Source organism: Callospermophilus lateralis, unplaced genomic scaffold (assembly GCF_048772815.1).
Source record: "Callospermophilus lateralis isolate mCalLat2 unplaced genomic scaffold, mCalLat2.hap1 Scaffold_52, whole genome shotgun sequence".
Lineage (NCBI taxonomy): Eukaryota > Metazoa > Chordata > Mammalia > Rodentia > Sciuridae > Callospermophilus > Callospermophilus lateralis.
In genome coordinates, this window is record NW_027514454.1 from 3,132,837 (window position 1) to 3,193,784 (window position 60,948).

General features: G+C 33.9%; 1 protein-coding gene and 1 non-coding gene across 2 annotated transcripts; one reads left to right on the forward strand and one right to left on the reverse strand.

Moving 5' to 3' along the window:
* Window positions 1-32,806: 32,806 nt before the first annotated feature.
* Window positions 32,807-57,852, reverse strand: LOC143390257 (transport and Golgi organization protein 1 homolog). The gene is made up of 24 exons (XM_076842750.1): window positions 57,784-57,852; window positions 51,497-51,628; window positions 49,282-49,303; window positions 48,283-48,371; window positions 47,965-48,042; window positions 47,768-47,878; window positions 46,475-46,546; window positions 46,186-46,290; window positions 45,421-45,543; window positions 45,214-45,322; window positions 44,120-44,175; window positions 43,941-44,031; window positions 43,631-43,769; window positions 38,840-38,941; window positions 37,932-37,992; window positions 37,782-37,817; window positions 37,638-37,705; window positions 37,426-37,526; window positions 37,101-37,242; window positions 36,258-36,325; window positions 36,078-36,154; window positions 35,881-35,952; window positions 34,312-34,474; window positions 32,807-33,301 (listed from the first exon to the last, which is right to left on the reverse strand). Exons 1-24 carry the CDS (start codon window positions 57,826-57,828, stop codon window positions 32,988-32,990), a joined length of 2,376 nt encoding a protein of 791 aa, XP_076698865.1. The 5' UTR covers window positions 57,829-57,852; the 3' UTR covers window positions 32,807-32,987.
* On the forward strand, window positions 54,380-54,486 carry LOC143390310 (U6 spliceosomal RNA). Its single transcript, XR_013090233.1, has one exon. It is a non-coding gene; the product is annotated as a U6 spliceosomal RNA (small nuclear RNA).
* Window positions 57,853-60,948: the final 3,096 nt, after the last annotated feature.

Here is a 60,948-nt window from a genome sequence, read left to right on the forward strand (position 1 = left end):
TCTTTTTTTTGTGGGGGGGTTGGTATTTTGAATTGAACTCAGGGACACTCTAATACTGAGGCACATTTCCAGCCCTATTTTGCATTTTATTTAGAGACAGGATCTCCCTGAATTGCTTAGTGCCTTGCCTTAACTAAGGCTGGCTTTGAATTCCTGATCCTCCTGCCTCAGCATCTGGAGCCACTGGGATTACAGGTGTGGGCCACCTAGCCTGATGAAGTTTGATCCTTTTCTCAGCTAAAAAAATTTTATTGACTAAGTACAAAGTGCCAAAATCTGTCAAAAGTGTTGAGATGCAAATAGCTTAAAGTTATATTGCTGAAACAGACATATATTTAAAAACATGACATAAGAATTTGAAATAAGAAAGAAAAAAAATAAAGGGTAAAGATATGAAGTCAAGATTGACAATTAATCTTCACTAGTTTGAGAAAATGTACTGAAGGAAGTATTACCTGAGTCATGTCTTGAAAGGTAAAGAGGATTTTCTAAAACATGAGGGGCATTCAGCTTGGAAAAAAAGGCAAACACAGAAGTTTATGAAGGGTCTACCATAATTTGAAAGTAAATGTTTAATCAACAGATAATAACAATTTATTTGGAGTCAAACATTTTAATATCTGAAAAAAAAATTCATGTCATATAAATCCATATTTACTAAAACATTTTTTTGTTTATATATGTATTTCATCTCCATTTGTAACAAACATGAAGAATCCTTATATAAACACTCTGGTATGATTTTTCCAATACTTTGGACATAACATAACATTCGTTATTTTTGTAATGTGTCTTTTATATTGCAATCACTTACGTCACTCTTTCAGTAAAATCAGTCATTTCCTTTTATTAACTTGACCTACTCATTTATTGAGTTGAATGGCCAATCTGGGAACCTAGAAGAAAATGAATTTATGTTATTTTCATTAAAAAATATAATTAATTATCAGGGAAATGTAAACATTTAAGAATAAAAGACAGGAAGCAAAGAAATAACAGCAGCTATGGGACACACAATCATTACTTAAATCTTCCAACAAAGGAATGAAAAATTGACTTTTGTGAAGCATATTTGTATTGTTTTCCTAAAGTGATTTATTTATTTACCTTTAAGAATTGTAAGGAAAATAGAAGGAGACACAGAGGCCAGATGCAGAGGCAGGAAAGGGAAAGAGTGGATGTGCCTCCAAGCAGCCTTGGTTATTTATATCAGAAGATACATAGGTCATTAGTACCATGACTACGTTATGATTTACTATCCTTTAATCCAAGGTGCTAGATAACATAGAGCTCTTTTCTCCCAGGATATTACCATAGAAACTAGATACTGCACCTGTATAGTTGCCTTACTAGCTTCCAGGAGAAATTGATCGGCATTCCAAGCATGGGAAACAGAGTGCCTGTTACGCCCAGGGATTTTGCTCACCAGAGGAACGCTTCCCTGTACATTTCCACAGTCAGAATACCTACAAAGAATGCTCAATCTCTAGGTAAATAAAGTAGGAGGAGAAGACAATCTTGTGAGTCAAGTTACAAAACACTGGGTTTAGTTTATTTTCCTCACTAGCACCAGAAATAAGCATGCAGCAAACAAAAAAAAAATAAAATAAAATAAAATAAAAAATAAACCACAGGATGTGTGGCTTCCTAAAGATTTATCTTATTCAATCTTGTGTAATCTAAAAAAATACAGAAAAGACAAAAAAAAAAAGTAGGGGGAAGAAAGCTCTGAAATTGTTGAAGAAACAAACAAGGATCTCAGATTACCTTTAGATTGACCTAGTATTTCAAGTTTTCCTTTCAAAATCCTTCAAAATTTTATATTCTTCTCTAGAAATTATAGGTGAGTATTTATGAACATTTTCAAACAAACTTCTTTGCATTTTCTCAAATTTAACAGAAGGTTAATCAATCATTTAGGATGTAGTCTTTCCTTGAAGAACTAGAGCTAAAATTAAATGTATATAATAATTATTAATGATTATTGCATCTAAATATTATGCAAAACGTATTTGTCTTTTAGTGATTCAAAAATATACAGTAATTAATTCGAATTAAAAAAGAAGAGTAAAACCATGGTTAAAATGACACAAATTTTTAAAAGAACTCTACCTGGAGACATACATATGTATACATATAAATTTGTGAAATTCAAATTTAATTACATTATTTTAATTGTATTTATAAATTACATTGAATCTCTTCTCCTATTATTATATTAATTTTATATTAACATTAACATTGTGTACTAGTAATAATTGTAAATTTTCTATGACCCTATGATTCAAACATATTAATTACTTAATATTTATGAACATTTTAATAAAATGTGTGGCTATTGAGTAGAGTAGATGTAATTAAACTTCTTCTGGAACAAACTGTAATTAAAATTTTTAACATCCTCAATGTCCTTAAAACAATGACTATAACAATATAATTAATAAAATAGATTTTCACACTCATATGAAAATAAAACACTTCAAAATCTAGCATAAATGGTATCCATCTTGAACTTCACAGATTTTAATAATAATTTGGAACATATTGTAGTACAAAATGATAATCATTTTCTGACCACTGTTTTTGCTTTATTTTACTAGAATATTTATAATATAGATTTTGAGCACCCATTTACCCAGAGAAAAATGCAGCATAAATAGAAAATTATAATTTATTTTTTTTCAAATTTTAGACATTATTTTAAGTAAGAAACAAAATTATTTTATTTAGGGGTAAGTTTTTTAAAGAAAAAAGCAAAATGCCTACAAAATACAGCATGTATAGTTACCAATAATATTTTTTGATTTTCTTTGTTCACTGAAATTCTTCTTTTAGATTTATTTAGATATAGAGTTCTACTATATAATTATACTTGCATGTGAAACATTAAGGGAAACATTATTGAGGATATAATGTGAAAATGTTTCAAATTTTTTTTTCACTTACAAAGTACAGATTTTCTAAATAACTTTTCTTTTAAGAATATCAAATTCTTTGTTTCCCTTCAATTCTGTGCTTTTTGACGTTGATAGTTTTTATACTATGGTTTGTATGGGAAATCTAAAGTGTCATGACATTTTAGAGGTGGGGACCTGAGGGATATTCCTTAATTACTGTTTTCTGATATAATTTATTTGCAGAACAAGTTGCTATAAAAACCCATTTCTGACTTCAGAGTCTCTCTGGAATCTTATTGCAACATGAAGTTTATTTTTCACATACCCAGCTCAACTGAGAAAATACTCCCAAGGTCTGAATAGAGTTCAGCATCATATCTTTGAACTTCCAAAACTTTTCTTTATAAAGTTACCCCGACTCAGATATTTTGTTATAATGAAGAAAATCTAAATAATGCAGAAGGTTAATCTTTTTCTTTAAAAAAAATTGATTCTAAGATGGTTTTGACATTGTTTTCCCAATGTTTTTTATATCTGTTGCTCATGTTTTAAAATTTGCCTTGTTTGGCATATTGTTTAATTGCCACTGGGTTCCATTCCCATTACCTAATCAAACAAACAAACAAACAAAAAAAAACAAACAAATAAATAAAATAAATAGATATCTCACCATTTGCCACCACATGAATTAATGTGGAACACATTCTGCTAATTAAAACTAGATGCAGAAAGAAAGCACTGAATGACCTCACTTGTATTCTGATTCTAAAAAACAAAGCAACAAGGAAAAATCCCTCAAATACACAGTGATAGAAAATAACAATGTCTTCCAGGGTAGGGGAGTGAGGGGGAAAACTAGGAGAATTTAGGTTAAAGGATACAAAGTAGCACTTATGTAGTATAAACAATTCTAGAGATCTATTGTACAGCATGAGTAGTATAGTTATTAATGTTGTATTTTTCCTAAAAATATATATTTTATGTGTTATCATCACTCTCTCTCTCTCTCTCTCTCTCTCTCTCTCTCTCTCTCTCTCTCACACACACACACACACACACACACACACACAAACACAACCTGAGTAATTAAATGGAGTGATGTTTATGCCACTTTGTTTGGCTAAACCAAGCATTTTCCTAACTATATGTATAACAAAAAAACATGTTGTCGAGTTCAAATACATAAAATGAAGTTTTTATAAACTGGACATTAAGTGTTTGTATCATTTTATTATTTATGCATTCATTATTTTAGAAAGGAACTCCAGTGGTTCTACATCTTCTTTAGATGTGTCAGGCTTCTCTATTAAACTTGAGACATTTACATTGGGAGAGCAAACAGTGTCATTATTGTAGTACTTGGCAACAGTATGATAGGATTGTACAGTTTTTTTTCTTATTTTGATAACAATAAATCCTGTATTACTATTTCATAGGAAAGTAGTAAATATTGTTTTAAATTAGCAGGTAATGCAAATATCAATATTTTAAATACTTCAGTTATTCAATGTGATTTTCAATCCAAAGAAAATGAATCTAATTCATTATTTTGCCCTTAAAGCTTAAGAGCACATCCCAAAATGAATAGAAAACTTAGAGCACGTTTGTTTTATATAGGAAAAAAACACTCATATTCCTAAATAAATCAATATATAATCATAGATTATAACAATGCACACCAAATATTCTAATATTATTCTTTCTAAAGTTTAAGGAATGTGAGAGAAAAATTAAGTTATTTGTAAATTTTAGCTTGTAGAATCCTGTAATTCTAGAAAGTACACTCTGTCTTAATTCAACATGAAGAAATTGGTATTTTTTCCAGAGTTTAAATATTCTGTATTCTGTGGTCCATTGTAAATCTTATTTGTATGAGGAATTAAACTCAGTGGAAAGGAGTTTTATATAATAATTTCCCAAAACAGAAATTTTATTTAGATATTTAGGAAACTGCATCAGTATTTCTGCATAAGTATAGTTTTAAGTGGTTAATAAATATTAAGCTTATTCATACATATATTAGAAGTTTAAATTTTAGTTATGAATTTAAATTGACCAAAGTGATTACAGAGAGTTTGTATCTATATGTGTATAGATATTTTTGTTGTTTTCATATTGAATGATGTTAATTTTCAGCTAAAATCAGACTTACACTGTAGTTTTTGATTTTAGGAACTCATTTTTTTAATATATTAAGAAGTTATTGCATCAATATCATCAAATATCTATTCTTCCTCTCTGTCTTGTTCTTTTTCATTTATTTTCAACTGAAATTATTTCTGAAAAACAATTCAGGTGATGGAATTTCGATTTCCAACAATTGTCTCATGAAAATTGTCACGGTTTTGCTTCTAAATGATTGTGAATCATATTGTTTCATGGCAATTTATTAAATATCAACTTTTGGTTATGTAGATTGCATTGGTCATAATGACTAAAAGTGATTGTATCAGTATTTTTTCAACTTTTTATGTAAAGTACAAATGAAAATTTTATCAATCTTCAATAGGTTCTCTGTGGCTAAATATGATAGTTTAGTTTTAAAAGTTAGCAGATAATGAAACAGTTTATACCCAGGAATAATCTTGTCATAATCTTTGCTACTAGAGACAAAATTATTGTGACTATGTACAGCTGATGTACAATTTGTTTGGGATGATCATTTTTTGTTTCTTTTTGGATGTATTATTGATTTCTGTGATCCATTTGAGCAATTTCTACCTTTTGAAAATGGTCCTGTCCAGCTTTTGTGTCTGCGGCCTTGCCTTCCTTCCCATCTGCTAACCGACATCATGGAATCTCAAGGCTTCCTGGTTGCCTACTCAAGACAGTTTATATTTGAGAGATGGTAATTGTCTCATTCTGGGATGTTTCTACCATGTTTATCAGTATGCTCACCACAAATACATGTTTGCATGGGCATATCCCAGACTTCTTGAAAATTCTTGGTTAATTGCTTATAAAACCTGTTTTAAAAATTCTAAGTTGTATCAGATACAAGTGTGCCTCTGAATTTTTACAAATGATGATAGTAGTTATGATAAATAATGATAATTATAATATTGATAATAATCACTGTTTGAGTTTCCCATGATGTGTCAGGCATATTTGATGTAATAAAACTGGAAAAGGAGAGAATCTGGTTTCAAATACAGGAAAAAATTACTCAAGATTCAGTTTTTGTAAGTACATTTTAGTATGGTACTTAATAAAAGATGCATTCTCAATAAATGAATTAAATTTAAATTTGTATGTGTTTTCTAAGATACAATATGTGAAGTATTCAAAATTTATAAAGCCAGACTTTTGATGGGGTCCTTTTATGCCAGAGAAAAAACTAAAGATATTATAGCTCATTGCTTACAAAATTTTGCCACTGTGGGCGTTCCAAAAAAGTTAAAAACAGATAATGCCCCTGGCTATACCTCTAACTCTTTTAAACGATTTTGCTCATCATTTGGCATTACTCATATAACAGGAATCCCATACAATCCACAGGGACAAGGCATAGTTGAAAGAGCTCATCAAACTATTAAAATGTACTTATTAAAGCAAAACGAGTGAATTGGAAAGGGGTATATATCCCTTAAAGATAAACATAAAATAACACTTTTAACTCTAATTTTTTAAAATTTGAATTCATCAGGGCTTATTGCTGCAGAAAGGCATATTTGTCCAAAAAAATGTACATAAGCCCAAGGTACTTTGGAAGGATATTCTAACAGGAGAATATAAAGATCCTGACCCAGTGATTGTCTGGAGTCAGGGGTCTGTTTGTGTGTTTCCACAGGGAGAACAGCAGCTGATTTGGATTCCAGAGAGACTAACCAAAGCGATTTTTATAAACCCAAAAGAAGACGATTTGACTCAAATCCATAACAGCTGATATCCAGAGCTCCAGCTTGGCTATTTTTACATCTGCAACAGTGGTTCTCCCACACAGGGAGGCTAATGAATAACGAACACCATTAAAGCCTATTTCAAATGTATAAAACCTTGGGGCTTGCTTGTGGGAATACCTTCAGACCCATTATGCAAGTTACAGAAAAAAGGATGGGATATCCAAAAAAGAGTCAAACCCAGGTGGTAACCAGAATGTCTTTTTCAATATATATTTTATTATTACATTTTCCCACATCATAAAGTTCTATTTTATTTTTTGAGCTCATATAGACCTAGGTTAATGTTTTTCTGATCACTTCTTATTTTTTGACTGTGGATTTTTTAAACATTGCAATGGAGATTTCACCTGTGTAAAGCTACAAGGCCTTTACTATTGTCTTATGTGTTGTATGTTATGTGTGCACACTTGTGTTTTCTGTTGTATGTCTGTATGTGCATATGTCATATATCATATATGAGGAGTGCTCATGAAAAAATGAATCCAAATTTTTTTTATTCACATGATTTTAATGGTTTAATTTAAATTGGGTAAACAGCTCTTGAAGATTTTTAAATATGTGAACAAATAAGGAGGTTAACAGATCTGTTTATTTACTTTCACCTTTCCTTTTCATTATATTTAAATAATTCTGTTCAGGATAACATAAATTGTTCAGAAAATTGTTTTCTTAGTACCTGTTGGAATGTTACATAATTTTCTTTTAGCCATCATTGCCAGAATTCCTATCTTCATCCCAGTGCTGGTGAAGACAAAGATAAAACCAAACTACAGTTTCTTTGATAGCTATCACAGTAAACTGTATAAACTGATGCATCAATGAATAACTCAACAAGTAATGCTCAAATAAGGAGTCAATTTATTTTGGGAGGAAATGGACATATTGATAGATTCCTCCACTTTGAACTACTTGCAGAACTTGCCTGGACTATGTATCACTTGTATACATTGTGAACTATCTTTTGGTGCAGCGAATTGTGGTAGTGCTGGCGTATCTTTGCTGATGGTGTCACCGGTGGTACAATTTTTCCACAGGAGCCATCAATTGGCTTGGTGTCATGGCATTTCTGTATCCTGCTCCCTTCTGCTAGTGATGGTCTAAAATTTGGGGGCCAACAGAGGTGAAGCAAAGAACCTCACCTCCCACTGGCACCAAGGCCAAATTAGGGGCCAACAGAGGTGAGTCAAAGAACCTCACCCCCCCCCAGTGGTGTATAGGCCTATCCATAAGTATGGCTATATACTGGACTGGTAGTCAGTGACGGGTAAGATCCAATTGCAAGACAGGAGGCTGACACCTTGAGGTCAGCTCATCCGATGACGGGTAAGAACCATATGTAGTATTGGACAGACTAACAGGCACAGTCCCTAAGTCACATGCTTGGTGTTTAATTAAACAGAAGGGGGGAGATGCTGAGAGCCATAGCCGAGTCCGAATGATGCATGGCATTTTTGCCAGAACGGAGTGGTTGAGAGGTGACACCAGCAAGCCATTGAGATGATAATGGTTATGTTAAGCTATGTATATTAGACACCTGCTGTCTGCCTCGGCCTGCTACTTTGGAGTTCTGGGGGTGGGGGGATTCCCGGAGAGTTCCCATTGGTTGGGGAAGTGCCGAAGGAGGGATTTCTGGTTGCTGGTTCCTGGAGGAGCTGTGTGGCATTTGGGAGAGTTCCCATGAAGGTGTGTGGAGTGTGCTGGTGGAGTTCAGAAATAAAGTTTGTTCGTGCTTCAGTGGCTCATGATTTGTGCCCAGCCAGACTGCGGCACTCTGGCCCTAGATTTTTTTTTTATTCTGGTACTTTAAAAATCATTGACTTGATGTCCTTAATATACTCACTTAAGTATTATGCACACATATCTACATTTGTTTCAATCTTGGTAACAGTTTATCACAAAAATTTTGTTACCCATTTTGTAGATATAAAGTTTTATATAGTATTTATTATTTTTAACATGCTTGAGAAGCAGTATTTCTGAAATTAGTAAATGTGCATTGTCTTCTTCTCATTGGCTATAAGTTGTTAGATTTAATTGATCTTTTAAAATAACTATGTTTTTTATTTTTTATTTTTTTGTATTGTCTTCTGTTTTTAATACCATTGTTTTGTGATAGATTTTTTATTATTTATTTTCTGCATTTTATTGTAGAGTTAAATAAACCTATTTCTCTAGGATCCTTAAATAAAATATATTTTATTTTGAAACTCTTTGAACTTTAATATATGTATTTAATAATATGAATTTTACTCTAGCACTCTTCTCATTGTCTTTCACAAATTTTTATAAGTTGTACTTACATTTAGTTACATATGTATTTTAAAATATCTGGAGATTTTTTTACCCATGTGTTATTTAGAATAATGCTATTTAATTTCCATTTTTTTGAGATTTTCTATCTATCATTTAACTTTTGATTTTTAATTTATTTCCATTGTGGCCTGAGAACATACCTCATATAATTTCCAGACTAGTTTTTATCAGTGTTTTATCACCCATAGTATGCACAGAATATTCCATCTGAGCTACAGTAGAAGATGTATTTTTCTGTTGTTAGAGGCTGCATGGTCTAAATTTCAATCAGATTGTTTTTTGATAGTGTTTTTCACCATCATTATTGCTCTGCCTGATGAATCTGTCAATTTCTGAAACAGTTTTATTTAAGTCTCAAAGAGAATGATGGTGTCTTTATACTTCAATTTAGTTCTATTATATTTTGTGAGTCAGATATTTTTATCTTCTGTTATTGCTTACATATACCTTATAAATTGTTACCTCCTATTGGTCAGTTTATCTTTTTTATCATATGATACTCCACTTGTTTTGTAATAATATTTCTTGCTTTAAACTTTGCTGTATGTAAATTTATTATTCCTATTCCAGGGTTTTTATATGAATATAAGAACATATATTAGTCAGTATTCTTCAGAGAAATAGAAATAATAAGATAAATGTAACCTATATGTTATATATAATTATACATAGTATATATTATAATCCATTTATCTATCTATCTATCTATTTATCTATGGAAGAAAAGACAGAGAAAGAGAAAAAGTGATACTTAATAAAATCTTCATGGTGACAAAACAGGCTGGAGACACATATAAAAGTAATATTTGATGCAGTAGTCTCAATTACAAAGACACTCTGCAGACCATTCATTTTTACTTGGGGGATTTTTTGTTGTTGTTGTTCTTGCCTAAGACCTTAAAGAGATTGAGTGAGATCTACCCAAATCATGAAATATAATCTTAATTTAAAATGTACAGTTTAAAACATTAATTTTTTATGTAAAAATACTTTCACATCAACATCCAGGCTGGCACTTGAGCAAACATCCAGATACTATATCCTAGCCAAGTTGACCAAGAAATTCATCACCACAACATGTTATATCTTTCTTCATTTCTTTATCAATAATACACATATATTACTATTTAAGGTGAGATTCTCAGACACAGATTATATGTGAGTGTTTCTTTATAAACTAATAAAATTTACCATATTATGGTAGTATTCATATTTAAAGTGAACATTGATATAGAGGTGTAAATAGCCACTATTTTTTTGTTTTGTATTTGTTGCATTTCTTTTTCATTTTCTTTTTCATCTCTGAAGCATTATTTTTTTTCTGATTGTAGAATTCTAGGTTAGTGGATTTCTTTTCAACATTAAATATTTCACTCCACTTATTATATATAAATGATTTAATATATACTTCTAATCTTTTTATGGTAACTGAAATAAGTTTACTATATTTTGTCTTACTATTGAAATTTAATCCAGTGTTGCTTTATCCACATGGTTACTAAGGCTACTTTCTTTCTTTCTTTCTTTCTTTCTTTTTTTTTCATGCTATGATTGTTTATTTGCATGTTCAATTTTTCTGTTAAACTATTATGGTAGATTGGGTTAGTGCATTACATTCTCATTCTCTTTTTCTCATTAAATTATACTTCCCCACCCTTACAATGGCTTGAGTTGACTTCATTATCCTTTTTTTTTTTTTATTATTGGTTGTTCAAATCATTACAAAGCTCTTGACATATCATATTTCATACATTTGATTCAAGTGAGTTATGAACTCCCATTTTTACCCCGTATACAGATTGAAGAATCATATTGAATACACATCCACGTTTTTACATATTGCCATACTAGTGACTGCTGTATTCTGCTACCTTTCCTATCCTCTACCAATCCCCCCTACCCTACCCTCCCATCTTCTCTCTCTATCCCAACTACTGTAATTCATTTCTTTCCTTTGTTTTTTTTCCTTTCCCCTCACATCCTCTTATATGTAATTTTGTATAACAATGAGGGTCTCCTTCCATTTCCATGCAATTTCCCTTCTTTCGTTTTTTCTCAGCAAGAGAAACAATAAGAGAGGTAAATAGGGAGCCTACATCATGGGAACAAATCTTTACTCCTCACACTTCAGATAGAGCCCTAATATCCAGAGTATACAAAGAACTCAAAAAATTAAACAATAAGAAAACAAATAACCCAATCAACAAATGGGCCAAGGACCTGAACAGACACTTCTCAGAGCAGGACATACAATCAATCAATAAGTACATGAAAAAATGCTCACCATCTCTAGCAGTCAGAGAAATGCAAACCATCTCACTCCAGTAAGATTGGCAGCCATTATGAAGTCAAACAACAAGTGCTGGTGAGGATGTGGGGAAAAGCGTACCCTTGTACATTGCTGGTGGGACTGCAAATTGGTGCGGCCAATTTGGAAAGCAGTATGGAAATTCCTGGGAAAGCTGGAAATGGAACCACCATTTGACCCAGCTATTGTCCTTCTTGGACTATTCCCTGAAGACCTTAAAAGAGCTTACTATAGGGATACTGCTACACCGATGTTCATAGCAGCACAATTCACAATTGCTAGACTGTGGAACCAACCTAGATGCCCTTCAATAGATGACTGGATTTAAAAAAAATGTGGCATATATACACTAAGGCTACTTTCAACATAAATAGCACACACAAGTTTAGAAGAGAGGAATAATGCCACAGATTCCTATAGTTTCAGAGGTCTACTTTGGATAATTTCTTCTTCCAACCCTGTGAAAATTTCATTGCTGTGGCTTTAGAGGTTGTATTCTCAAGTTGACCATTTTCATTAGAGGGGGCATTAGGAAGCCAATAAAAATTTATAGTAGTGATCCTCTCTGGTGAATTCAAGCCCCTCTTACCAAGTAAGTAAGGGGAAAATCCTCCATCCTAATTAAGATCAGCCTACCTCATCAAATAGAGTTAGAGATACTGGTATTTAATAGCTAAAGGAAAACAGGGCATGCAGTTTATCCACTGGTTATTTCTGGTACCAACATGACCCATTCTATTTTATTGGTAAATAGGATTGAATAATAAAAAAGAAATGATGAAGAGGGACCTAATCCCAAAGAGATGCTAGCTCAGGGTGAAAAAAAAAAAGGATGATGAGTGTGAGTTACATGTTCAAGATCAACAACAACAGAGTAGACAGTTCATTAAACTTACTCAGAATATTTTTATAGGAAAAGACACCAGAAACAGCTCTTTCGAACAGGAATAACCTAAGAACGAAACAGATATGAGAGGTATAATGTGTAGAGCGTGGAGCATTTGTGTTTCTCTGCTTAGATTCTCTTGTTAGGACAGATATGCCCATTCCTCCAACTGAACACCCTGTAACCTGCCCTGTGGCTCACAGGCCTGAACTACTCACCTGCATCTGAGATGTCTCTGTTGCAGTCTCATCAGATGTGATGTTGTGCATCTGCCCAAATCTTTTCTTTTTCATTTCACACTGGTGTATCGTGTAAGAATCCTCCCTAATAAGTCTTTGTTTCCCATTTTTGGTCTCACTCCATGCTTCTATGATATTTTGAAGGAAACTAAACTCCACTAACGGTAAGCCTCTCATTCTGAGTCCTCACACACCATTCAAAATTATTTCTAATATTTCTTTTTTTATATAAACTATTTGGTAAAAAATTACGCTTTCCTTTAAAAAAAAATGTCTTTTCTCAGAATTACCTCAATTTTTCTTATGCTCTACTTCTGCATTGCTGATGCATATTTTTTCAGTAACCTAAAATATAATTATGTATAAGTAAACAAAATTACAAAGTGTAATACAATTAAGCATTTTTTAAAAAAAATACTATTTAGTTGTTGTTGGACACAATAACTTAATTTTGTTTATTTATTTTTATGTGGTGCTTGGGATTGAACCCTGGGCCTCACACGTGCTAGGCGAATGCTCTAACTCTGAGCCACAACCTCAGCCTAATTAAGCCATTTTTAGGTAACATAAAATATGATGAGTAACTCTTACTGATCAGAGCTGTCAGTAAAATTACTTTTAGTTCCATTTTCTATTTCCTTGTCTCTCTTGGCCATTTATGTTTTAGCCATAATTTTCTTCATAAAATAGTAATATTGACTGCTTTCTCCAGCCACGCCTCCTGCTCCTGCAATTCATAAGCCACATTTAAAAGTATTGACCCCTCCCTGCTTCTTAATAGTAGTCTTGGATCTTGGACTTCTTGACATCAATCTGTTCAGTTGTTTTGCATCTTCTTTCAACTATTTTAACTCACTTTTCTGTTTATCTTTTACTATCAGTCTCTTAAACACTGGTGTTTCTAAGTTTCTGTCTCCTTTTTGAAAAAAGGAAATAATCTATGAAAACCTAGGAATTTATTGTGAATAATTGAAAACACAATCAAGAATATGACAGGTTTTCAGGGTTTATATAGGTATATATTCTTTCATTTCATAGATTTTTTTTATAATTATCATACAACACCTTGACATAATCACAAAAGCATGGAATGATCCAGCTCTAAATCAGTGCCCAACACATCCTTGTTCCACTGCTCCCCCCATTATAATCTACTTTTATTTTTAGTTATTGTCTTGTGGATACACAAGATGCAGGACCCACAGTGGCACATACAAAATTTTGGCCTACTTCATTCACAATTATTCTCTTTGCCCATCCCTTATTCTTCATCCTTAATTCCCTACATCTACTCTATGGATCCTTTCTATATTTTGAATAAATTCCCTTTCTCCACTTTTGTTCCTTTTCTCATTTTGCTATTATTTTTTAAAAATTTTTTATCCCTCCCTCTTTATTTTGGATTACCTTCTACATATTAGAGAAAACAGATGACTGGCTTATTTTACTGAGCATAGTCATCACTAATTCATTTATTGGCAAGTGCCATAATGCCATTCTTCTTCAAAGCTGAGTAATATTCCATTGTGTATATGTACCACAATTTCTTTATCAACTCATCTATTGAAAGACACCTAAATTTGTTCCATAGATTGACTATTACAATACAGATTATAACCATAAACTGTGTGCATTGGCATACACCCATAATCTCAGCTACTTGGGAGGCTGAAGCAGAAGGATCACAAATTCAAGACCAAACTGGACAACTTAGTGAGACCCTGTTAAAAATTTTTTAAAAAATTTAAAAATAAATAAATAAAGAGGACTAGAGACGTTGGAGTTGTAGCTCAGTAGTAGAGTGCTTGTGTTCAATCACCAGAAATACACATACATACATACATAAATACACACACACAAAAAAAAACATATATCTTTCTACTTATCTATCTGATGAAATTGTAGATATAAATTAATTAAATAAATAAAATCCTGATAGTTATATAGGAAAGTTAACCTTAAAATTAAAATCTAATTCCATTATACCAATCTGTGAAAAAGATACTGAATTATTCATAGTAGGACTTATTATAGAGAGTTTATTTAAATTTAAAACTTGAAAACCTCATGAAAAAGCACTGCTCATATTTCCAAAGAAGAAGAAAACCAACATAAAGAGAAAATATGGAAAGAATACTGTTTATTTTAAATTCTGAAAAACATTATTTTGAAACAAGAATTTTAAAGAATCAACTCTGCAAACAGTCTCTTAAATGTTCATAAACTTAGAACTATTTTTATATACTGTATCTTTTTATGTTGTGGAACAGGGTTCACTGAGCCATACAACATAATAAAAGGAAATGATTTAAAAGTCAATGTTTAACTTGAAATAAATTTAATATTCACATTGAAGTGATTATACACATACATCTATACAACTGTTAAATAATTTAATGTAGTTTTATAATGCCTGTTTAAAAAATGTCAACAACTACAAAAGAGACATTAGAAACAATTAGAGATTCTATATATTCTAATGCTCATCCTTCAAAGCAGGAGGTACACAGTGTAAAACATCATCTATATTTTAATTTTAATTTTATAATCTCATTTTCTAAAAAATTCAGATCTAAACATTAGGTCTAAGTTTAGGTCTAATCATCTTGCTTCTAAGCATTAATGTTTCTGATAAAATATTTACCTGAAATTTTTCTAATGTTTAAGGGTGGAAATATATTGAGAAATAATACTAGAGGGCATAAAGCAGTAAATATGAAAATAAGTATTTTTAAGAAGAAATCAAATCAGCAGAGCTTGGTTATTGGTTGAGGAGAAATGGAAAAAGGCAGAGATAGAATTAAAAGGTAAGACCTAGGAAAGCTGGTGTTAAATAAACTAGCCTATGAACAGCAAGAAGAATGCAGATTTTTAAGGAAAGAAGATAACGCTGAGATTTAAACACATTGACTTCAAGACACTTGGGACATGTTCAAGTGATGATGTAAATTCTGACATTGTAGACTGGGTTTTAAAAGAGTTGTCACAAATGCAAGAAAGGGATTCTGCATCTTAAGATACAGCCACATGACTGTGTGGTATTGCCCAAAGAAGCTGAGTAGAAAAGAGAGGAAAAAGTAATGCTCTAACCTCAGGGACATCCATGTGGAAAAGCCTGTCAGTAGTAGATCTGCAACATATTTGAAAAATGGAAAGCAGTCCAGCGTAGCTAAAGGTGAACTTCAAATTACAATTCTTAAATGGGAAGTTACGGTTTCCAACTTCAGAGAAATTGATACCCTGAACACCTTGGGTTAATGAGTTATTTTGTAGAAAGATTAATATTGGACTGAGAAATCATTATCTACATAATTCCCACCTTGAAAAAGAAAGTAGTTCTTTCTTTTTAGAAAATAGAGTGAAAATTGACTAAATATGGTATTGCAATTGAGTGGTTACCACCAAAGCTGATGAAATAATAATTTTTGACTAAAGATCATTGCACTCCAGGAAGAATTTATTTTCAGTTATTTTTTGAATTTTATTTTATTTCTTTCTTTCTTAAGATTACATCCAATAGCCTTTATTTCAAGATATTTAACATAGATATAATGGAAAATATTTTGTCTGTTGTGTTTTATAATAACCTATATTATATAACACTTAAAAGTATTACAGAGAAGCATGAATAGTGTGTTACATCACTTTTTTTTTGGTCTATTATCTCACATACTGCTTTTAAACTAGGCTATACTTCTCGAAACTTGGAAATTCAGCATTGTTAAAAGTTCCATAGTTTTGGTTGCTCTATTTTTTTCTTTCCTATCTTGCACATGTAATTTGGTTTATCTTTCAATAGTTCAAATATAATTTAACTTATCAAATTAATGTTTCAAAATGTAAAAAAGCAGGAAATAAATTTAAAAAGGCCAGTTCTTTGAATTAAACAAAATTAACTCTTTGAGAGAGATCAAAAATCTTTCATACTGGCTGAATAAAAAGAGCTTAATTTTGTTAATTTGTAGACATAATTGAAAGTAATGCTTATTTGAGGCATAGTATTACATTTTCAGAGAAATAAAACTTTTTTTGAAATAAGATTTCCTAATTTAACTTTCCAATTTTAAAATTTTCTAGTATTCTCTTTTTTTTGTTTTTGGATAATAGTCTCCTTTTTGCATGCTTTTGTTATAATTTTAGATGATATTTTAAAAATAAACCACCAGAGTCAATTGGTTCAGTAGGTATTAAGTCTCAGGAAAAGGCAATAACTAGGTACCAAAATCTCTTGAGGACCTACTATTTCTCTTTTCATTTCCATTTGTTTTCATTACTTGCAATTTTATAACAATGCATTTTTTTCCTTTCTAAATTCAATGTAAATAGGGTAAAACATCTCTGAATAGAGAAAATCTGAGGATGTTAGTTTGATATATGCTCAAAGCTTCCCTGATTCTCTCCACTAATTCAGGGCAAGGCGTGCACAGGGCAAACCCAATGCTGGGCCAGTCCATGTTGTGCACCTAAGAAAGACACCAAAGAAAAAGGAGACTCCACATTATCTGAGTAGTTCCCAACGAAGCTGATTAATATGAACATAACAAATGGATCTTTAGGTATACACTCCCCACTCTGCTGTCTCTAAAAGGATTGAAATGAGATTTTTAAAAATACATGAAATCTGGTATTTCACATACAAACATTCAATCCAAGTAGTCATACATCTACTGGTAATATTAGGGTTACTAATTACAACAAATTGTGTTTGAGTTTTGCTTAGAAAATGATATTAGGACAGTATGTGGCACATCAAAAATGCTCACAAGTGTTAGCTATTTCTTATTTACATAGCAATTCCATGTGGAAGAACAATTCTTCTGATCTTTGCTCTAGATCTGAGAGCAGATGATCTAGCTGGAATAGCACAGTTTACACTGGATTGTGTGTAGTGATTTCTTTCTTATCCTTGTTAGTCTTTAGATTTTATGAATTTACTTGACTTGTTCTCATATTACACTATGAAATTGGATATGTTAATTCTTCACTTAGAAATCTTCCTTTTAATGCATTGGCTCAATTTACAACTATCATGGTTTTATCTTTGATGCAAAAACATGCAACCTTTTTCATCTAACCTGGGAGCTATAGATGGTATGGTATTATTTTAGTATTTGATCTTCTTTTATGTTTATTGTTTCTTCACTCATTGATATAGATTCTCTAGCCATTTGTTTACTAGAGCATGATAACCTCTAGAACTGGAAATTCAGTCATTCATTCAATAAAATGTTTCTTCAACAAAGATCTGTTTATTCCTTGTGCATACTACAAAAGGAACAGTTCCCACAACTTTCAGGATGCTTATTGTGTAGTCAGCAAGACAGAGCCCAAAGCACATGATTATGATTAGAGATGTGCACCAATGTCATAGGTTGGCAAAAAGAAGGGCTGAGGGAGTTCAATAAATCTAGCCAGATTTAGGACTCACTGAATATGTAGGAGTTGACCATGCAGAGAGAGAGCACATCATAGACAATTCTGAAACACCTTAAATAGGCACCTTTCTATGTAATCTATGATCTTAATTACAGTCAGCTACCTTCATCATAGAGCACAATGTTTGATATTGTACCTTGAATTAAACCAGAAATTCAGACTTGCAATTACTGCCTCCATATTAAATTATTCGAAGCATAATGATTACATTAAACCTTAGTGTAGTCTCAGGCAAAAAGAATGTTGGTAAGGAATGTAGCATCAGCCCTACCATTTCAACTGAAAGATCTAGATGATGACAGGTTATAAAATTGACTCACCCCAAAGTAACAACAAGTTTAATATCAACTTGGAAAAAATTATCTTAACATCAAAAAGACTTTGAAAGCTGTAAAGCAATCATCTTTTGACTGTCAAAAAAAGGGTATTAAAGAGGTAAGACATAAAAGAGGTAACATTCTTGGGGATTTTGGGGGGTGGAGTATGGTGGGTTCTTTTTTTGTCTTTTTTGGAACTAGGGGTCGAATCCAGGATTTTGCAAATGCAAGGCAGACACTTTGCCACTGAGCTACATCCCAACCCAACATTCTTAATATATAAAGAAAAATTTTAATTGTAATAACCAAAGCAGAATACATGAGAGGAACAGACAACATGAGCGAGTGTGCGCGCATGCGCGCGCACACACACACACACACACACACACACACACACACACACACATTTAAAAATACCCGTTAAACATATAAAAAGATACTCAACTTTATTTTTAATAAAAAACATAAATTAAAGCTACTGTTGGTGAGTCTTAGGGGAAATAGGTACTTATTAAACACTGGTGGGAATAGAAAAATGGTACAGTTCCTTTGGAGGGAAATTGAGCATTCTCTAACAACATATAAGTACATATTTTTTCCTTAGCAATCTCATTCCTGAGAATTTACTCTGAAGATGCACCCGCAAAATACAGGAAAAAGAGGAAGAAACACTTGCATATATACCAGATTCTCTGTTGAGGTGTTTTTTATAATGATAAAAAGTTAGAAATAATGTAACTGCCATATGAAGATTGACTGAATAAACTATGATACATAGGATGCTGTAGAAAATAATTCAGAAAATCTCCATGAACTGAGTGATTTTTCAAAATATATTATTAGCAGAATTTATCAAGGTAGTTTACATTAGCAGATTAAGGGGAAAGATTTCATAATGTTGTCAACAATGCAGGAAAAGTTCTCAGTTAAGTTTGAAATACAGCCTTGATTTTAAACAATTCTTGGCAAAGAACAGAAAAACATCCTTAACTTGATAAAACATGGCTACATGACATTTACAGCCCAAAATCATTTAATGATGAATTTGAACAAAACAAGAGTGTCTATTACTTCTTTCATCAGAATTGTTTTGGAAGCCCTAGCTACTGCACTAGCTACTACACTATATATTTATGAATATATAGAGAATATGCAAAAAACCTATTCATAACTCATTAATAAGATAATGTGGTTTCTGGATATAAAATCTGTACAGACAAATCAATTCTATCTCAAACAAGTAATAGTTGCTTAGAAAATGAACTATTATAATATTTATAGTAGTATTAAATAATATCAAGGACCTTATTATAAATTCAACAAAATAAATATAAGAATTTTATGTAGAAAATAAACCTTTGTTGAAAGAAAGAAAAGAATATCAAAAGGAAAAGAAAACTGGAGTAATCTTGAAATTAGGGAAAAAGATGGAAGAGTGACTTAATAATTGTTATGGTTGGTGAGATGTTTAATTGTATGTTCTCTTTTACTTTTTCATTTCTCTTGATTGAATTGTTTATAAGAATGCATTTTATAAAAACAGTGAAGTCATTTTTCTTTTTTTCATTTGTTCATAATAGTTATTCTTGACATTAGATTCATTTGGACTAATTATAAATGCATGGAATAATTTGCTCCAATTCAGTCCCTTCACCCTCCCCATCCTCCCTCCCACTGTTCCCTTTGATCCACTTTACTGATCTATTTATTTACATTTTTAAGAATTAGTATCTTATAGATATTCAAAATGATGCGTTTCATTATAGTATATTCACATATGTGCATTGGAAATTTAGTTTGGGTTCATTCCACAGTTTCTCCCTACCCACTCCCCATTCCCTTCTTTTTCTTTTATTGATTTTATTTTTTTTAAATACACGAAAATGGAGTGTATTACAATTCTTATTACAAATATAGAGCACAATTTTTTATATCTTTGTATAAAGCATATTCATGCCAATTCACGTTATACATGTACTTGGTTTTTTTTTTTTTTGCATTACAATTCTTATTACACATATATACCACAATTTTTCATATCTCTGTTTGTATATATAGTAGGTTGACAGCCAATTTGTGTCTTCAGACATGTACTTTGGATAATGATGTCCATCACATTCATTCCACATTCATTAGGAGGCTAATCCCCTGCCTCCTCCCTTTCCCTCACTCCCCTCTTCCCTATCTAGAATACATCTATTCATCCTATGTTCCTCTTCCCTACCCTATTATGAGTCAGCCTCCTTATATCAGAGAAAACATTTGGCATTTGTTTTTTGGGGATTGGCTAACTTCACTTAGCATTATCTTCTCCAATGCCATCCATTTACCTGCAAATGCCATAATTTTATTCTCTTTTTAAAAAGTTCATTGTGTATATATGCCACATTTTTAAAAATCTATTCATCCACTGAAGGGCATGTAGGTTGGCTCCACAGTTCAGCTATTGTGAATTGTGCTGCTATAAATATTGATGTGGCTGTGTCCCTGTAGTATGTTGTTTTTAAGTCCTTTGAGTATAGTCCAAGGAGAGCAATAGCTCAGTCAAATGGTGGTTCCATTCCCAGATTTCCAAAGAATCTCCATACTGCTTTCCAGATTGGCTACACCAATTTGCAGTCCCACCAGCAATGTATGAGTATGCCTTTTTCCCCACATCCTTGCCAACACTTATTGTTGTTTGTCTTCATAATAGCTGCCATTCTGATTAGAGTTGTATCTTAGTTTTGATTTGCATTTCTCTGATTGCTAGAGATGTTGAAAATTTTTTCATATATTTGTTGATTGATTGTATATCCTCTTCTGAGAAGTGTTTTTTTCAAGTCCCTGGCCCATTTTTTGATTGGGTTACTTGTTTTTTCAGTGCTTAGCTTTTTGAGTTCTTTATATACCCTATCTGATGTGTGAGGGGTAAAGATTTTCTCGCAGGATGTAGGCTCTCTGTTCACCTCATGGATTGTTTCTTTTGCTGAGAAAAAACTTTTTAGTTTGAATCCATCCCATTTATTGATTCCTGGTTTTAATTCTTGTGCCATAGGAGTCTTATTAAGGAAGTTGGGGCCTAACCCATATGATGAAGATTAGGGCCTACCTTTTTCTTCTGTTAGACACAGAGTCTCTGGCTTAATTCCTAGGTCCTTGATCCATTTTAAGTTAATTTTTGTGCATGGTGAGAGTTATGAGTTTAATTTCATTTTGTTGCATATGGATTTCCAGTTTTCCCAGCACCATTTGTTGAAAATGCTATCTTTTCTCCAGTGCATGTTTTTGGCACCTTTGTCTAAAATAAGATGATTGTAATTTTGTGGGTTAGTCTCTGTGTCCTCTATTCTGTACCATTGGTCTACCAGTCTGTTTTAGTGCCAATACCATGCTGTTTTTGTTACTATTGCTCTGTAGTATAGTTTAAGGTCTCATATAGCGATACTCCCTGCTTCACTCTTCTTGCTAAGGATTTCTTTAGCTATTCTTGGTCTCTTATTTTTCCAGATGAATTTCATGATTGCTTTTTCTATTTTTATGAGGAATGCCATTGAGATTTTGATTGGAATTGCATTAAATCTATATAGTGCTTTTGGTAGTATGGTCATTTTGATAATATTAATTCTGCCTATCTCAAGAGCAAGGTGGATCTTTCCAGAAATAGTAAATGAATTCGGCAAAGGAGCAGGATATAAATCAACACCCATAAATCAAAGGCATTTCTGTATATCAGTGACAAAGCCTCTGAGAAGGAAATGAGGAAAACTGCCCCATTTACAGTAACCTCAAAAAAAAATAAGATACCTGAGAATCAACAAAAAAAGTCAAAGATCTATACAATGAAAACTACAGAACCCTAAACAGAGAAATCAAAGAAGATCTTAGAAGATGGAAAGATCTACACATTCCCTTCTTAAAAGAAGAAAGGGAGGAGGAGGGAGGGAGAGGGGGAAGGTGGGCAGGGTCAGATCAGAATATGATAGCCCAAAGGGTGGGGTTTTGGCCTGCTGGGAACTTCTAACTGAAGTATATTGGAATCCCGAAAGCAACCTCAGCAGCAAAGCCTCTGCCCTCCTCCTGCCCTCCTGTCCTTCACCCTTCTCTCCCAAAGCCTTCTCTCATAAAACCTAGAAAGCTCTCTCTCTCTCTCTCTCTCTCTCTCTCTCTCTCTCTCTCTCTCTCTCCTCTACCCTCCCTGCTATTCCCTTCCTGTCCCCTTAACCTCCCTTCCCCCCTCCCTTAAAAACCCTCATTCCAGACAGGACCTGCCTTAGGTTCAGAAGGAAAGAAGGCTATACAGAGAGGCCAAGAAGAATCTGACCAGACAGGGCTTGCTAGGACCCTGGCAGCCTTTTACCATTAGCTCACACCCCCTTTCCAGTCATTTCTACATGGCCATCCATTCTTCATGGAACATAAACATAAAAACAGGAGTTTTCCCTGGATCTGTAGGTCTTTATTTCTGATGGCTTTTAGGTCAAATAAACTTCTATTAAATAAATGTTATGATTTTTAAAATGTAAAGATATATACTAGTTCATAAATTAGAAGAAGTAATTTATAAAGATAGACTCTTTCTGAAACTCATCTGAATTTTTATTGCAGTTCCTGGACCTTTTATACAGCTATAGAATTAAGACACTGTATTAGTGATAAGAGGATAAACAGTTCGGTAAGACAGAAAACTCAGAAAGTGATTGCCACATGATTTATGATTGAGGTGGGACTGCAGATCAGTGGTGGAAAATGTCAGTCTTTTTAATAAGTAGTGCTGAGACAATTGAGTATTTATGTGAAATTGAATGAAATTAAAGCTCCTACTATACACCATAGACAATAATTCTGTGTGACATATAGAATTAAGTGTGAATGGCAAAACAATAAAATGCTTTCAAGATAATACCTTTATGATTTTGGAGTGGGGTAAGTTTTCTTAAATATAACATAAAAAGCACTGATTGTAAAGGAAGATATTAAGAAATTTGATATTACTAGCAGTAAGTATTCACCATAATCAGAAGACACCATGACAGACAAAAGTCATTCTTAACATTCAAAACTAATACTTGGTGTTAGAAATTAGCAACGGTTGCTATCTTTTAGAAGAGTGAATTGGATAGGGTGTGGGGAAGGACACTCCCAGGAGGCTGATCATATCTTTCCTAGATGTGATGCTAGTTATACAGATGTATTCACTTTGTGAAAGTTCAGCAAACTGTGCTAACAATTTGTACATTTTAAAATGTATATGCTCTACTTCAACAAAAAGTCTTTATAAAAGAAAACTACTAAGAAGCTATTTGTAAAACATTTGTCCAGCAAAATAATAGAGACCTCCTATAGCTCAATAAGATAGACATCTCAATAAAAAATCGAGCAAAATATTTGAACACACTTCAGAAAAGAGGAAATCATTTATTTGATTTATTCAAAAAGGTGCTCACCTTATTAATCTTCAGAGGAATGCAAATTAAAATGATTGATCTCTTTATACCAAAATTGGCTAACATGAAGAATCTGAGAAAACAGTACCTAGTGAGGATGTGGAGCAATGGGAACACTACTGCACTTGGGCTAGGAATAAAAATTGGCACAACCACCTTGGGAAATGGATTGTCGTTACATAGTAGGTATGGAGGTAACATGCCAGGTGACTTAGTGATTCCTCTGTTTCAGAAATGGGTGCTTATGGGCACCAGAAGATGTTCAGAAGAGTATTTATAATAGTCTTGTTAACTATATCCAAACACTTGAAGTAATTCAAATATCTATCAACACAAGAATTTGTACATAAACTGTAGCATATTTATACAGCCATGTACTACATAATAGAATAAACTTTTCTGCAGAAAAATTCGTATATGATATACATACACGTGAATATGTATGTATATAAATATAAATGTATACATATTCACATTTTTCATAAAATTTCAGAGGTGTTTCTTAGCTCTCGGAAGTTCATCCCAGATGTCCAGGTACAAGCCCCTCTTCGAAAAGTACCCTCATTTGTCAATCAAAGAAGATGCATAAAAGGTATTATGTATATATTTAATGATATCAGCCTGAGCCCATTTAGGTTTGTTAATGCAACAGTGGAATGCAGCCTCCAGGCCTTCCCATTCTTGCATTTGTCTGTATTGTCTTCATATTTGTTTAAATTAGAAAGTAATACATTTTTAACAGCATTGTTGAGGTATAATTTGTATATCATAAGATTTCCCTTCTGTAAGAATAAAATTTATTGATTTTTGACACCTCTATAGAGTTTTGCATCTGTCATCACTATACAACTTCAGAACATTCCCATTACCTCCCAAAATTTCCTCAAGCCACATTTGCCATCAATCAAATGTGTATTTTCAAATATAGTGTGTTGATTGCTTCATGTATTTCAAATAACTCATCATTAAAAGTAGCATAACACATTGATGAATAGAAACTTGAAAAAAATCAACCAAAACCTTTTGTTAAATGTATTTTGAGGTTCTGTATACATACTTGATTAAAATCAGCTTATTTGCATCTGTTCTCTATTGGTAGTTTCAAAAAAGGGAACATACTGAACAGTTGATTTCTTCCTTCATATATTCTTGGTGGGTGAATGTTGTCATGCTGTTCTGGGTGGGTTTTTAGTTTTAAAAATTTTAGTTGGTTTTGGGGAAAATGTTCAGTTATACAAATGGCCCTTTTATATGGCAGTCTGTATAGTACTAATTTCTGAGAATAAATCATACAAAATAGAATGAAGAATAGAAGTTAGACTATATAGTTAAATTAAAACATAAATATCAAATTGTAAATTATTCTTTATTAGGAGTAACTAAAGGAAAGAATGTATTGATCAACTCTGATATTAAATGTCTCAGACTTTAGAACAGAATAACAAGTATTTTAAAAGCTTTTCTTGTCTTTGTTCTACCACTTCATATTAAGATGCTGAGTATAATATAGAAGTACATATGGAATATAAATATTATGTGAGCATATTATACTATTATGTATAATTGGGCTTCCTCAAGTGATGTTTTTAACAAACTTTTATTATACATACTATACACTATTATTATAGAAATTATTATTTCTGCTTAAAGGTGATTGTATGGTTGGGAAATGCAGATATATTATGTGTAAAATTAAATATTTTTCTAAAAAAGTATAAATCAGATGTTCATGAATTTTGGAAATAAAAATACATAATGCCTAGCTAGTTCTTAAGAGGTAGGCTATATCTTCTGTTTGTCAAAGTATTTACTCTGAATTATTGGTGGAGCTAACTTTTATTGAGGTTTCTCTGTTGCCAGGTACTTTATTACCAAGGTTGCCATCAGAACTGGGAATGACATTACTCACTATCAGGATTGAGAAAATTGGTCTGAAAGACGCTGGACAGTGCATCGATCCCTATATTACAGTTAGTGTAAAGGGTAAATAACTGGCAAATTGCATTATGTTTTATCTCATATGGGACAAAGTTTTTGACAGGGGATGGTCTTGTATATGTGACAACTTACTTTAATGCATTCTATAATGAGGCAAAATCCTAGAAGAGATCATAACAGAACATAGTTCTGAAAGACTTACAAAATATTTTTCCCACTTGCTTTTGAGTTTGTATAGATTTTTACTCTTCAGATTCCAGCTAATGTGCGGACTAAACATACACATTGTCCTTAACAGCAGCTACAGCCTTCAGGATGTAGATTAACAATAGCACTCCTCACCTTCCATGGGTGTGTAGTTTTCTACAAAAAGCCCCATGTCCTGTTTTCCCATCTCTCCTGCTTTAGCCCTCTTCTTCCTGTGCTACTGAGGTATCTACATAGGTGAGTCCTACAGAGGCAGATGAAAATCAGGGAACAGGGAAGTAGGGTGCGTCCATAACATCCATGCCCTGAAAGCAATCCCGTGGGATGATGATGTGATTAAGGGATAAATTATACCACTTTACAGAAATAACTATAGTTAGTACAAATGGCTTATTTTAATCTGTAGTTTTGCACCAAAAAAACAGATCGGTGCTGAAATTAAATGGAGGAACTTTTATCAATTGCAGAAATAAAGTCAGATCCATGGGTTCATTAGTGCTAATTAAAAGAAAAATATGACCACAAAGAAAAAGATTTATTTAAAGAACATAATCCACAGCACTAATACTGGTACACTTTTAAATTCCGATGTTACCAGTTATCAAATATATAGTATACTGGAAAATATTTACATTGTTTGATAGACCATTTGTAAAACTGCAAACTCATTCAGAAAGTATACTTAAAACACAAAAATATTTAATGATGTTGTAAATGTTAAGTTACCTTTGCATATGTTACACTGAAATATTTTATGTAAATATTTTTTAATTATTAAATGTACTAAATTGTTTTTGAGCTTTTTGAGACACATAAATGAATAACACATAAACACTGAGGAGTTATTAAATGAGTCCATGTTGAATTTGATTAAACTGAGATTTTAAAACCCAGAAAATTAAAACTATATATAACGTACCATCTGGTTGTTGTAGATTCAGGGTATGTTGTAAACAGTATAACCAGAATTTAGATAATATATATGAAAAATTATTCATTAACAAAAGGGTTTTTGTTAGCTGTTCTCATCCATTTTTGGTTCTTAACAGGGAAATTATAAGGTTAGGTTTAAAGGCTTTTCTAAATAAGCCATATACTTAATCAAAGTTAGAAATTGGTGGCAGAGGTCCATTGTGGCAAATTATATACTCCAGATTTTTTTTTTTGCATAGAAAAATATAGTGGGCTATTCCCTAAGGAAAACGTTTGTTCTTTTTACCACTTCACTATGAAGATCAAGTTTTGTCCACTTGGCCATGTAAAGGCTTCCTTGTCCCCTTCATGAGGTCTCCTATCCAGTCTATATTCATTTCTGTCCACATACCCAATGAACTTCAACAACTCTCACATACTTGCTCACACCAAATAGGAATCTCTTAGCCTGAGAATCTCCTCTCAGCTCTTTCCATGCCTCTTTGGGAACTGTAACCTTTGCAGTTTCTAGATTTTCCGTCTGTATATGTGAATGCTCATAAGCAGAAACTTATTTGTTTCTCCAGATCAGAATGGCAGAGATTTAACTCCTGTGCAAGATACTCCTGTGGCTTCAAGAAAAGAAGATACATATGTTCATTTTAATGTGGACATTGAGCTCCAGAAGCATATTGAAAAATTAACCAAAGGTTTGTAATTATCAGTTACTGACTTCTTAAGGACTTCTTAAGGACAGTATTTATCTGGGTTTGTCTTGATAGTGTACTTAAAACAAGATCTTATGTCACATAGTTATGAATATTGACTTAAAGAAAGTCAAATCAACAATTTTTTTTAAATATGAGAATTAGCAGTTGCATTATCTAGTTGTGTAATAATGTGGTTAAATATTATTTGACAGGGAAGTATTTCTCATAATACAGAGTTAAGGAAGCAGGTTCTCTAATAATTACCTTAAGTCCTTTTAGGAACCTAATGATTACTTTCTAACAGTTAAGGAATTATTTTTTTTCTTTCAATAAGATGCATTGGGTAAAAAGATACTATAACTGGCAGTTAGTTTGTAAGAATATGGAAAGGACAATCTGGGCATGGTGGTTTCAGGAGGGAGAGAAATAAAATATCAAAGGAACTCTTTTAAATTTCTATTCTAATATAGGTGCTTATTGAAACCATTTCTATAGGTACTGCTGATACTTAAGTAACTTCTGTTTTTCTTGTTGTATTTAATATTTTATATTCTTTGATAGTTTATGATTCTACCTGTGTACATAACTTACATTCTTGCTATACAATTTTGTTGTACTTTGTAGAATTAAATGATATGGAGAAATGTCACTCAGACATGGTAGAAGAGCTTGGAGTGACAGCCACAGTGAGTTATCAACAGTTGTGTCATCACACTGTTTGACACATGTTACTTTGTAAAATCATAGGCTTCTGGTGACACATAAGAAATGTGTGGTCTGTGGCTTATGTGGTTTGTTTTAATTCCTTAGGTGCAGCTATCTTCTTTGAATTCAAACACTACAAGCCTAAAAAAAAGGTTTACCAGCACCAAGTGTTTTGCTTTCATGGAGATGGATGAGATTAAACCTGGGCCAATTGTAATAGAACTGTAAGTGATATACATATAGGATTCATACTGTTCTAATGGTTACTAGTTCATGTTTCTTCTTAGTCCCTCTTATCTAGAATGTAACATTGGAGTAAATCAATCATCAAAGTATTTTAAACAATCATCTTTCTATTGTGGTTACAGATACAAGAAACCCACTGACTTTAAAAGAAAGAAATTGCAGTTATTGACCAAGAAACCACTTTATCTTCATCTACATCAAACTTTGCACAAGGAATGATTCTGACATGAGTAATGTGAAATTTCTGTGAATTTTACCACTCAGTAGAAACCATCATAGCTCTGGGTAGCATATTCATCCTTCAGGAGGCAGGAAGTGAGCCATACCTATAGGCCAGTGAGTCCATTGCAAAGCTGTACCACAGAACTAAAGTCCAGCACCTCATTGTTATGACTCCTTTGGATACAAGGTTTATTGTAGATTTTGAAACATGTTTTTACTTTTCTATTAATTGTGCAATTAATAGTCTTTTTCCTAATTTACCACTGTTCCTACCCTGCTTCCTGGAACAATACTGCTGTGGTAGGTATGCTCATCTTCAAACTTTAAAATACAGCAATAAGAATGTGCTAGAGTTTACACATTTGCTCACTTTTGCTCCAATATGGTCTTTTGATTTGAATCAACTTCAAACTTTTGAATTGAATTGGGTAGGATAGTACCAGATTGCTTTGAAAGGAAATTGGATCAGTTATGGTCTGTCTTATAGGCTGTTCCTTAGAGCTGACCTAAATTCACCCTCATCTGATAGTTCTACTTAGAAATAGTGTGCCTTGACCAGATCAATATCTTATATGGGAGTGCCCCCCAGATTGTAGCTGTGATTTTTTTCCAGATGACCAGATTGTTTTTCTGAAAGTGAGCATATTTTTAGTCATGTTGATTAGTTGTTCTACATCACATTGCTATTGTTTCTAGGGTTAACTTTAATGATTCTAGGGTTAATATTAAAACCATCTCTCTCAGAATAATTACAAATTTTTGGGTGGGTTTAAATCATGTAATCTAAAAATAATTGAGTCAGATGCTAATGAGATACTGCAGGAACAACTGCTGTTTTTCTGACAACTGATTGTGAAACCTTAAAACCTGCATACCTTGTCTTTATAAAGTGATGAGTATGCAAAATCTGGAAAGATATTCTATTTTTTTTTAATATAGGTAGATACAACTGCCATTTATTTCCTATTTAGATATATTGACATTCATATGAAAATATGCAGGTCATTAGCCTATTATAATTTCACCATTTACATTACTTTTAACTTAATGATGAGATATAAATAAAACTTTCATAGTACACAAGGTGGATATTTGATACACAGAACATAAAGATTTGTGAGGAGCTTTTTTGTGGGTTACATGTATTTTAATATTCACTATTTTAAATGAACAATACATGAAGGGAATGCAATACTTGGCCTATTTTTAAACTAGTGTGAACCCTAATCATACCATCTGTTTGCTTTTTAAAACGAATAACAGTTATTTTAGCCCTTGCACTTCAAGAGATCTAGTCTTTAATTTTTCAGTTGTCTGTTAGGTCAATATTGTTTACTAGATGAATGTTAATAAAACTATATGAGCCTGAAAGAATTCTCAACCAAATTTAGTCTTTTCTTTCATCTGGATTGGGTTAATTTCACAAGTGCAAAAATAGTTTAGTCTACAGTAGTTCTAGGAAATGAAGAATTTGCCTTAATAAAATGTTCACTCAACTGAAACTCTTGAGTAGTCAAAATTTCCAGACTGTAAACTTCTCAAGAGAAGGGCCTCATCTTCTCCATGTCATGTAAACTTTCCAAGGTGCTTGGCAGCACTCTGTACTCTGTGGAGTACTCAGTACCTTTTTGTTTGATATTACTGATGTTGCAGTTGCTCCCTTAAAATCTACTACTAAAATGTAGCAAAACTGATACATTGTTCTTTCTGTTTTTTTCATAGACTATAAAACATGTATATCAAAGTGATAATTTAAAAAAAAAACAAACCTTTTTTTTGGTTGTAGATGGACACAGTACCTTTATATTTATATGTGGTGCTGAGGATCAAACCCAGTGCCTCACACGCAACCCCAGCCCCTCAAAGTGATCATTTATATGAAGAAACATTTAGCATCCTTCACATAAGAATGCTTTTTTTTTAACCTCTATTATTTATGTGATGCTGAGGATTAAACCCAGGGCCTTGCCTGTGCTAGGCAAGTACTCTACCACTGAGCCACAACCCCAGCTGCCACCAAAGAATGGGGTTATATGAAAAAAAAAGAGGATGCTTTGTATGAATGTCTTTCATCAGCATTAAACAAACTTAAATTGAACATTGTCATTAGCTTAGCTTTAATTCAGACCTGAATGACCAAATCTCCCCTGCCAAAAAAGGTGGTTTTATCTTGAAGCAATTAACACAAAACAATCTGTATCTCACAAATTAGTTGTTTAAATTTACTTTCTATTGTGGGAGGGGATGAGTCACTGGACAGTAATTACAACTATAGCAGTAATACTTTCAGGTTGAAACACTACTGCTTCACAAATGAAATGATTTTAGTAACTAAACTCAAACACAATTTGCTGGAGAGGACTTCTAAAACTTTTGAGATACAAAAGTATAATTGAATCAAGGGACAGTATTCTCTCACAACCGGTATATGGGCAGCTACCTTGGGCTTTGCTACAGAAGTGGTACAATCAGAAGGATGTAAGGAGAGGCAACTATGGGTGGGTTCACAACTGCTCAGATAAACTACGTAGAACGCGTTATAGCTTACTAATAGAATAAATACAAAAAAGGCTTTAGAGGGAAAACTACTGTTGCTTTGAATAAAAAAATAAATCTGCCTTTCCTTGAAAATCTATCTTCTAGCTGACATCACCTTTATTTAAATGCTATTTTAAAATTAGAAGTTATAGTAACTTCAGCATTGCCTTGTGTACTGTAGAGGTTGAAAGACACATTCAAAATTGGTGTTTGTGACTTAAATTTTATTTTACATGGTTACAAATGGCATAAGCTATTATATGGTTTTCCTCTTACACATAGCTGCTGCTTCTGATATTAAATGGAGGCTATGTAGATTGAATTCTTCCTAACGGACTCAAATTCTTTTTGATTCTGAGTCATCTTCAGTAGTTTAGAGATTTTGTTTCACAGAGATTTTGTTTCACACTGAAGCTTTTGCCCCTATTTTGAGAATACGAGGGGACATAAAAAGAACAATGATATGTTTTAGGTTTCAACAATCCTATTACTTTCTAGAACTTTAAAGAATGGAAGAATATGGTCTAGCAGTAAACAAAAGTACCAGGCTTTTATAATTTTATTTAAATCTTAAACCTCTTAAAATGTACTGTTAAAATTGCTGTAATTAAAATTACAGCTCTGGAGAGCTTGTTCTTAGAAACATTGTTTTAAAGACAGTAGTTACAGATTCAGGACTTGCTTTAATTGATTTTTAAATAAAATATATTTGAGTATCTGTAAAAAAAAAGAATTTAATTCAGCCCATAGTTGCTGATTAAAGACATTATAAGCCTTAGAGTTTCATTCATTCTTTCTCAGAGGATTATACTTTTCTAATTTTTTATCATATTCTTTGAAAATCAGTGGCAAGGTATGGGAAAGAGAAGAGTGTGTGTGTACATTTTTTTAAAAGAAAGTTCCTTATTTTTTATGGACACAACATACCACCCTATATTTTACTGTTATAATGCAATAATGGCAAAAGCAGTAGAACTTCAGGTCAAACAACTCTTGCTACTAATGTAAACTCATTCTCAGAAAACCATTCTCACATGGACAGTGGTTAGAAAAAAGTACATGAATGTGCTACAAAAACAGAGCCACAAGACTTCTCACAAGTAAAAGAAATTCCTCTGTATAAGTCCACAGTTGACCAAGGTCCAGCCTCCTTAACAGTTAGCAACAGGAAATATGCTGCCAAGTCACCATCTTCAGTTCTGAGAGTGAGTTTACATGCTTCCCCAATAGCACAAAGTCACATGACGATCCAATGAATCAACAGACACTTGGGAAATATTAATAAACAATTTTTTATGAACTATTACAACAAAGAACTTCAGCAAGAAGAAAAATGAAGTTTATGATCTTTGAGTAAACATTTTTAGCATAACAGTCTCTGCGACCAGATATTTAAAGACAAAAATCAAGCTTATAAAACACCATTTCTCTGTTATCAACTGGAATACACTAAAAATAGGATAATGGAAATACATGTTCTTAAAGCATTTCCACAGGAAATGTCCATAATTATGACATTCTAAATCATTTAGCAATTGTATATGCTACATTAACTAAAACAAAGGTATTCCTTATTGCACATTTTAAAGTTGAAAGGATACTCTAGTTTAAGTGGGGGATATTTAGGGGGAAAATATTTTGGCTCCAAATGTATACTGCGCCAAGGCAGCTTCATTCTAAAAACATAAACCATTTAAAATAAACTTTTATATTTTGAAGCCAATAATCCTTCAACACAATGAATAGTTCATAGTCCACTTTCTGACTAAGTGTCAGAGGTTAATTTTATGGGCCCTGTTTTAAGGCCTGTGAACAGCCCTCACTACTCTGAGAATCAGGTGTAGGTGGAGGTTCATCTTTAAAGCCTGAAGACATTAAGTCTTTTGCAGCTGGTGGTGGCCCAGAGTCTTGGGGACCATGAGTTGGAGGTGGTAATGGGGCACCAGGAATGAAGTACTCTCTTGGGCCAAATGAGCCTAAAGGTCTAAATGGTGCAGGTCCTGGAAAAAAATCACGAGAGTCAAAAGGCAAATCCCATTGTCCAGGTGGAACACCTGGTGCGTATTCTCTGAAGCCTATTGGTGGGCGTATACCAGGACCTGGAAAATAAAAAGGAAGTTATGTAAATACCCAGAAATTTCTAAACTTGGGTGATTTCAAGTATGTTAATATAGTCTTTAATTTCTCCCAAGCCTAGAACATCAACTGGTGAACATCCTGACTTGCCAGATGAGGCAAACTGAAATGGAACAAGTTTAGGTTATAGCCTGGCCAACCAGCCATGAAGCAACATATTAAGGATTTAAACATGGCTCTATCTAGCTCCAGGCTTATCTTTTTTCTTTCCCTACTATATAATTGCAGAATTATTTCTATCTCACAAGAGCTCCATTTATATTTGGAAGTACTATATTACCATGACAAGATGATAGATTATGAAATAAGAACTTTACTACATCAAAGAAATTTTGATAAAAGGAAATCCCACTATTTATTACTGTATCCATTAAAAATTCATGAAGTATTTCAGCATGGACATTACACATGCCATCAGAATCAAGGTGCATGCCCCCCTGGAAAAGGCCTTCCACAGACACCTAATTAAATCAGCAACATTTATTAGGTCACTGTTAAATCCTCCTCTTTAACACTTCCCTCTGACTTTTCTCAAGGTAAGGAGGGTTTGACTTTTCCTTTTCTATATTCTATAACCTACTGCTTATGCTTCCATTATGGGTGATTACAAACTTTATGTTATAGGATTTTCATATCTGTGACAAAATTTTAAGTTATGGCATGTGTCTCATTCACCTTTCCATCTATTGCAGTGCATATCAACATATTTTCAACAAACATCTGCAGAAGTAATATTTCTGGCTTTTCTCTATATAGCCCCTTATCCTTGTCTATGAGATAGCTATTGCCTATCTCAGTATAAGATTATGTAGTGTCCCATATATCCCAGAAAACTGGAGGAAAAGTTAAAATGTACTCAGCTGTATCCTTTCATTGTTAAGTCCTGAGATAGCAACCAACTGTTTTAGCAAGCAATAGAAATGAAAGATGAATGTGATTTATAAGTCAATCACTACTGTTCAGATAATCATACCAAATGGTGGAGGAATTGGCCGAGGCCCAAAAGGCCCACCGAGCTGAAATGGCGGTCCATACCAAAAGGGAGGTGGTGGAGGCCGTCCCATCGGGGGTTCCATAGGGGGGCCCATGAAGGGTACCCCTGAGAAAGGAGGGGGCCCTTTCATAGCCATATTAACCTGCAATTTAAGATTTGAAAGCAGTTAAAAGTTTTAAAATTCCTATGTATTAAGACAAAGTACCAACACCGATAAAAGCTAAAACCCAAAACAGGCACCTGTCCAGAGAACACCATCAGTGCAACAAAACTCTACCCACCCCTCCTGTGTATTCCCACTGACAGCTTACAGAAGTTAGAAGGATTCCACAAGAGGGAGCAGTTTGTTACTGATTATATCTGCACAGGAAAGGGAAAGGCAAAAGGACTGGCAGAGGTTATTAACAGAGGTGATTTCTGACCAGTATGTCATGCTGTATTCACTACAACCTATTTCAAAGGGAGTCCCCCCCCCATCACTTCCCTTTCATCACAATAGCTCATTACTTCCATATTAAGAATGAACAGAATAAAATGAAAAATCCATTCTCTACCGATGTAATAATAGCTACTATTCAGGGTATCTTCAGTAAGTCTTTCATATATTATTCAACCTCTGAGATCTTTAAGTAGACTGTCTTGTTTTAAATAAGAGGGGACAAAAGCAAATGGATTATCGTAATTTGTTGAAGGCCACACTGCATATTAAAGGATCTCAATCCCAGGTTTGCCTCCAAGCCATGCTTTTCCCACCTCTACTCCTCTCTAACAACGGGTCTTTGCTCTCTTTTAAATCTTCTACTACAAAGGGGTTTGGGGGTCTTATCTAAGCTGCCCTTAGATTGCTCCAGAGATGTATATTCCTGGAATATGTATACACTGGAACTTGAGAAGTATTTTCCAACACAATGTTATATACACAAATTAGGAAGACAAGGCTTTAATATTTAATTTCATTTACTGTACACCATTTGAGATATTGATTTATCATTTCCTATGAGTAGTGGGTTTGAAACTAAACAATTAAAAATTTATTTTATTATAGAGCTGCAGAAGACCTACCAGATATAATAGCAACACAGTTACAAGAGAATGCACTTTTGTGAACAAATGAGACCATTGCTTGGGACTGGCTCAAGAGGTCATTTCAGATTATCATTTTTGCACTGAAACAGCATTTCATTTTCAGAAAATCTGATACCAATCTAATTCAAATCACTCAAAATAGGGTTTGCACAAATGGAGGAATTCTTAAATAGCATTCTTCCAAACAAAAATAAAAATGATGAATTATATAATTTTTAATGAATTTACTTTGCCTTAGAACATTCAACACAAAACACCATATAAAGTTAGAGTGATAACTTTTCACATTCTGTAGTTCATTATAGTTGTACACACTTAAGCCACATTTCCAAGTTAAGGAGAAAAGTAAGCTCAATATTGCATGCAGTTTAAAGCAAACAAGATCAGTGTCATGCTCTGAATATCCTTCCCAGAAATGCACAGAATAAAACCCAATTCAGTTCTCAACCTCTAAGTACTTACTCCAACTGGATGCTCAGTCAAAGAAGTAATGGTAGAAACTGAGGGGGTCTCAGGTTCTTGGGGAACAGTTTGCTTTTTAAAAAACAAATGGGATAGTACAACTAGAACACAAAGAAGGATAAAGCAAAGAGCAAGTACTGTAGGAAAGCAACATGTTCCTGCACGACCACGTGATTCACAGTAACTACAGAACTTACCTTGCCCTCATCCGTCACCTTAGCTGGAGAAGAACTTCTGGAGCTGCTGTTCATGTGAGCTGGACCACATCCTGGGTCTGTTAGAGATCAAAGAATGGATTCAGACTTATTCTAACATGAAGAGAATAAAAATCCTGCATCCACAATTACAGATTCTTTGAAATTACTTGGTCTCTTTACCAGAGGCAACAGGTTTCCCAGATGCCTCAGAAGACCATTGAGTACGAGGTAAAGGTCCATCCATTGACCTTTGGGAAAGAAAGATCAGAGCCCTTGTATGTAGTTTTCAGAAGAAATAAACCACTGGTGGACAGGTCAGGGTTCAACAATAAGTAGAAAGCAACATTAAAAATGGGTTGCCCAGGGGTTGGGGTCATAGCTCAGTTGTAGAGTGTTTGCCTAGCATGTGTGAGGCACTGGGTTTGATTCTCAACACCACACCATCTACAATTAAAAATATGTAAAAAAAAAAAATGGGTTGCCCAAAACGTAAATCACAATTTATGAAGAGACTTAAGTAAAACAAAGAACTGCCTTGGGTTGATAGAACAGCAAATTAAAACGTACTGGTCCTAAACTTTAAGCTATAGACTTGAGGTATGTGTAGGTTGGCTTTTCTTTAGTCTGTATAACCTGACTTCCAATCTTACCAAGACTACAGTCCTATTTAGAATTGGAAATAAGACTCAGTATTTCATATTGGAAATATGTATGCTACATAAAGTTTAAGGCTACTTTTAAAATATTTGGGAAAGGAACACCATAGAGATTTAATTTAAAGATAAAGGTTTACACTTCACAGTGTAAAATTTAAAAGAAAAAAACAATACAGGGACCTCCAGGAAAAAAAAAAATGTTTTCTATTGTAGAACAGATTTTACAGAAAACATTCACTAAGATAAAGTAAGAAATTATCTTCTATATATTGTACAGGCCCAAATTCTATGTTTTCATTAGAATATTCAAAAGAGAAAAAAAAAACAAAACCTTGAAGCAGTTTACTATAAAGCAACATGTGAATGCTCACCAAATCCATTTCTAGGCATATCTCTTTGATTAAGAGTAGCAGAAGGAGGTCTCCCAGCTGGCTTTGCTGTCAGTGGAGGGGAACATTCTCCACCACTCACAGGGGATGGACCAAAAGAGCCGTTATGGCTCAGTGGACCTAAAGACAACAATGCCGTGTTACTACTTTAAGGCAGCCTTCTCCCTGACACCAACCCCCACACCTCCCGCTTTAGCAAATCATTCAGATTATTTCATAACCATTACACACAGAAATAAAAAGTAATTTACATACATTCTGCACCAAGAAATAAAATAGCTCCTTTTACAAAGTGCCCCCTACCTCTCTGAGGAGGATTTTGTAAACTTGGTCTCCCCGGCATTGGTTTTACAATCACAGGTTCATATTGCTGCATTGCCATCTTTTGGGTCATTTCCAGTAGTCTTGAATATTGAGAAAGAATGGGCTGAATTATGAAACAGCAATCATAGATAATATCTAGCATAACCTTAAAACACTATAAAACATACAGTAAGATACCAAAAATCACATACTTCTGTCTCAGATTAGCAGCTTCCCTTTTCTCTTCAGCTATAGCTCTTTCTGCAGAACGAGCTTTGAGCTATTAAAGAGAAAATATTCAAATTCAGTTGCGGTAGGCTATGCAAAAAATAAAGAAAAGGGGGAAAAAATCTTACCCAATTATCATGAGCTTTCTTCTCATGCATAGCAATCTGAAAAAGACAACACATTAAAAAAATGTTTTTAGGGACTCATTATAATAGCCTATAATTGTCTGTATTAGATATCAAAGAATTCTGCAACTACAGGACAGTATTAATTACTACCTGGTTTTTAAATGAGCGCTCGGTTTTCTGTAATTCTTCTTCCATCTCTTCAATTCTCCGCCTAAGAATTACAACAATTGAATAAAATTTGAAACATTCTGACCATTTTCACTTTATTCCATCAGCTATACTTTTAAAGACTTTTATCATACAAAAAAAACATTTCTATAGTTAAATGAATCCAGTGTGATCAAAACTAATACTACAGGCCAGGTGCAATGCCACATGCCAGTAATCCCAATGATTGGGAAGCTGAGGCAGGAAGATCACAAGTTCGAAGTCAGTCTCAGCAATTAAGTGGGAACCTATGCAACTGAGACCCTGTCTCAAAGTAAAAAAAAAAGGTCTAAGGATGTAGCTTAGTAGTAAAGCACCAAAAATAAATAAATAAAATGAAAACCTAATACTAATAACTTCTTTATCATTTAATTGCTAGAGATTCTGAATTGATAAATTATAATTTCCTTAACTGTTCATCAGTGTGTTCTCAAGTAATTCTGCTAGAAATATCTTCCTCCTTAAAACTTTTTTTCTTTTTTTCAAATTATATCCATAGAAGATTTCCAAGGTCTATCAAATGCCACACTTTTGTGGGTCTTGATATAACACACAGCAAACTGATTTCTTAAAGAATTACTACAACATACAAAACCCCCAGAACTGTTTGCGTTGACCAAGTTCCCTATGGTCTTGCCCATTGGGTATAAGTAAATTTTTGTTAACATTTTTCATTTGTTAAGTTGAAATTTATTTTTTCTCCTGTGTGAATTGAATGTGTTCATATCCTCTCGTTATTTATACTTCCATGCTATTTTCTTCTATCTACATAATGTTAAAAAAAATGATTAAAAAGAAAGCTAACACTAATTCATTAGACATTGACACCATCCTTTAGAAACTGAACTCACTTGTAATTTTTAACTTCCTGTACAGCGGAAACCACCTTTTCATCTGCAGCTGACAGCTGCTGCTCTTTTTCTAGTCTCTCACATTCTTCTTGACTCAGTTTCCTAAAATAAAGCCAGTTATCAAATCAAAAGTTTCTCTTTGTGAATATCACTTCCCACAATTCTATAAAATGCTTAGGCACATAAAATAGGAATTCAAACCTGCAATTTCATAAATCAAACTCTGGCAAATCACTTACATTTTCTAACTTCTCCTCTTAATTCTCTACTTACCAGTAAATAAAATAAATGTGAAAACAACATGTGCCCCAAGGGCAAGTCTCCTGTGTGTAAGATAATAAAAACTCACTTTACTTCAATGTGGAAGATCAGGACTGATCAACCTAACATAATTAAACATATTAGGATAAAGCAGGGGATAATTCTTTTCTTGTTTCTGCCATGGGTAGGACACTAAGTATATCTTTGTCATGGAGGAACTCTTTTCTCAATCCAAGACTGGTACCATAATAAGGATATATTCAAAGAAAAAATCTTCTAGAATATGTCTTTTAGCTATGCAATTAACCACAGAACATTTTTCACACTTTAGATATCTATTTCAAAAGAATTGTAAATTAAGCAAAAAGACAAATCTGAGTTTTGATAATGTCTATCAACCAGAAAAAGAAGCCAAACTGACCCACTATCAGAGTATTATCTACTGACAAGTTTTAACTCTGATCATGAAACTCAAGATGTTCATCTACTGACACAAAGGTAGCCACATTTAATGATTTAAAAAATACTATTTTCTGCTATCCTTGTACTACTTTAGCCATAGTTCCAATTCAAAAGATAATTAACTTGAAACTTAATTTTCCATAAATCAGAAGAATTACAGTAAAAAAGGATTACTGATACCAAATAGAAAAAGGGGATTATATATTCTTATATAGCTTCTCATTTAATTCTTCAGCAAGTATTTTATGAGTGGCTATAATATACTAGTTACCTTGTAAGATGCTAAAGAATAAAAGAGCTCACTGTTTCAGGTATAAATGATGCCTAAATGAATATAATAATTTTCCCCAGTGGCTTAAGAAGAAATATGGAGAAAACTGAATCTTGAAGGACAGAGAGAATTTTGTTTCCAATTATCAAAGAGTTAGTCTGAGAGCACTATGAACAATCAAACCATCTTTATAAGAATATAAAATTGTGTTTGAAGGGATCCAAGCTAAAAAGTCAGTGAAGATATATGTATGTGGCCAAGATCCATTAGAAAAAGGAATCTCAGAATTACAAGTAAGGCTGGCACTTTAAGGTACTTTTCTCCTATTAAAGATAACACAAAGATATGAGTCTGAACCAAGCCTTCATTAAATTCCTGGGCTTAGAGGAAAAAAGAGGCTACCAATAAAGGGACCCTTAATAAAAGCCCTAGTCTTTGAGTGTAGATTAGAAAGTACTGCACACTTAAGTGATGAACAGGCAAAAAATCCAAAAGGAACAATACTGAAACATTGAAAAGACAAGTCATTTTTTAATTATCTTAATTGCTGACTAAGTTTAAAGTGACAATCTTACTCAAGTAACCTCAACACTTTTCTATAAGAAGATAACTTCATCTTAGTCCTCAAATTTCATCTATAATTATCACAACAATGTTGGCCAATCAAAACTGACCAGGCACTCCATAAGACAAAATTCTGGTAGAAAAAAAATCACAAAGAAAAGGAAACCAGCTAATGGGGTTATCCGAACATGTTTTAAAATCACTGTGCTTTATATAGTCAAAAAAGTAAAGTCAAGATTATGAATTTCAGGGCTTGGAATATAGTTTAGTTGGTAGAGTGCTGCCTTGCATGCACAAGGCTCTGGGTTCAAACCCCAGCACCACAAAAGAGGAAAAAAAAAAGATGATGAATTTTGTCAAAGGATTAGAAACTATAAAACCAAGAAATAGTTGGGTGTGGTGACCTACCTACAGTCGAAGATACTCAGGAGGCAGAGGCAGAATTATGAGATTAAAGATAGCTTGGAAAGCAGTAAGACCCTAGTCCCTTATGAGAAAGAGCAAGGAGTCTGGGGCGGTAGCTCAATAGTAGAGCACATGGCTCAAGGTCCTGGGTTTGAGCTGTAGTACCGAAATAGGACTGGGGTTGTGGCTCAGTGGTGAAGCACGGGCCCCACATGTGTGGGGCACTGGGATCAGTCCTCAACACCACATAAAATAAATAAAATATTTGTCGGGCTGGGGATGTGGCTCAAGCGGTAGCGTGCTCGTCTGGCATGCGTGCGGCCCGGGTTCAATCCTCAGCACCCCATGCAAACAAAGATGTTGTGTCTGCCAAAAACTAAAAAACAAATATTAAAATTCTCTTTCTCTCTCTCTTAAAAAATCCTATAAAAAATAAAATATTGTGTCCATCTACAACTAAAATAATATTTTAAACCCTGAATTTTTTAAAATCCTAAACTCAATGAATGATTTTAGCAGCAGATTTGGGAAGTAAAATAAATCCTAGTGCTTTTAAGACAGGTCAGAAGAAAATATCCAGAAGAAGTAAATCCAGAATGTAGGAGGCAGGGGAAATCAAATTCTAATATGCATTATTATAATCAGAAGAGAGAATAAGGTAAAATCAACATTTAGAAAAAGACTCAAAAATTCAAGAAGTGTTTAATGGTCCTAAGCAACATAACTGCAAGAGGAAAAGTGGGTGGGGTGGGGAAAACTACACCTAGGCACTTCCCAATACAACTGTTAAAAAAACAGAGAAAGGACTACAGAAACTAGGGGAGGGATAAGACCAAACAACAATGATAATGGGCTCCTTAAAGAAAAAATTTTAAACAGATGGTAATTAATTGGATATTTTTAAATTGCTAAAACTAAGTAACAGTCAAAATTCAGTAGCCAAAAGAAAGATCCTTTAAAAATGGAAACTGGTTTTAACTCTAATCATGAAGTTCATGTCAATCTAATACAGATTATAAAGGTAGCAATATTTAGTGGATAAAATACTATTCTCTGTTTATCCTTGTACTACCTTTGATACACTAATCAAATCTATCATTAAAGGACAATGTTCAAATAGAATGAAAATAATTTCAAATAAGAAACCAACAGTGTAGAATGCAGAACTATAGAAACTTTAAATATGTGTATAAATTGAATGAATGTCTTGTGGAGTTCACAGTATATGAAGTACTAACATATAATGCCACAACAGTTATCTGATTCAGGAGCTACTTAAAGCCCATAAAAAAATAGTAAACCTATTAATCTGTGTCAGGTTTTTATTAAATCCAGAATATATACCATGGCCTTTAAATTATGAGAAGATGAATAAAATTATAATTATATAATTATAATTCCATTATAATTTATGATTACATCAAGCTTATACAGGGGATGAGGAAAATAATTAAACATATTTAAACTATTAAAAAGATACAAGGAAGAAAAAAAGAACAGGTCATCAAATAGAAAGCAAATTCTTCATAAACCACAGGCACATATTGACATGGACAGACGTATATTTTAGAAAGTCCACTCAAGCGGCTATAGAGAAAACTACTAAGAATTTGAAATAAGTTATATACAAATATAAAAAATGGAGAATGAAGACAGATGATCTAGGTTAGAAACAGAAAAGATGACAGAGGCATGAACTAACATAGTACCTGGGGATGAGTAAAAAAGAGTACAAACCACAGATGATGACTGAATGAATTTTGGAGGAGTTGAGAAAAATAGTGCTACAATTTAATTGCATTACAAAGAAAATTAATTGCCGTTTAGGTCATTCAGATTACTAGTAGGGACAGAGAAAACAAGTGTTCTTTTTAAAAAAAGTGATAAAATGAGAAATGTTTCTTTGAAACAGGCCAGGAATTTAGAACTGTCCTGAACAAAAATTTGAGATTCTAAAAAGGTCAATTGGAGATCACAGAATTTTAGAAAAGTTAATGGAAAGGTTTCAATATTTAATGCATTAATTAGGCAACAGAAGTCAAAGTACCTAAAAATAGTTAGGTCTGTAAGAAGTTCTGTCTTTGCTTTACAAAATATATATATGCCGAAGAGTAAAATCAGGTGCAAACAAATAATATCTGACACAACCTATTTTTAGAGAATTCAAGTTTTTTTGTGGATTAAAAACTTCAAATGAACTTTCAAAAAATAACTAGCTCCACACTAAGAAGATTAATATATAAATATATACTCCAAACAAGTACTTCTGTAATCATAACTCCTAAGGTCCTTGCCACAGTTCCATTTTGTGTGAACATCTGAGATATTCAAGTCCAAAACTTGTACCATCAATAAGTAAATATTATTCCTTTTTGAAGTTTTTATTCTACTAAAACATGTCATTCCAAATCACTCAGTATTTTTAAAGGTCCAGAGTTAGAGATACAAGTTCAAAACATTAGAATTACATAACTGATCACAATGAAAGGTAATTAAAATATATAGGGGGATCATAGAAAGGGTCTAGAACTTTGAGAGGTATTTCCACATCAGTGACTGTTAATACCATTTTACCACTTCCTGCCTTCATATGAATTTGACAATTGATTACGATGTCCTCACAGCCTTAGTTTATGGTTCCAACTACCTCGGGACTCTTAAGACTGACGATGGAAAGAAAAATGCAACTTATAGGAAACAAAACACAAGGGAAAAAAGACAAATCTCTACTTATTACAACTAGAAGAAATTGTAAATAATCTTAAGAAAAGATAAAATTATCTATTAGTTCACACAGTGATAACAATAACAAACAATGAAAATCTTACTTTTGTAGTGCCATCTCATTTTTCTGGTAGCGTTCATTTAAAATCTCCACTTTCTGCCTTAGAGTTTTGCATTCCTCTTCCAGTCCAACTTTAGAAGACTGTAGTGAATTGCAGTCACCTTCTAATTTCTTTATTTGGTCTGTAAAGGATAAAACAGCTTATCTCTATATGTGTACAAGGACTTAAGAACTTGTTTGAGGGAGTAGTGCCAAGAAAAGTAAGAAGCATGAAAGCCAGAAGCCATTCTTTATCTTTCCAATAAAATTTTAAGTCTTTCCAACATGGCAATTTCTTCTCAAGAAGAACCCACCTTCTAGATTACATTTTGTGGACATCGAGGCTCTTAGCTTAAGTTGTAAAAGTTTTAGATCCTCTTCAACTACTGATATTGTAGTTTGTGTCTAAAAATTACAGAAAAGAGAGGTATTCTTAAAAGTGAGGCACAGGAAGAATTCATAGGCACTATGGGACTCTTACAAAGAACTATACCCGAGAGACATCCATCATCTGCTTAATTTGATCTTTGATCTTCTTATTCTGATCACCTAAAAAACAAAAAACTTTAGCTTTTTCTTTCCTTACTTTTAACTCTATATTCTCCTAACTTCCCCAAACTAAATAATGATTGTGTTCAAACACCAGAAGAAAAAAAATCAATTAAATAACCAAACTGATTAGACTAATGACTTTTAAGAGAATTGCAAGCTTAGATTTAAAAAAAAGAGAGAGAGAGGTGAATTTCAGGCTGGGGTGGTGGCTCAGTGGTAGAGTGCTCACCTAGCATGTGTGAGGCACTGAGTTTGATCCTCAGCATAAAAATAAATAAAAGTACTGTGTCTGTCTTAAAAACAAAACAAAAAAAAGGTGAATTTCTAGTTTGCACAACTAAAATGTTATCTATGCTATTCTTGTAAGATAAAAGCTTTTCTTCTCTCTCAGATCTATCTTCACCTGGGCAAGTAAGTGTCTTATTTAGAAAGATTCAATCCTCTATTTTCTCCCTGAATCTACTACCAGGTGTGGTTTGAAATACTTGCTATGTAAGCAATATCCAACTTGGGATAAAACATCTGGAAATATTTTCCTCATCAGTAAACACTGTTACACTCCCTCTCTCTAGCTTTCTTATAGTCTCTAGCCTCTGTTCTCACAGCCTTAGTTTATGGTTCCAACTACCTCCGGACTCTTAAGACTGACTGTGGACCTTAAAACCACAGAGCCATAGAGATGATGAGTATCAAAATCAACTATCATCTGCATGAGTTAAGAAATAAATTTCTCTTACTGTACAATGTTCAATACTCTAAGTATTGTATAGGATATGACTATTGTAGCTGCAGTGTACTTACTAGTTTTCAATGGGATAGAAAAAGTCAGTGTTCTTCACATGCCTATTGATACATTATACCCCAGCAACCCACCTCTGCCAATGCAACAGACCTATCTATAGATCCAGTGATATGTGTCTACAACCCTGAAGCTTAAGAAGAAAATCAGCCAGCTGAAAAGTGGCATCTGTATAAATACTTAATTAAAGACAGGAAAGCAAAAAAAGGATTCAACCTCCCTGAGATTGATCTTACCTGCTACCTCTCCGTTGGTTAATTCATCTGACTCATCTACTCTATTTTGATCCTCAGATTTAGATTCACATTGTAACCGATTCAACTGAATGATATAATTAGTCAAAGCCTAGAAAAGAAGCAAAAGGTTGGAAGACTCTTGATTTTAATTCAGAAGATTTCAGGAGAATTCATGAGATGAAACATGTATTTGGAGTATAAACTTACATTAATAGTATCATCTTTGTGATTAAGATCTACAAGTAAATCTTTCTGGGTCTTCTCAAATGATTTGATATGTTCACTGAGCTCAGCGTGTGATGTACACCAGTCTTTGACTTCCTGCTGCCACTGAAAAGTCAAAACACATGAATTCCTGTGGGTTAGGGAGGGGTCTCTGCACTGGATACATCAGGACTACAAGACTTAGACAAAGAAATAGGGAACTATACTCCTCGGTGGCCTGCCTCAATCGAGGGGGTTGAGACCTTGGTTAAGGAAGAGGGACGAGTGGCCCCAACTCTCACAGCTGCAGTAAGAACATCAGAGCTCTCAGGAAGTTGACCCTGTTTATTGCATTCCCCAGAAAATTGCTGCCAATTCAAATAATTTACCTCCAGCAGGAATGGCTGGGCACATATGACTGTCTCCTAAATTTAGACTCCTTATCATGTAATCTTCCCTTGGCCGGTGAATCAGTAACTACTCAAAAGAGGATCATAAAATACTTAATTTTCTGGTTTAAAAAGTTTCTTTGAGGCTATGCAAGTTAATAACTGATTGACATTTGATAAGAAAAGCAATAATCCAAAAATCCAAAACAGATGGAGAACATATATATGCACTCAATTTAGGGAGCATGTTTAAACTTTGCATATCTAGAAAAGGTCCTACATGAATATTTCTTACCTCAGAAACAGATCCAAGAAAGATACAAGATAATGATATTCACTTCTCTAGTTTACATTATGTATGACATCAAATTTTCTTTACCTGCTCTTTCGTCTTCGTAAGCATGGTATTTTCTTTCTGAAGCTGACAGCATTCCAACTTCACCTTCTCTTCACGAAGCTTAGCTTCATTGAGGACAATTTGAAGCTAATGCAAAACACTACAGTTAGTGAATTAATTCCAAAGAAAAAACAGAGTTATACTTTCCCAAACCAGACATCATATAGTTCTCATTTTTTGCACATTTTAGCACACTTCAAATTTTTGGTCCGCAACAAAAATTTATATTAACGGGTATTAATATCCCGTTAGCAAGAGTTGGCATCTTTACCTCTGAAAGTTCAGAAGTATTCACTGAAATGACATCTTCAAGCTTCTCTATAGATTTCTTATTTTCCATTATCTGCCAGGTGAAAACAGAACACAAAATATGCATTAGGATTTCAGTAGAAATACTGATATATATGTGTGTGTGTGTGTGTGTGTATGTGTGTGTGTGTGTACACATATATATACTAAAAAAGATAAACACAATAAAATATTTGTCAAGCCATCCCATTACATTTCAGGTAAATGCAGGGGATCCAGCTTTGGACTAAGCAAAAAATCAAGAACTGAAAGAGATGAGGGAAAATGAAGTCATAAATATTTCATGGCATCCACAACCTTACTGTTTATGAGATAACCAGAAAAAAAGATCAAAGTATAGAAAATCATAATGCAATAATAAAATGTTTTAAAGCACAGAAAATTAATTAATTACTGTTTCAAATAAACCAGTTCAAATTAGTAATTTTTTTCTAGTGATAGAGAAAAAAATTTCCCAAGATCATTTTTAAATTTTTCTCATTTGAAGTAAAAAATGATAAAATTTAAGGGAGAATAGACTAATCTCACATACAGAAGAATTCCCCAAAATTTATAAAGATATTCGCTCCTTAAGGAAGTGGACATAACTCTGCAATCTTTGTTTGCAATGCCTGGGATTGAATCTGGGCCTCATGCATGCTAGGCAAGTGCTCTACCATGAGCTGCATCCTGAGCTCGTAACTCTTCATACTTTAACTGTGGACTGTGCATGGTAACTTCCAAAGAATATAATATGAAAAGGATTGGAAAGAATTTTTACAGTGGAGAAATCTGATAAATACTACCTCAGCTAGGTGATCAAGCTTACTTGGGGGTAGGATATTTCAGAACACACTCACTACTATCTTTTGCAACTTTAGTGTAATTACAGAAACTTATAGAAATTGAAAATGAAATATGTAAGTAAAATATTTTTAAGTACAGAAAATTGATTAATTCATTACCCTTTCAAGTAAAAAGTAAACAAATACTGTTCAATTGGACAATAGTTTTTTAGTTGATATGCATGTTTCCAAGGGCAGAGCAAAGCAATATGAAAATTATCCAAGGTTGAGAATAAAAATATTTCCTAGGCCCATAAAATAATTTGTTGTATCAGTACTTAAAAGTTCCACAAAATGGGCACAGAAGTGGGTTCAACTTCCTTGACTCCTAATCTTACTTTAGTTAACAGCTAGACTAAGTTCAACTTAACCAATTTTACAAAATATTTCAAAAGCCAAATTACAGGAACACTTAGCAGCAAAACTCTTACCCAGTCGTGATTCTTAGCTTTCTGTTCTCTTTCAGATTCTAACATAACATGAAGAGTTTTAGTTCTCTCATCCAGAAATTCTTTAGCTTTTTCAAGAAGCTTTATTTTATCCTGGGGAAAAAGGTGTCAAGATTACTCACTCATTACATTTACTTTTGAGTTTAGAATGTAATTCCCCCCAAAGAAGGGATTTTTACCTTATATTTAGTTGCTTCATCAGAAAGAATCATATTTTGTTTCATGGTTTCTTGAACCTGTTTCTTTGATTCCTTCATCTATGTAAATAAAGCATTCAGAATTAAGATACACAAATTATAGTGCTATTATACAAGTTACTTCCAGACAAGTGACCCTTTCCAGAAGAAAGCAGTACTTAATACATATGACTGCTTAGAATTTGGATGATTTGTAGGAAATAATGAAACAAAAATTTTAAAATACAATTTTTAAATTAAAACAGGTAGAAATGATTCAAGCTAGAACCAAGGGAGAAAGAAACAAAAAAATAATTATACCTTCTCTTCATACTTTGAAAATTTGTGTATCAGTTCTTCATTTTCTTTCATGAACTTGATTATCTTTTGAGAAATTTGCTGTTCAGTGACTAAAAGGGGGAAATACACAAGATTATTACAATCACTAAATGAAATTCAATTACTCAATCTACTAAAAGCAAAGACATGTTATATGGTACTATGAGGAAATACTTCTTAGCATAACTATTATGCTTTTAAAAAGCAATCTATGCTTATTAGCAATAAGAGTATAAAATTATTAAAATTTAAGAAAAATATAAGAACAATGATATTTTGCTGGGCGCGGTGGTGCACACCTGTAATCCCAGTGGCTCAGGAGGCTGAGCTACAAGGATCCCAAGTTCAAAGCCAGCCTCAGCAATAGCGAGACACTAAGCTACTAAGTGAGACTTGGTCTATAAATATAGGGGGTTGGGGATGTGGCTCAGTAGAGTGCCCCAGAGTTCAATCCCAGGTACCCCTCCCATCCAAAATGATATTTCAATTTAAGCTTATTTCACAGATGGGAAATACAGTAAAGTGTTGTAGCTTGATATTCCTCCCTTCTCAAAACACTTTCTTTCCAGAAAATGGAATCATTTAATTCTTTGCAAAGAAAAACAGAAATGAAAGCATACTGATTCACATTACCATTCTTTAAATTATCTACTCAATTACTTAATGCATGATTAAATCATTAGCATAGAAATACTCTTCAAATGTAATACATCTGCATTACATCAATATTCAAAGTTAATCTGCCCCAAATTAAAACTTATCATCTCCCTATCCACAATTTGTTCATCTTCTTTATCTCCTATCTCAGAGTTGGAACCATCATCATCTACTCTATTATCCATGCTAGCAACCTAGGAATAGTAAAATTTTCAGGAGGTAAAAAAGTAATAGACATTAAAAGTCACTGTATCTACTTTTAACATACATTAAACACACATCAAACACCAATACAATACAAGTTTAAGAAACCTAAAAATTTACCTTGATATACTCTATCTTTTACCTAGAAGAGAGAAAAAAGATTAAATTTGATGTCAAACATCTGCTCAATAGAAACAGCATTCCTAAAACAACAGTCAGAATCATAACCAAGTGAGAATTTAATAATATTCTGGTTCAGGATAATAAATTTATAGGATTAAAAATAAGTAAAGGTTAACAAGCATTTTAAATTTAATTGGTAGTGATATTTCATAAATAGGCTCTGACATAAAAACACTAAGATATGTACCTTATTTCACAGTAAAGATGTGTGTGTATGTGTGTGTGTGTACTCAAAATCATTTACTTGAGAATTCTAAATAACCAGGATAAAGTCTAGAAACAATGACTATTCAAAAGGAATCTGAGGAAACAATATGAAAGGCATAATCTTTGTACTAAGATATGCCACTTTCACTCACCAGAAAACATCTTAGAACTCCAATTTAAATTTGGCTATTGGCTGAATTTAGAAACTAAGAGGCTACATCATCTTATTTCTACAAACCACTAAATATATATCAAGAAATCTGAAAGGGAAGACTGCTAGAAGAAAATGCACAATCAACAAGAGAAATGACAATTAACATATTCTGGAAAGGACAAAAACAATCATTTCCTAAAGACAGCAATAAACTGCCTGATAATAAAACCTAAGCAGAAATTTTTTAAAAACATCACTAAATTTCTTTGTAACTTAGCACATACTTGTCCTTTCAAATGTTATAAATGGTGATGGGATACTCAGATGTGTCCATGGATCATCCATGGGATCTTCGTAATAGGAAATTGCATTCAGAAAACTCCAACACAGAAAGAAATGCCATTTCTTTAATGTCATAGCCTTGCTAACCTTTTACTCAAAATGACAACAGAGAAAAATGGGAAGTGTCATAAAAGCAGTCATCTAAGGAAGAGACTAAAGCTCCAAAGTCAAATGCTGAAACTGAGGAGCAACAACTAGGAACCAGATCCCACATAACCTAGTGAAAAGAGAAACAGGTCCCGGGGTTCTTGAAATGAGAAACAAGAGAGAAATATAAAGTGTTTTCATGTTTTTCCCTTCTATTTATCCTTCTATTTCCTTTTTTCTTTTAGCTGAGAAAAAGTTCAATGAGATTGAACTGTAAAAATTCCTCACAGGAATCCAGGCAAATGATTCTTGTATTTAAGAAGGGAATACTTTTTAAGAGATTTTACACTCAATTGTACAAGGAGAGGAAACTTATCTTAATGATATGTCTGAAAAAGAATACTCAGATTTGAAAAGATTTATATCCAATGCTTTTGGCCTCTTTAACTGTTAGGCTTTTCATATGCAAAGTCCATTTACCTAAAATAATTTTCTTCCAATTATGTTAAATAACTATGAAACAGAATGACCTACAGTACAAACATAAGTATGTATAAGCGTATATATATATACGCTTATACAAATGTGTACACACATACACAGAGATAGACTAATTCTGCTCAGAAAAAAAAGACTTAATGAACAAAACATTTAATGAATTTTTGGACAACACATAATCTATACTTCCAAATAAAAAGGTATTTTCTGAACATATGATCAAATCATAAAATCTGGGAAAAATATATATAAAAGACTGGAAAAATTATCTCATCTCCTTTTTCTCATTTTACTGTATTTCTTTGTAGCATTTCCCCCTGTTTATATGTGTTTATATTAACATACAGTTCATCAACATTTAAATCTTAGTTTCTGCTTTTTTTTTCCACTTCACATTTAATTGTGAGCATTTTCTGTACCTCAAAGCTTTGAAATAGATAAATCTGCCTACTATTCCATTAAGCAAACATACAATAACCCCTAAATAAATTATGTTGTGCTAAGTCTTCAATCTAATACACTGTTCCACTGAAAAACATTACCAAAATCTTTAAAGCATAGTTATTTCTTTAATATAGATTACTAGACATATATGCTACATAAAAGGATATTTATCTAACTTATCCCATCTTTTATCCCACTTTTAAGACTTCTGATATGTATGAAACTACTGGTCAGGATGGCTGTAAGAATTACCAGTTCTACCAACTGCACCCACACTAAATTATTTTATAAGGTTAGTTTGACTTAAACCACTGATTTGTGTTTTAGCAACTGAAAAGGAAAAAAAGTGGGGGGTGCAGTGACTATATAAAATAATTCTTGTGCTTATGTGCTAAGGTATAAGCAAGTTAATTTACTCACAACAAGAACAGTTCTCCAAAAGAAAATGACAAAGGATACCAATCCAAAGAAAACAGTGAAAACTACAGGCTCCCATGGTAGTCCATAAAAATCAGGCCCAGGTTGATACTCATCAGGCAATGTAGTAAACAGCTGAAACAGACAAATTAGAAGAAATGGGAAACCTTAAATTTATAACAAAACAGTCACAAAGAATCATGGCAATTCTAAACCAACCTCCTCGTAAGAAATCCACCTCCTCAATATTTTCCAATAGTTTCTTCAAGAGAAAGGATACTGGCAGTCTCATATTTTTTGTTCACTTGCAGTGTTTTCAAGTATAATGAATCTAAATACTTTTTAAAAAATCTTATTTATGTATCTTTAGTTTCAGGTGGACACATTATTTTGTTTTTATATGGTGCTAAGGATCGAACCCCTAACCCTAACCCTGGCCATAACCCTAAATCTAACCCTAACCCTAACCCTAACCCTAACCCTGTGCCTCATGCATGCTAGGCAAGTGCTCTACCACTGAACCACAACCCCGCCTGAATCTAAATACTTTAAATTGAGCATACATTTCCAGTTTTTAACAGGCCCTATATCATCACATTGTCTAACACCTGGCTAGAATCCCTATGGATCATTATTTTCTCTTAGATAACCTGGTTTTTATAATTTAAAAAATTCATTTAAGACAAAAACTTAAATATATGAAAGAACTAATTAATTTTATGGCAACAAATAAAAACAATGAAACAATAAAAAGATTTCAAGCCCCTTTGGGTATCATTTGATAAGCTAGAAGAATACCTTACTATTCTGAAAAGTGTTTAAATGAAGAAAAGGAAACAAATATTTATCTCCTGCCTTAACTATACAAACCAAATATGTGTGTAAAGAATAATCAATCATAGCCAGGTGCCGTGGCACACACTTGTAATCCCAGTAGCTAGGGAGGCTAAGGAGGGAGGATAGCAAGTTCAAAGTCAGCCTCAGCAAAAGGGAATTGCTAAGCAACTCAGTGAAACACTGTATATAAATAAAATACAAAATAGGGCTGGGGATATGGCTCACTAGCCAAGTGCCCCTGAGTTTAATCCCCAGTACCCCCCCCCAAAAAAAAAGAATAATCAAGTTTTTATTTGTGTAGGCATCCCAGCCTTTAAATGAAGAAAGAAAAATCCCAGCAACTCAGACCATTGCTATTTTGCAACCTATAATATATCAGCAAATCTCACCAACGTCACTGTTGACTAGTAGTCAACATCAAAGGAGAGGACATGCATATGTCAATGCAATATTTCCTATTAAGTTTTCATAAGAAACAGAATTGAACCTAAACCTGACTACCAATTTCCAAGAAATATAAAGCAACAGAGAGAGGCTGAGGTTGTTAGCTCAGCACTTGCCTAGAATGCATAAAGCCCGAGGTTCAATCCCCAGCACTACCAAAAAAAAAAAAAAAAAAAAAAAAAAGGCAATAGAGAAAACAGGTTAAATTGTTGTACCAGGGGGATTGTCATTTATTCACCAAAACTACAATATATCCTAGAAGTCCCACAAACATATTTTTCAATTATTGCAAAAAGTTACAACAAAAGGAGAAATCAATAGATAGTAACTTATATGAGACTTGTTCTCCCACTGAAAGCAACCAGAAAGTTGGAAAATATATATATATATATATATATATATATTTTTTTTTGTACCAGGGATTGAACTCAAGAGCACTTGATCACTGAGGCACATCCCCAGTCTCAGCCCCATTTTGTATTTTATTTAGAGACAGGGTCTCACTGAGTTACTTAGAACCTCACTTTTGCTAAGGCTGGCTTTGAACTCGTGATCCTCTCTCAGCCTCCCTAGCCACTAGGATATTAAGGCATGTGCCACCATGCCCAGTCAAAATATATTTTTAAACAGCTATTTTTCAGATAGAAAGCCACAAGGGACATGCAACTGTCACCCCTAAGAGCAGGAGAACAAATAGGTGAGCATTCTACCTTGAGGCACCCTCTAGACCTCAGTTTGGGAAGGGGGACCCAAATGGGGATTAACAGTCTCACTGAGGAGAAAGAGACCAGAGTTCCAGGAGATTAAGCAGCCAAAAACATGTAGAGAAAACTACCAGAAAGATGGGAGCCACAGAAAAAGAGTTCCAGAAATCTGCATGGAGGTGGTCTTCAGTTTGGGGCTACATTCTAAGCAGTACCTGCGAGGGCCAAGAACAACTATAAGCTAACCAATCCCACAGTTGGCACTGAGCTGGGAGAAGTCTGGATTCCAGCTAGCCAGAGAGAGTTGACATACAAAAACAGCATGGCCAACAAGCTCATGAAGAAGTATTTGATCCAGGCATGATGGCACATGTCTGTAATCCCAGCAACTCAGAAGGTTGAGGTAGGAGGATCCCAAGTTTGAGGCTGGCAACTTATCAAGAGCCTAAGCAAGTTATCGAGACCCTATCTGAAAAAAAAATGTTCACTCAATATCATTAATTATCAGAAAATAAACTCACAAAGACATACCCACTAGAATGGCCCAAGTGCTAGTGAAGATGAAGTCAAGTGGAAGTCTCCTAAATTGCTGGTGGAAGTATAAAATGATTGTGGTCATTTTTTAGCATGGCTTGACAGTATCACATAAGATAAAAACATACATTAAACGTAGGAGGCAATTGCACTCCTAGATATGAGTCCACTTATAGGGGCATATTTATGAAATAGTACTGTAGGAAAAATGAATCTATAGTTTTAAAAAAAAAAAAGTTATCAGTGGTTGCCTGGAACAGGTGGTGAAGGAACTCACTGGGAAGGATGCCAAGGAAACCCCTTTTCTAGTGAAAAAACTGTTCTATATCTTGATTATGGTAGTTTTTACATGGGTAAAACTCACAGTGTGATTGTTTTGGCAGCACATATAGTATAATTGGGACAATACAGAAAAAATTAGCATGGTCCCTGAGCAAGGATGACACCCACATTTGTGAAGCATTCCATAGTTTTGTGGAAACAACCCTTCAACAGATGAATGGATAAAGAAACTGTGGTACATTTACAAAATGAAATGTTACTTATAGCATTAAAAGAGAAAAAAATTATGGCATCTACGGGTGAATGGGAATATCAGGCTAAGGGAAGTAAGCCAATCCCCAAAACCAAAAGCTGTATGTTCTCTATGAAAGTGGATGCTGACCCATAATGGGGGTGAGGTGGGTGGCAAGGGGCATGGAAAGAATGGAGGAACTTTGATTGGGCAAAGGGGAGTTAGGACAGGCGAGAGGGCATAGGGATAGGGAAGATGGTGGAATTAGATGAACCTCATTACCAGAGGTACATGTAGGACTACTACACGTGTTGTGTACAACTAGGAAAAGTTTTGTTCCATTTATGTACAATGAATTGAAATGCATTCTGCTATCATGTATAACCAATGAGAACAAATTAAAAAAAACTCACTGATATTGGCTATCAAGGAATTACTGTTAAGTTGGGTGATGGCCCGTGGGTTCATTATACTATTCTCTATGCTTTTCTTTAAAGCTTTTCTAATTAAATTTATTTTTTAATTAGTACATAGAAATAAACATTTTAATTATTGAAGTAGGTAACATGACATTTTGATGCATGTATACACTATGTAACGTTTAAATCATTTTAAATATATCTACCTCCTCAAACATCATTTATGGTAAAACTTTCACAATCTTTTCTTCTAGTATTCTGAAATGTACAGTATGTTTTGGTTACCTATAGTCCCCTACTATTCTCTCTGCTCTTATTTGAAAGTTTTCATGATAAAAATACTAAAAATAATTTTTAAATTAAGATATAACTTCAAATATTTAAAGGATTTCTATGTAGAAAAGAATTCAATTTTATAGAGGAAATCATGTGGAGGAAAATTTGGAGTCAATACAAGGATGAACTAGACAACAGAAGAACATATAGCCTTGTAAGAGAGTGACTCAAGCAAGGAAATACTGGTGTACAGGCCTCATAACTACTCGTCAGGGCCACAGTAAAGAAAATTACAGCAATCATGGGGCTGGGGATGTGGCTCAAGTGGTAGCGCGCTCGACTGGCATGTGTGCGGCCCGGGTTCGATCCTCAGCACCACATACAAAGATGTTGTGTCCACCGAAAACTAAAAATAAATATTCAAAATCCTCTCTCTCTCTCTCTCTCTTTAAAAAAAAAATGGCCAATGGGAGATCGATTTGAGCATGCCTCCTGTCTCCTTATCAGTTAACCTCCAATAAAATGTTAAAAAAAAAAGAAAATTACAGCAATGAGTGAGAAACTAGACTAACAGCCTTCCAAGGTTTCTTCTAACACTAAGATTCTACTAAGATTCCATTGATCAATGAATCTGATTGGTGCACATCTAAAAAACACATCAGAGCCTATTACTCTCCAGTCCTAACAGATATCATACTACTCGTTTAAGATTTTACATTGACTTGTTCATAATTTTTGCATATATTTGTTAAGTCCTTTTCTTAAGGCTTTCAAAAATCACAATCATGCCTTACACCTGTTAGACTCTTTTAGTCCTCGCACAATGTCCTGTACATACTGGGCCATCAAAATGCCTTTTTGAAGGCTCCTTTCAAATCAGTCTCGTAACATTGTGCCTCTTCTTTGCCACTCATGTCAATGTCTTTCTTACCTATCACCGCAAAATCACTGACCATACCTGCACCACATTCGTGTACCCCGACCTAGACCTAGAGGAGGGCTCTGTGCATACCTAAAAAAATGAATAAAGAAATCCTTCCCATATCGTGAGGCTGTAAACTTTCCAAGTGATGTTGATTCATTCTGATAATCAAATTATGACTTTGGAAGACTGGGCTTTAATCACTGGAAATATCATTATTCTAACTGCCTGGCTTGTACATACTCCTTACCCAGGTGGCTGCCACCACCATGAACAAACATGGAGCCAACTGAAAAATGATTCATTTCTCCCCATCACATCTTTTCCACCCTGGTGGTCTTTCCTCCCCAGGTATTCATTGTCTTTATACCACCTCTGACTGCCTACATGAGAATTAGGGGGTACGTGGGGGTAAAACCCTACAAAATGCCAGACACCTCACCAGACACTTTACCTTGTCAAATCATTTAATTATTATGATTGGAGTAAGCATTATCTACATTTTTCAGATGGGGAATCTGATATTCAAAAGTTTAGTTATTTGCCCAAACTTCTAAATGATAACCTTGGGATTTGAAACCAGATCTACCTGGCTTCAAAATCTATACATTTTACAAGGAAAATAACAACATCATTTTTCTTACACAAGTCTTGAAATAACACAACCTACAGGAAACAACTTCAGTTGAGAAGGATTACTGTCACAATGGCCCTAGGACCATCTTTTCCTCCAATCTCTAAAAGCTTTCTCATTCCTATAATTAAACTCTAAAAGTCTAATATCAACAAATACCATGAGGGGGAGGTAAGTCCTAAAATGCTTAGATAAGCTTCTAGACAGATTAAATGTCTTGTTTGGATCATGATTTTCTTTAGAAAGGTCAGCCTTAAGTGACTCTTTTTAAGAAACAGATCTAACCTAATTCCTTTCATTCTTAAAACTTTCTAAGGATCCCCACTATTAATGGTCTAATGCTACTTTGGCTCATGACTTCCTTTAAGATTTGCTGGCCTCTCCAACAGACCATCCCCCTCCAACTTCACACTTTATACAAAACCAACTATTCACATTCTCCTGGCCTCCCCAAATATGCTTTTCTTCATGTTTCCATTTCTCTGAACACATTTCTTCTGGCTGCCAGCTTCCCCCACCATCCTCCACCCCAGCCTGTCTAATCAACAACAAACCACATGACACACTCCTGTTTGCCCTTTGCCTATGCTTCAAACACATCTCAACTACTTTCTGACCTTATTGATCACCATTCCAACCATAATAAATGCATTTATGGGCAATAATGTTCTACCATCAAATAAATACCTCTCTTTCTGCCATTATCTTACTGTGTTTCAAGTGAATGCTATTATCTCCCTGCCAGAATGAAAGGTTCTGAGAGGAAGAACCAAGTTTTTACAGGTGTACAAATGTCCAGCCTTAGTAGACAGCAAATCGTCCTCATATGCTAAACTAAGTAGCCATTAAGCCACACCGCTATGGCTTTTGTTTTAGGAGCTATCTACTCAAAGGGTCAGGAGTCATTTTCATAAAGACATTTTAAGTTCTTCACTTCATGACCAGAAACCACTTAAAAACTAATAAATAATCAACATTCTAATTGAAGAAATTATGTCAAACTTACCATCTTAGTGAAATAAAGCAAGAATGAATATAACAAGGAAAGCATGTTGTCCAAAAGGGTGGCATCTGCTGGCTCTTCCACCTTTGTCTCCTTTAGTTGGTCTTCTGTATCAGCATCATCAACAGGAGTACCTTCTGTTATAAGTAGCTCTAAAATTGAAAGGGGAAATGGCTCTTTTATTTTATGCTATAGAATAAGAATTGTCTCTCTTCAGTTTCAATATTCATCGAGTGTTTCACTAAATATATGAGTCACAGTGCCTGGAATATGTGGCTTTCCTAAAGACAATTAACACAGAGAAGAAAACTTCAAAATCCTAATTAGAGCTGTCAGACCCTTCAATTATAAAATGAACAATCTCCAGTCTACTCTCCACTACTTCCATGGCCATACAACTGCTATCAGAACAATATTTACTAAAGGAAAATTTTTAAAACCAGAGATATATAGACAGGGTCACATTCAACAAACATGAATTTAGTGCTGGTGAAACTTTGTGTTAAAAATTTTTGGAAAGCTGAAAGAGAGGGAGTCTTGGTTTGCAGATTTACAGGTGGAATGAGCCAAGGCTTAACACAGCATCTGGCACCTGGCAGAGATACTCAACAACTATTTATTGAGTGGACAGATGACAGCTATTTAAAAAGAACATAGTAATACCAAGAGAGACTAAAGGGAATTGGGTACAGACCTGCATTGAGGCTCTGTGAATGAGGTAGAATTCCAGTTAGATCTGAGAGCTTGTAGGGGTGGAATTTCAGTATGAGTTACATAAGACTGGGGTATATTTGATTAAACAGCTAGGAGTCCAACATGCAGTTATTAAGAAGTTGGACCAGTTGGGCTGGGGATGTGGCTCAAGCGGTAGTGTGCTCGTCTGGCCGTGCGGCCAGGGTTTGATCCTCAGCACCACATACAAAAAAAAAAAAAAGATGTTGTGTCAGCCGATAACTAAAAAATAAATATTAAAACTAACTAACTAACTCTCTCTCTCTCTCAAAAAAAAAGGAAGTTGGACCAGTTGCCTCTAAGGTCTTTCTCAACCTTGAGATTCCATTCACTACTATTTTTTTAAGCTTTTGCCTAATTTTTAAATTTTTTTTTTTTAGTTTTTGATGGACCTTTATTTTATTTATTTGTATGCAGTGCTGAGAATCAAACCCAGTGCCTCACATGTTATACAAGCACTCTACCACTGAGCTACAACCCCAGGCCCTCCATTCACTATTAGTCTATGAATTTGACTGCTGGTGAAGTCTGCCCATTGGCTCAGCATCTCAGCACCTGAGACACATTAAATGATATTTGGGAAGATTTTACCTATAAAGGTGATTGACATCATTTTGTGGTAGAACCTAAAAGGCCAGGGAAATAATTCATGCTTAATTTTGTAAGCCAAGTTTTCCCTAATCTTGAAAGTTTTGGAGCATGAAAATAACAAATCTTAATGGTGCGTGATTCATTTTCAGAACCTTATGGAGTTAAAGACAGTTCAGAAGTCAGTAGTGTTCATATATGGATACAATGTCTTCTGGAAAATGGGAGAACTGATATGTTATTCCTTCTCAAATTAACTGAATCCCCCCTGCTATGAGTTCTCCTACACTCTGTGTGTGCAGATGGGCGGGGGGGGGGGTCAGGATCAGTGCTGCCAAGCCCTGCACTGGTGCAGGATAATGCTATAGCTATGCGTACAGACCAGAACCTTTAAAAACACAAAATACAGTAATTATGGCTTCATAGCACCATACTGGATGGATAAAATAAAACAATTAGTCATCATCTAATTTACTGATAAAATGAGAGTGAGCAACACAAAAGTAGAATGCTGTTGATGCCATTATTGGGGATTTTTTTGAAAAATTGTTTCTCATCTCCCACTGGATACTGTGCACTATGATGAAGTATTCATAAGTGTCAGTCTAAAATGGATTGCAGTTCTGTATTGTTTCCTGTAAGTATATAGTATAAAGATCTGGACCATTGACTGCATTTGAAAAAGTTTAATTACCATGTCCAGGAAGCAAGTCAAAACAGGACTTGAGCTATATTACATTCCATTTAGAAGAAAAGGGAAAAAACACAGAATTTATGAGACTATGAACAGTGATTCTCAAGCTAATTTGTACCAGGCCAGACTTTCCTGGAAGGCCTGCTAAACACAGATTGTGGGTCCCACCCCCAGAGTTTCTGGTGCTGTTGGTCTGGTTGAAAATTACAGTTTTAGAGCGTAAGGCCTTTGAAGAATAATATTTTAGTTGTAAATGTTTTACACAAGCTAGTCATAGCTAAACATTTGCTTTTAGGTGAGTTACAGTCTCTGGCCTATTTTTGATTTCTAGTCATCTTTATTCTTGATTTTCTCTCACTTAAGAGATTTTTTTTTGAACTCACATGTACCTATATCACTCTCTGCTCTATTTTGTAGCTTTGACAACAAATATCCTTGAAAGCCTTCATTATGATAATGCCTCTACTTTGTAGAGAAAAATTGGCAAGCTTTACCTGGTTCTACTTTCTCAGTATTTGGGATCTGAGACACTTCTAAGACACCCATGTCCTCAGTCACAGGTTGACTCAAGAGGCTGGGCTCTTCAGGATGGTTCATATTTAAATGATGACTCAGGAGGCGAGGCTCTTCATGAAGATTTCTATTAAGATGATTTGTGTTCTCTTTAGGAAAATCATCTTCATGGGGTGGCTGCATCTCTACAGGGGAAAAGAATGCATTGAGCCAGCTGGATGACACTATCTACCCCCACTTAAGCCCAATGATCAGCACTCTCCCTCAGCACACAGCTCCAGATACCTCAACACTGCCTTCCATGTCCTGTCATGCACCCATGAGAACAACTGGGCAAGGATACGGGAGGGTTAATTGTTTTCATCCCATTTAAAGGATGACTGAACTATATAGTGAAATTTATAAAGAAGCCTTTAATCCAAAGTATTTCATAAACAAATACATTTATGATACAGGCTTCAATAACTTACCTTCCCTTGGCAAACCAACATACACCCACATGAATAAATGTGCAGAGGAGAATTCTGGTCCAGAACAAAAATGTGAAATGTCTATTCTGAGCAGAAATAACAGGAACTCTTTCATCTACAAGTGTGCTGGTCTCACCGAGCCAGAATAGAGAAGGGAATTCCGTAAGTCTA

What these genes read in the sequence shown, in the direction of transcription:
- LOC143390257 (XM_076842750.1), bottom strand. Translation starts at nt 57,828, where the DNA reads ATGCTTTCCTTGTTATATTCATTCTTGCTTTATTTCACTAAGATG. An exon ending in AAGCTAAGAATCACGACTGG is followed by an intron (nt 46,547 to 47,767) that starts GTAAGAGTTTTG and finishes TTCACCTGGCAG; the next exon opens with ATAATGGAAAATAAGAAATC. An exon ending in CAGGAAGTTAAAAATTACAA is followed by an intron (nt 37,993 to 38,839) that starts GTGAGTTCAGTT and finishes TGTAATTCTTAG; the next exon opens with GCGGAGAATTGAAGAGATGG.